This window comes from Papaver somniferum, chromosome 9, assembly GCF_003573695.1.
Source record: "Papaver somniferum cultivar HN1 chromosome 9, ASM357369v1, whole genome shotgun sequence".
Classification (NCBI taxonomy): domain Eukaryota; kingdom Viridiplantae; phylum Streptophyta; class Magnoliopsida; order Ranunculales; family Papaveraceae; genus Papaver; species Papaver somniferum.
Genome location: NC_039366.1, coordinates 95,174,548 through 95,240,647, shown reverse-complemented (window position 1 = coordinate 95,240,647; position 66,100 = coordinate 95,174,548). Strand labels below are relative to the sequence as shown.

Genomic DNA, 66,100 nt, shown 5'->3' with positions numbered 1-66,100 from the left:
AGAACAAGTCTTTAGAATTCTTTATGACTTCATTGATAAGTGCCTGATTCCTCCATAGAACTGTGTTATCACTTCCTGTGGCAAAGATGATAATTCTCTGCAATCCCCTTTAATCCAGAGATCTCGAAAGTTCACGTCTTTTGCCCACTTTGCTGCTTCCAAGAGAGTTAAAGTTGTCTTTTGCCCACTTTGCTGCTTCCAAGAGAGTTAAAGTTTCCGCCTCTTTAGTACTGGCTCCGAGGATTGTCCCACATCTAGCTGAGACAGTTGTACTTGAATCGTTACGAAGAATCAGTCCGTAGCCTACATTGACAGTACTGTCTAACCATGAATCGTCAAAATTTAGGTTGAATTGATCTTTTTGAGGTGCTTCCCATTTTTGATTATCTTTTAAATGTCTATCAGTGTCTTGCGTAGTGTTAATTCTATAAGTACCATCAATGTCTAAGTTTTGCGGAGTATTTGTAGGTAGAGACTAGTAGTTTAGATGTTGCTGAATAGCCAATGAGGTCTGTGAACTAGTGTTAGATTTATTTTGGAATTCCTTCCAAAGAAACCAACACGTCGTCGCCATTACCTCAATAACTGAATCATCACATGAGCCTGCTATCCAATCAGAATACATACCTAAAAAGGGAGAATCAGAGTGGAGATCGAAGTTCATTCTAGCAGTGGGAGGAAGCATCCAAACATATTTTGCATAAGTGCATCGACATAACACATGTTTAATGGATTCACATGGGTTATTGCTTAAAATACACTTCAATTCTACGTCTTTCACGTATTGTCCTAGTTTCTTCCTAACTGGTAATGCATCATGCAAACATTCCCGTACAGTTATTTTGATTCTTTGAGAAACTTTCTAAGTTCCATAAAGACTTTAGCAACATGTGAGGAGTTGTTAACATGGTTTATGATCTCATTTGGATTAAGCAATTTCTCATACATTGATTTCATAGTGAACTCCCCATTTATAGTGAACATCCTTCTCAACCTATCTGTATGTAATATACCATCACTATTAGTAAAAAATTCTAATTCCTAAAATCATATCAAAAATATTTTAGAGAAAGTTATTTCTAACTTTCTGTGAGTTTCACTTCTTTGTTTCCGAGTTTATAAGCTCAGAAAAAAGTGTTATAGAGTTGTGTCTGCTTCCAAAAATATGTTACAAGATCACCAGTAATGCTTGGAATCCAATTATCATACCAAACATTGATCATATTGCCGTCACCTACCTCCCAATAACTATATTTATGAACAAGTGAAACACCCTGTAGAATGCATTTCCATATCCATGACTCGTTATAATGTTTTTTAACGTGGAAAACATAGATATTATGGAAGTATTTATTGCGTAAAATGGAGTACCACGATGCTTTAGGTTGGGTTATTAACCTCCAATCCAGTTTAGCAATCATGGCTTATTTATTTTAGGTGCCTCTTTAAAACCAAGGCCTCTCTAACTAATCATTTTGCAAAGAAAATCCCATCATTTCAAATAAAAATCTTTGTGTTTTCCTTCCCCCACCAGTAGTTACGGTGTACAACGTTGAGTATATGTGTAATTTTCTTCAGAAACATAAAGACCCCATCTGGTAGATAACAAGGCTTGAGAGAACAAATTTGATTGATACTAGTATGCTAGGCTGAGTTATAATTGTCCCCTGCCATCTTTATGCTCTGGTTTTCATTTTTTGTACAATGTTGTCGAAAGTTTTTAATTTTGACCTGTCTATAAATAGGGGTGCTCCTAGGTAAGAATCCTTAATGTTTATTTCTCGTATTTTAAGCAGATTTATCATTATCCTTTGGTGTTTCAAATGAACTCGATTACTGAAGAAAAGTCCTGATTTACTAAAGTTTCTTAGTTTCCCAGAGGCTGAGCTGAACTGTTCAATTGTGTTCATAATGTTTTTGCAGCTGACTAGACTAGCTTTAGTAAACAACAGACAATCGCATGCAGTTCATATTTGATTTAGTTTTCATATTGTACGTGCACACTAAAACCTGATTTCACTTATGATCGATCACGCACAGTACAAAGTCTATTAATAATGGATGATCACAATTTGTCTTCAGATCAAAAAATAATTTCTGAAGATCTCGTCGATACTCTGATCTAGTTTGAGTGACCTTATGTCAGAAGAGAAGGATCTCAGAATAATCAAACTAGGTGCAATCAAAGTTTCAACAACTGTTAGTCAATCAAATCAATAATCAAAAACTAAATAACAATGCTCTTGTCTAGTTTCCCACCAACGGTACTTGCTAGAGCTTCTTGATCCCTAAGAAGTCTTTAAATGAGCTGCCGTAAGAGATTTCTCCTAATTAAGGTACTTTCCTCTCCGGTATAGTATTACAAGTAACACTAGTAGTCGGCTCCGCCGGAAACATTGAAGTTTGCATGCCTAAGGATAATTTACAAGATGACAAACTTCTCTATTTATAGACCAAGATTGTTTGGAAAAAAAAAGAAATTTCAAAACCCAAAGATTCTCAAGATATGCAATAAAGTACCTAATTTCAGTTTTCATATTTCCAACTAATATCCAACCTGTATTTCTGAAATCTCTCTTTAAAAAATATCTAATATTAGTTTCGCACTTAACTAATATAGCTTTTGTAAAGCTATGTTTTGATTGCTGAAAATCAAAAACATATAATTGAAAAATCTTAATTAAAAGATTCTCCAATATTTCGGTTTGGGATCACCTTGAGTATCAAGGAATATCTTTGAACAATCAATGATAAGAATTATGTATATGTTCAAATTATGTCAGCATCTGGAACTTCCATATCGAGCAAACCTTAACTCCAAACTCACACAAAACTGTAAAGTAATATGTGAATGTTGAAAATCGGTTTTGCTCTTGGGACCGAATCTACCATGACTCCTAACATAGGTTAAGATCGATTTTACCAAGTCCCAAAATATAGGTAGGAATCGGTTCTACCATGACCTCCAACAATAGTTAGAATCATATCTACCAAGACTTCCAATATAGGTAGGGATCGGTTCTGCCATGATTCCCAATAAGAGGTAGGATCGTTTCTACCAAGACTCCTAATATAGGTAGGGATCGGTTCTACCATTATTCCCAACAAAAGCTAGGATCGTTTCTACCAAGTATCCCAAGATAGGTAAGGATCAATTTTACCTTAATCAATCTCAACACAAGTTAAGATCGATACTACCTGAATTCCCACCTTAGGTTCGAATTGGTCATCCAAAAGATTTTCATAGAAAACTGGACCAAAATACCTATTGATTTATTTTAAATTAAAAAGCAAGTTCGTATATGTACTTCCTTTAAACCAACGTAATAAAATATGGTTTTCTAGGATTAAATCACATCTATATCCAATACAAAATCAAGTAACAAGTTACATAGATTATGTCGATGTCGTATATACGAAGTTCAAAAGATAAACGTTATACTTCGTAATTCAATATATTTCCTTAACACTTTGATCATATATATATATAACCTCACATGTTATGTTTTCAATCTTAAATGACTTGAAAGAAACGATGAAAATGGAAACAAGTCAAGTTAGTATCACTAACCTCAAATGGAAGGATGATGTCTTCGTTGTAGTCGATACGTCTTCACGTTATTCAGGTCTTCAGAGTAATACTGTATGTATCAACATTCATAGACTTTATAGTCTAGCCTAAACGAAGTTGAATCTAGTAATTTTAATCAAGCGACTCTAATATAGTTTTGATACTAAATATGACAACCAACCTTGACATACCAACGCTTGGTGGGTTCAACCGAATAATGCTCTAGCAAAAGGTTAAACTAAATCTTATACCATTGGAGATAATTTATTAATTATGGGGCTCCATATTTGTTATATGTGTAAGCGTTCCTAAATATAGGTTCTACTATGACTTTTCCGTAGGATTTTTTACAGTCGTTGTTAGAGATGCTCTAAGAAAACACAATCAATTTGGATGCTTCGATCAATGACCATCTCCGGGAGAATATTTTCATCAAAATGAATTAGTTGGGAAAATCAGAGCCTACAGTGGGAGTAGTCTATTCAGTCTCAACCGACCGCTACTTCAAGTCGGAACTCTCTGTATGACAAAAAAGTGTTGTTTGGGTATGTGCGGCATTCTTTTTACCGTTTAGTATTTTATAAAACCCAAATGGACCTTAGACGTTCATCTAATATATAGGGCAGCATAAAAATCTAGTGCACACATTTTTTTTTTTGTATTTTACTGTACTTTCCATAATGTGTTACGCTTAATCATCTCCTCTCCAACCAAATAGCGTGCTTTTACACTTTATCTCGTGGGATTATATTGGAAGGACATCAGTTTTTTTTTAATGCTGTTTATATTTTTGACACTACCTTTTTCTAGTACGTTCATTAGGTGGTGTGTCCGGAGCCTTAGTATTGATTATATATAATTTTTTTTCAGATCGAAAGAGAAGATATATTAGAAAGAAGAATGTATAAGTGAAAAGGAGAGGGTAAGTAACACATCACCAATTTGTTTCATTTGGGGACCTATATGGAAAATCCTTGTACAATATATACATTCCGTTACAAACATGCATAAGATAGTTTTAACAAAGTAAACCTAGTATGTATTCGAACTGTACACGAACTGAATTCTAACAAGAACGAGTCTTGTAATCCAATTCAAGACAACAAGAACAAGTCTTGTAGGGTTTTTTTATAGTTGAGTTAACACTATCTAGATTTAACAAGGATGGTGAGTTTTTGACAAGGACATAAATTGTAAAATCGTTTTTCCTGGTTGCAGAAGTGTAATGTATCCTTGACCCAACATCAGGATTAAGCATAGCCAAGCCCATAACATATATTGAATACCCTATAACATCTTGTCTAGACATAGCTAAAGCCAAAATATAGTTGTTATAGCTCATAATGCTTCAGCTAAGACAAGAATGGATTAATAGGTTTAGTTAGAATCATCCCAAAGCAGTCGGTCAAATCCATAGCATAGCCGAGCATAATCTGGAAAAATATGGCATGTGGCATGTCAACCATTGCACTACAACATAAACAATGACACGTAGTTGTGCGTCATTTTCGTCCTTGCAGCTTAGGCCAAGGCCATGACACGTAGCCGAACGCCATTCTCGGCCATGACACATAACCATACGTCATTTCGGCCTTGGCAGCTTAGGCCAAGGCCGTAGCACCTAGCCGAGCGCCATTCCCGGCCATGAAACGTAGCCGTGCGTCATTTTCGGCTTTGGTAGCTTAGATTAAGGCCATGGAACGTATCCGTGCGTCATTTTCGGCCTAGGCAGCTTAGGCCAAGGCCATGGCACGTATCCGGGCGCCATTCCCGACCATGGCACGTAGCCATGCATCATTTTTAGCATTGACAGCTTAGGCCAAGGCCGTAGCACCTAGCCGGGAGCCATTCCCGGCCATGACATGTAGTCGTGCGTCATTTTCGGCTTTGGAAACTTAGGTCAAGGCTGTGGCACGTAGACGGGAGCCATTCCCGACCATGACACCTAGCTATGCGTCATTTTCTGTCTTGGCAGGTTAGTCCAAGGCCGTAGCACCTAGCCGGGCGCCATTCCCGGCCATAGCACGTAGCTGTGCGTCATTCTCGGACTTAACATCTTGGCCAAGGCCATGGAATGTAGCCGTGCGATATTCTCGGCCTTGGAATCTTAGGCCAAGGCCACAACACGTAGCTGCGCGTCATTCTCGGCCTTGTCGGCTTAGGCCAAGGCCATAACACCATCCCATGCGCTATTCTCGTCCATCGTATCTAAGGCCAAGGACATGGCAACTCTGTGCTATTTTCGGCCATGATAGCTTATGCCACAACAAGGCACGATTACGCCCTAAACATATGGCATACCAATGGCTACTAACTAAGATGAGATCTACGATTCATCAAAAACACCTAAGAAATATCAAAATACATCATGTGGGGGATTCTTCATGGATTATTGGTCTGGTGGTCTACGACAACATGCGGCGTGGCAACACCCAATGTGAAAAGTTAAAGTAGTGTGGAGGTTACAGCAGTTGGAGAGATAGTGGGCATAAAATAAAGTGGTCTCCAGAAACTTCCCTAAATCATCTCACACTAACCCATCATCTCCATTTCTCAATAACTCACGACTTCCACTACTTCCGAGATTGGTTTTATATATCTTAAATTACTATAAATAGGTGGCTTAACCTATTCAGAAACAGAACAAGCTTCGTACCTAAAATATATGTGTTCTTCATAGTTTTCAATACCCAACACACACAATTCAATACCATTGCTAGTTTCTCAAACTTTTTTGCTTTCCTCCCCTAAGATCAACCCATCTTCCTCTCAATCGTGACAGAAGCATGACAGAACGACTGCTATCGTGGTTTAGGCTTGTCGTGTTCGATTTTGATTTTCGAACCTAAATAGAAAGCACCACAGCGGTGCATTTGTTTTACCTAGAAGTAAAATTTAGGTACTAACAACAACGTACAACCTGTGATATTTCAACAACGTACAACCTAAAAGAAATAACACAGAAACCTTAACGGGGAAAATTACAATCTTGTAGAAAAACCCCGACACCTAGTCCAGGTGTTGGTGGTGGTTTTTAGCTCATGGATAAAATTGTAAAACCCTGTATTTAATGCGCCGTCATTCTGCAAAGAATATTGAGCCATTTAAAAGTGATGAGTGACCAAGCCTATTTACTTACATATGTATTGAGCAATTCAGCATATTTATATGAAATTTATTCAGAATGATGCGTGTAGCAAGAACCTCAAATATTTTGTAAATTTCTGATTATTTATTCTATGCCATGTTCCCCAGTTGAACTCTTAATATTGACATGACATGACGACTAATGCTCGCTCCCAGCCGAGTAACATGACTCTCCCGAAGTATCAGGATTAAGATGCGCGTGGAAGTACTCAATCAGAGGCACACATAGTTATGCTGCCCTTTGATATTAAATTAATGATTTTTTTGTATCAGTATGCAAAATTCACCCAAAATTGACTGATTTTGCGGAAACCCGCAAAATTCAGTTCTTTGACCTAATTTATCAATTTGCAAAAAATTAGGTTTTTGCGCCCTACGCAATATATCGAACCCTATTGGTCGAGACCAAACCTAGGTAAGCTAGGAAATTAATCCGCCATGGACTAGTAAGAGCAAAATCCTACCACAAATCAGAAAGCAAGAAATAAAAGAGGAGCTGCGGCAAATAGGAGCAGCAACAAGAGGAGGCGTGGCCGCACCACATGGCTGGCCAGTTCGCCCTAGTAGGCACCACCTGTAACCGGATGACCACACTCCATGTTGCCCTTTCCGGCCCCCCTTTCTCGTCGACCAATCAGGTCTCTCTAAATGCGCCATATGTATTTAGAATGAGGCCAACCCCATGTTGCTTGCCGGCCCCCTTTTCCATCGACCAATTAGGTCGCTCTAAATGCGCCACATGCATTTAGAATGAGGCTGGCTCCATGCTTCTTTCCGGCCCTCTTTCCATCGACCAATCAGGTCGCTCTAAATGCGCCACATGCATTTAGAATGAGGCTGGCACCATGCCGCTTTCCGGACCTCTTTGCATCGACCAATCAGGTCGCTCTAAATGCGCCACACACACTTAGAATGAGGCCGGACCCATGCTGCTTGTCGGCCCCCTTTCCATCGACCAATCAGGTCGCTCTAAATGCGCCACACACACTTAGAATGAGGCCGGCCCCATGCCGCTTGCCAGCCCCCTTTCCATCGACCAATCAGGTCGCTCTAAACCCGCCACACACATTAAATAAAGCCAAACCACACCAACACCTAGTAGTCCTCGCGTCAACATAGCCGCACACACTAATTAAGACTTTTACATGCCAAACCCTAATTTGGTTAAGACCGCCATGCCGTCCCATGCCAAATAATGCCACCTAAGGCATTAAGTTTGATACGACAACTAGAGCCAATATTACTGGGTCATATTTGGATCTAACACCAACATGCCAAGATATAGTGGCCGCGCTATTACGCCACTATGCCACTGGCAGGCGCTAACGAGATGTGGCCATAATCAACGACCACCCTCTTCCATAAATTACAATCTCGGTCGTCCAACTTCGCCAGCCGAACTGACGGACCTAGATTAAATCTCAGGCGACCAACCAAGACTAACTTAATAGCGTCACACGCTATTTCTTGCAGCAAGTCTCATGACTTAGCTCGCCACACATGATCACCCGCTGCCTAGTTTGCGCGCGGTTGGTCAGAATAACTAGGTCTTGCACACAGGACCCACTCAACAATCTGCTGCATATTTTCCACGAAAATACTCGAGACATCAAATATGTCACAAACTGGGGGATGCTCACTGGGGTATCGGTCTGGCAGTTTACAACATGCGGAGTGCAACGCACCCATTACGAGAAAATGTCAGGAAAAAGGCGGACGGTTAATGAGCAGTAAGTGAGTAGTGGGTGTAAGGCTGACCAGTCTTCCCTCATGATGGTAACATGATGGTCACCAGTTTTTACACGACTCCACTTCTCCACTACTTAACTGTCTCCACTTTCTACGAGATCAGGTGTGCTCAATCATGACTTGTATAAATAGGTTTTCGACCTATTTCGACAACAGAGGAACAAGTGTTATCAACACAAGTATCCAGAAACCATATTCTGATACAAGTCACAAAACAACCACGCCTTCATAATTCAACATTCTAATCTCAAACACCTTCTTCGATTCCCTCCCTAAGATCAACCCTTCTCCTTCACTTTGTGACCGAATTGAATCTGGAATGACCATTTCTTGTTTTAGGCCAGAGTCTTACAGATTGATCTCTCGAATCTAAAAGTACTCATGTGCAATATATTTGTTTAGGGTTTGAATTCGTTTCTCATCAACACACCCAAATTTACCAAAAACAGTAGAATCAGTTTTTACCCCAAAACACCAGGTTGAATGCACATTGATTTAAATTGTTATACCAATTACTTACTACCATATTTCAGACTAGATGAAATGCCTTATTCAGTTGTATTCGTGCACCTGTAAAAATTCTAGCAGAAACACCGATTCTCTTTAAGAATTGCTTTTATAAATATTTTAGCAGAATGCTAATTCTATTTAGAAGACACTCGTCGAAATCTTATAGCATAACGCCAATTCTCTTTAGAAGATGCTTCTCAACAATTAGGGTTTACACATTTCATAAACTAATTAATTTTTCCTAAAACAAGATGAATTAGAAATCTTCTAGAGATATCTTGATCTATCAAATCTAGGGTTTGTAATAAATAATCATCTAGATACAGGTTCCATAACTATAAAAAAAGAAGATAACTAACCTATGCTTTACAATCCCCATGTAAAGTCTTCAAAATCTCATGCTTGTTCGTGTAAAAAAAAGATGTGGAAAAAACCTTACGCAACACACACAATTTTACAAGGGATGGTTTGTATAGTTACGTGAAACCTCTTTTTATAGTGAATGGCCAAGGATAAGTTGCTTAGAGTTCAAGACACATTGTCTAGGAAAGGAAACATCAAAAACACGACTAAAATTGCTTCAAGTCATGTTTTACGATTTAGTCCGCGAACTGTCACTAAACGTTGTGTACTGTCTCCTGTTCACAAACTGAACCTTTAGCCGCACTTTTCAACTTCAGTAAATTACTAATAACTTGTTCGGTATAACTCGAAATTGAGTGATTCTTGGCTCGTTAATTTCGTCTTTTCATTAAGTATGACATGGAGACCATTCCAAGGTAAATGGTTATTCTTTGGCTCAAAACTCCTCGATTATATATACAAAAGTATACTTACCGTCATAGGAATTTTTCCGAAGAGTGATCACTTTGTTTTGGCATATAGAGAGGTAGAATAAACAAGAGAATGAAGAATTTGTCACTAAAATTTAATTAAGTTCTCCATAGATGTGTTCATGAATCTTCCATCTTCAGTTTTAAGGATAGTTTTGATTCCATACTCTACTTCTTAAACCTTATCTAGTCTAAAACTTACTTTAGTAGACTAAATTGAGAATGTTTTTTGTCATCTAATTTGACAACTAAATTGACATACCAATGCCAGTAGGTTCGACCGAACAATGCTTTAACTGAAGGGGCTCTACCAGAGGTAGATGAGAAAAGTAAAACTAAAATTACGTAAAGATAGCATCCCAATTAGTAAAGACTCAACTTGCAAAGTTTAACTGCTTTCTATGCCCAATAGCTATTTCCTAAGATAAGACTAATGCCTTAGCTTCAATATTTAAATTAACATCAATCTTGTAATGATATTTTTCAAAAGTATAGCAGTTTCTTTCCCTCCAGGTAGTGCTGACAACTGTAGCCATAATGAGATCCCAAATGTAGTTTCTAGAACTAGAGAAGTGTGAGTGATGACGAAGATCAACCATCATTCTCATAGAACTAGGAACTATCCATGACCAACATTTACCAGGAATAATCGCAGACCAAATCTAGTAAGCAACTTTGCAAAGTAATAAATGATCATGTGTTTCAATGTCATTACCACATACTTTGTATAGATTCGTATCCTTACGCTATAACATATCAATGGTATTCAACTTACCATATATAAAACACCAAGTTAAGAATTTGATTTTAGGTGGAAATGAAGGCTTCCATATGAAACAATGAGGGAAGTTATTTAAACCAACTTCCCCAACCATGTCCTAGGTGTATCAAAAAACATTCTTTTAACTAAGCGTATATAATAAAACAACCAATTTGGTGTACAACTTATATATGGAAATGCAGGCTTTCTTAGATATGCATTTAATGAGAGTCAAAGCGGTCAGGAAGTTAGAAGACCATGTTGACCAGGGAGGTGAAGAAAGAGGATGTGATAAGGGTTAGAAGGATAACGACAATATCGTTGGGAAAAGATTCCACTGATTCGAAGGAACTAGCCAATGAGCGAAGGTGAAAACCGAAGCTCGTCGTATAACAACACCAACAAGACCAGTGAAGGATATGAGCTGTCGCCCACCACATGTAGGGTTCAAGAATATAAAGCTCAGTTTGGTTAACTTTACCTATGTAAGTGGTGGTTCAGATTTTTCCTCACAAGAGATAAATCTAGGTGTAATCATTTGTCATAAGTGATGGTTGTGATTGGATTAGAAATGCATCTAACGGACAAAATTTATCATGTCATTAAGGTTCCATAATTCTTCATAATAAATAGTCTATTATTTTGCCATGATAATATTTTATTAAGTGTCAAATTAAAAGTGATAATACATAAATTATTCTACTAATAGTGATAACAAATATATATTTTTATTTATTTTTATTAGCTAATACTTAGGATTAGTTTGGTATTGTTGCGAGCTTTACAAAAATGCTTTTCCGATGTATGTTACTGTGCCGAGCTCTGTAAAAAAAAAATGAATGGCTGCAAATTATAAACTAAAGCTAAAACTATTTTAAAAGCCATCAAATTGTGTCTGGAAAAATATCAGGTTCAACTATAGCTAGTGAGAAAATGACAAAAGAAGACATATCTCTAAAAATTGTTTATTCTATTTTATTGTGATTAAAATAATTTAATTTTTCTACTATCAGAGTACATATATGTAATATTAAATTTACTAATTAGTATTATTATTAAAAAGTATTATTTTTCTTAACCACTTTTAAAAAATCAACAATTGCTTATATTTATTGTTGATAAATTAAAGTATATTTCAGCGATACAGTATAACATATAATGTAGTTTGAAAATAAAAAATAATCATCTTTAAAGAATAAAATATAACGAATAGAAATTGGTAAAATATTGATCCAAGGATAATTTTTGTTAGTTATAAAAAAAGATGAGATAAAATTTGAAAATAAAAAATGAGATCAGGGTGAACTATAACATTTTCTTTTTAAGTTTCTAAAACCTCCTTCTCCCCCACTTTAAAAATTGATAGATTTTGGAAGTGTTTTGCATAAAAATCACTTTATAACATCTTTACCAAACACTAGAAAGAAAAAATATTGCTATAAATATGTTTTCAAAGAACTCTTTTTTTTGAAAGAAAAAAAGCATCACCAAACTTAGTTAGATTGGACAACAATTATATAAGTGGATCATAGTGACGGTGGCAAGTATCGGTGCCCAAAGAGTAATTTCGCATTGTCTCACGTATTTCTTGATAAATGGTTTAACGTTGTTTTTATTCAATGATGATGGATAACAAAGTTTATTGTTAGTAGAACGTATTGTTATTAGGTTAAGTACTTAACGACTTAACTTACTAACTGATCATGGTTTTATTATTTTTACGCAACGAATAACCTCACATTTGGAAGCGTAGTGTCGCAGAATGTAATGGCCTGACCCTCTACCGATAATGTTCTCATTTAGACACGACGGTCATCTGATATATAATATGAGGTTTTGAATGGTCACCACTGCGGTCATCCAGCAGCAGCTTCTAAGGAGGTCACCCATCCGAGGATTACTCAATACTGAGCATGCTTAACTATATAGAGATTTTTTGCCAACTATGAAGCCAGTTATACAGAAAAGGTCTCGGTGTTAGGAAAAGACAAACCATTACCTATATTCCATTTGACGAATCCTACCTGCCGATTCAGAGTACAATAACACCACCAATTTAATTTGGAGTCGTCCTCGTCTTCAGAATATGTTCCATCCTAGACTCTGGCATTTTTTCACACTCATGAGACCCTTTCCAGACACAATCTGTCAAGCATACTCTTTTACCCTCGACGGGTAACCCGTGGTCGACTCTAATGCTATTTGTAAGGACCTGATCCTCCGCCAATACTGTCCTCGCTTAGTCACTGCAGTTATCCGACAGTGTGGGATTTTCAACTGACATGGTCATCAATCAGCAGTTTTCTGGTAGCCCATCCCTAGATTACTCTCGCCGAAGATCGCATAGATACAATGTTTTTTACCAACTCTAGGTCCAACTATGTTGAAAAGGCCACAATGTTACGAAAGGACAAGCCATTACTTATATTCCATTCGATGAACTCTTCCTGCCAAATTGAATTACGTACATAATATATTTTGGAATTTTGAAAAACTAGAACTACATCGTATGTGAGTAAAATGGCTGCCATTGGAAATGACTTAACATTTTAAAATATAATAGCTTAAGTGAATGAATTAGGTTTTCATTATGTCATTGAAACAGTAAGAACATACAATACGATATATACTGTTGAGTCATTTCTGAGTTTTACTCTTTTCAGACTATTCTTAAAGGGGAAAAAAGCAACAAGGATCCGAATGCTGTTAATATCTACACAATTATTCTTGGGACGAATGAAATCAGGCCTTGTAATTTTGCTACAACTTACATAGTTTAATGTATTGGTTCCGCTCGGTTGTTGGAGTATGTGGAACGATAAACCACATATGTATAGCTAGGGATAGTCCCTCATGGAATAAAGAAGAATACATGTGGAGCTTAATAAGCTTGGGCATCTCAATACATAGTACCGAGGAATTTTAGTTAAAAATCCCACACCTCTTATCCCAAGGTGGTCAAGTGGGGTTCGGGGTTATGTGGTCGGCCCTGAGTAGTGTTCGATGGTCTGTGAAGATCCTAAAAATTGGTATCAAAACCTGTGGTTGAGTCTACTGTCGGAACATATGAGTGGTTGTGGATGTCACCCGGTTTAGGGTGCAAGTGGAGTCAGATTTAAGGTGGAGCAGGCAAGACCCAAAGTTGAACTGGCGCTCAAGGTGGAGTTAGTGTCTCACCCATTAACTCAGGTGGAACAGGGTTCTAGATCGGCAAGGCAATGCTCAAGGTTGAATTGGCGCTCAAGGTGGAGTTAGTGTCTCACAATTAACTCTCAAGTGGAGCAGGGTTTTAGGCGGGAAAGGAAATAGTCAAGGTGGAGTTAGTGTTTGCCTTCTCATTAACTCAACGTGGAGTCGGATTCCGGGGCGCCCAGTGACATTAATCACGATCGATGGGTAGCATATACCGATAGTAATCTTATGGTAGAATCTGATTGGACTAGTGAAGTGGTTTAATCTCGCCAAGGTGCATATTATTGGAGTATGTGGCGCGATAAACCACATATGTATAGCTAGGGATAGTCCCGCATGGAAGAAAGAGGAGTACATGTGGAGCTTAATAAGCATGGGAATCTCCTTACGTAGCACCGATAGATTAAAACTACACACCTCTTATCCCAAGATGGGTAGGGACAACATCAGTGCTATGTGGTCGGGCCCATAGTAGGTTCCTACGGTCCATGAAGATCCTAACATCGTTCACTGAAATAAGGAAGATGCAGAAAGGTAATACCATTTCAAAGGATCGATAAGATATCTTTGTAAACTAAAAAACATATCAATTAATGTTTTTTTTTTGGGACAAAATATGAAAAAAATGAATTCCGATATAATTTCATGGCTGGCTTGAGACCTCGTTCACTGAAATAAGGAAGATACAAAAAGATAATACCATTTCAAAGGATCGATAAGATATCTTTGTAAATTAAAAAAACATATCAAATAATGTTTTTTGGGTGGGACAAAATATGTAAAAATTAATTCCGATATAATTTCATTGCTGGCTTGAGACATCGTTCACTGAAATAAGGAAGATGTAGAAATGTAATACCATTTAAAAGGATCGATAAGATATCTTTGTAAACTAAAAAAAATATCAAATAATGCTTTTTTTTTGGGATAAAATATGTAAAAATTAATTCCGATATAATTTCATGGCTGGCTTGAGAATACAACTCAAGAAACAAGAGGCATAATATGGGAGAATGTCAAGGCGGAAAATGCTAGAAATGATTTGTGGATTGAAGAATAAAAATATCTATCGGGTTTTCGTTTACTTTTGTAATGATAAGAAGGGTAAACTTGATATTAATAAATATTATATTTAATATTCATATGTCGGAAAATGCATAACTAAATAAAAATTATGTCCGTGCCGTAACCCTAGTGTCTTTATAAGGGAGAAACTTTTATGGTAAGAGGGTTGATAATTTTTTGATACGAAGAGATAAAAGAGTATGAATCCATTGTAACCTGAGAGTTGTTATGAGAGAGTTATAATCATCTAAAAAGATTAAAAGACTTAGTGAATCACCCCCAAGGATGTAGATTTTCACATCGAACCAAGTAAATCACCTGTGTAATTTCTTATTTGCTTCTCCATTTGACTTTTGGTAATCATCAACTAATACTTGCTCTATAACCTTTATACCATTTTGGGCGCATCTATGGGCTTTTCCTACAGTTACAAGATGTAACATTTCCTAACAGCTCCCACCAACCATAACATAAACCATAAGTTATTCTTCACTAGCATTCTCAGGAGAAATTTCGCTCGCAACTTTTGAAATGTAAGGGCACTTACATCGTACATAGTGACGAGACAAACCAAATACCAAAAGTCAGACTAAAAGCTAAAAAAAATTGGTATTCCGCGCATTCAACCGCAACGGGAAAAGACTAAAATTTGGTCAAGCGCTAGTATAAACCATCTGAGCTCGAGCATTGATTCAAGTTCCGTCTAACGCTTAGACGCATGTACAGTGAACTCCAGAGTTGGGCGTGCATAAAATGTTCGCCTAGTGTGAGACGCACATTACATCACCATTTGATGTTGGGCATTCACTATAAAAATGCTTGGCGTTTAGTGTTGGGCGTTCACTATAACGACACTTGGTGTTTGGTGTTGAGCGTTCACTATAGCAACGCCCAAGCCAGGCGGACATTATAACAACGCTTGATACCAGGCATAAGTATCATCGACATCTTCTTGGAAGGACTTTATGCTAGCGCTCTAGTGGGACGCTCTTTATATTACGTTCAACAATTGGACGCTACTTATATCTACGCTTAATATTAGACAATGATTATCCTCACGCCTAACACTAAACGATCATTACATACTCCCAAGCCAAATATGGGTTTTAGTCTGGGTTGGCTATTAGTTTTGGTCTCAAACCCTAAAAACCCAGACCAAATATGGGCTTTGGTCTCTCCATTGTGTCTGATTCCTAGACTAAATTTGGGTATAGTCGGGGATTATAGGTGTGACTGGACGCTCTTATGGACGTTACAAAAATATTTAACCAAAGTTTGAACTATTTCAAATTTCTTAAGGTTTTGGAGTTGAGATGAAACTTGATATTATGGAAGTCGTACATGGAGGATAAATATTTTCACTACAAATCGATCAAGATCTTTTTTTTTCTTTTTTTTTCCATGAAAAGAGGATGAAACCTTATATGATAGATTGATAACTTAGGTTCTCATAAACACAAGAATCTATTGATGTTACAAGGCTTCGACAATTTTCAATATAAAGATAATGCAGCATAGCTATAAGGCTATCACCTGTCCTAGTGTTTTGAATGGCATAAAGATTACAAAAAGTCGTAATGTTTGTTGCCTTTCTAATACTGAATCTAAAAAGTAAGATAAATGCAGAAGCTTTGAAATTAATACACCAATTGATGTTAGCTTTATAGTCTTCACTAATGTTGTTGTTCTATCGCCTTTGCATATCTTCCCATTAGCTGCTTAAGAGTGGGTTCTGAGTCACTTTGAAAAGTGATGTTGTATCCACTCTATTCAGTTGTCCACCAGAAGGCAGCTTCAGCACCATTTTCTTCTAGTTATTCCCTAATTATGCAGTCCTCAAAAGTTCCTCTTGCCTCGATTATATTACCTGCAAAACCCATCAAAGTTATGCCAATTCCAGATTGACTTATGGGAATATGCATAGTTAGAGATATGGACATTCTCATGCTTAACTATGTTACTTGCTTTTCAGGTTCTCTATCTAAAATTCTTAAGACTTCCTCATGCATAGGGTCATAGAAAAGTGTTTGCATTATGTTATAACCAGGCATGTTAACAATCATTGTACTATTGATAAACTGTACTATGGTTTTTGCTGTATAGGCACTATCTTGTGTCTTCTTTTGGAATGTGATTTTGCATCGCGCTTTCCATATATGCCAAATTACAATACTACAAAATTCTGGCCACTATATTATTATTCCATCTCCTTTGTTTTTTTTTTCTAGAAACCAATCATTTAACCATTCATGAATGCAATTTTTTCCGTCTGTCACATAATTTATATATATCAAAGTTTAAGTGCATCCATATCTGAATTGCAAAATTGAATTTGAGGAAAAGAGGAGATAAAGATTCATCGTTCTCATTACATAGGTTGCATTTAGATATTAATGTTAGGTAGAATTGTAGCTACTATAATACCTGTCAATAAAATTGACCGTGTTGCTTTCCAAATGAAAAGCTTTATAAATGGAGTTCCTTATAATCTCCATATCCTACCCCAATCACTTCCAGGAATGTTGCTATTAATATTTATTGAATTATACAAAGATTTTACAGTAAAATCACCTTGTTTTCCTAAATTCTAGTATGCAACATCTTCTATATCAGTTACATGGATAAGTATATTCAGAAATATATTAACCGTACTTTCGTCGAAACATATTTTTAACTTTTGTTCATCCCAATTTTTGTTTATTGTGATGAGTTGACATATCTTTTTCAAATTTGTAGTACCTGTAATTGATTTTTGAACTATGGTGTTTGTAATCCATTGATTTTTCCAAATATCAATAAGTTTTCCATTTCCTATTTTCCATCTACAATGTCTCTTGACTTGTTCAATTTCAGTAAGAATCCCTTTCCACAACCAAGTGTCTCCTTCTTTAGGTTTGAGATTAATGTGAAGAATATCACACTTTGGATAGTATTTTGCTTTTAGGATTTTTGCTCCTAAAGAATTTGGTTTTTCTTTCAGCCTCCACCCCATATTAGAGATCGTTGCTAAGTTAAACTTATATATGCTCTGTATACCTAGGCCTCCATCTTCTACTGATTTGCAGACCGACTCTCATGCTTTTATATAAGCCTTTTTTGCCATTCTTATTCTTCCCATTTTCATCCTTTCCCCACCAGCAGTCTCTTTGAAGATTTGTAAGAGTTTTACAGATTTTCTTTGAGATTTTAAAACAATTCATTTATATACACTACAAGTAGGGTCATCAATGGGGATCTGATATCCGATAGCCGTTTTCGAATATCCGGATTCCGATAGGATATTTTCCGACATAATGGTTACCGGATATCGGAACCGAAGAACTTATTGAAACTTTCTGTGTTATCGTAATGGAACCGGTTGAGGCAGTTTCCGTCACGATAATATCCGACAACGTGTATACTACACGTGCAAAATCCTATACCTAGTTATACCCTTCGCTTGAATCACTTCAGTTCAGTATATTTCCGTGACACAAAAGAGAGAAGAAAAACTGACCTCCCCTGCCTTCTATCTTCAAATTCTTCTGAACCATTTTCTTATATACAAATCATGTGTGATTACTGATTACAAAAGTAGGGTTTTCTTCTTGTATTTCTTTTGAGTTCAATTTCGATCTTAAAACTCAATTTAAATTTCAATTTAGGGTTTCTGAAATTAGGGTTTTCATAATTGATTTGTGATTGTGAAATTAATCATGTCCCAAAGCAAAAGAGCATCCAATCATGTTGGTTCCTCAATCAATCCCTCATTTTCAGTGGCATCACAATTACAAGAACATACAAGTGTTCAAGGTTCAGGAATTAACTCAACACCTATTACACCTGTAACTCGTCCCAGAGAAGAATGAGAAGAAGACGAAGATCCAATTGTAGCTGAAGAAAAGAAAAAACTACGTTCGACACGGTCTGATGTATGGATTGAATTTGAAAGAATAGTTAGTAAGAAGCTTGGACCAGGTGGGAAGGAGGTTGGGATAATTATAGCCGAATGCAAACATTGTAAGAAGAGAGTTGAATCACCAAGGAACCAGCCGCTTAAAGTCCCATCTAACTACCTGCAAAGATAAGCCAGAGAATAAGCCTGGACAAAGAAAGATTACTGCAATCAAAACAGATAGTGCACAAATTAAGTTAACTAATTAAAAATATGATCCTGATGCTACTAGAATATTTGTTGCCAAGATGATTGCTAAGCATGATTATCCAATCAATATAGTTGAGCATCCATATTTTAGAGAGTTTGTTAGGTCTCTGAATCCTTATGCTAAGATGTACAATAGGAAAACAAGTAGGGATGATATCACGAAACTTTATGTTGAGTACAAACTGCTATTACAAGAACAATTTGACACAATAACATCTAAATGTAGTTTAACAAGAAATATGTTGACAAGTAAACATACAAAAGATGGTTATTGTTGTGTGACAATGTATTACATTGATGGTGATTGGACACTGATTAAGAAAACACTAGCATACATTTTAGTGCCATCACCACATACTGGAGAAGTTCTAGCAGATTTTGTGAAATCAGTAGCTCTAGATTGCAACATAGATAATAAGTTTTTTGCTGTAGATACTGAAAATGTTATATCCAATGATGTTATGATGCAAAATCTGAAGAATTGGCTTGATAGCAAAAATTGTCTAGTTCTTGAGTAGGATTTGTTCCAGATGTGGTGTAGCAATCATATATAACATTTAATTGTATTATGTGGAATGAAAGTAGCTGCTCCACTTATAAATGCATCTAGAGAATGTGTGGAATATCTCAAGTCAAGTCGGGATAGAAAAGAGAGGTTTGCAAATTCTATATCACAATTTAAGCTTCATGGAAGGTCTGTTAGTTTAGATATGGACACCAGATGGAACTCCACCTTTAACATGTGTAAGGATGCAATTCATCTGAGACAAGCATTTCTTAGGCTTGCTGAATTGGATTTTGATATACTACCAAATGCTCAGGAGTGGCAGTAAGGAATACATATATGTGACTGTTTGCAAGTGTTTGATTTGATGTCAACCAAGTTTGCAGGAATTGAGTATCCCACAACAAATATGTATCACAATGGGGTGAATGAGATTCATAAATGCATTAAAGGATGGGAAACAAGTGAGCATGAGTATATCAGAGATATGAGATTGAAGATGAGGTCAAAGTTTCATAGCTATTAGAAAGAATGTAACCTGTTGCATGGTTAGCGGAACTATTACACTCATTATAACAAGTTTTATATAACACTCCGTGCACTTTTCTCTTCTTATGAAACCAACACTACAATTCTAGATTATTTTGGTAATTCAGCTAGTAGAATGAGTTCATCTGGATTTGAGATTTCTGCAGCTACAACAATAACAAATGATTTTGAGTATGATGAGTTTATGATGAAAAACCGTGAAATTGAGGTTCAGAAATCAGAGTTGCAGAACCACTGCTTCCTAAAGGCATACCCACTGATGGATTGAGGTTTGATATATTGAGTTGGTGGAAGAACCATGCTCCTAAGTTCCCAACTTTTGCAAAGATTGCTAGAGATGTGTTGGTTGTTCAAGTGACAAGTGTAGCATTAGAATTAATGTTCAGGACTGGTGGTAGGGTCCTTACAACTTACAGGAGTTCATTAGCTCCATAATGTGTTCAAGCTTTGCTTTGCTTGAGTGATTGGTTGCCTGATCTCAATGACAGTGATAGTTGTGTTACTGGTTGGTAACTTTCCTTAGATCCTTTCCTTTTATATTTATTGCACTGTCATTACCAACTAAACTAATACATTTGATTTTCTTTGAAAATGTAGATGTATAGAACTAAGGAGTAAGGACTAACGATTAAGGAGGAATGCATTTGCAGTTGCACTGCAGGATGTAACAAGTTATGAAAATTCACGTCTCAGTCCAAGAATTCAACTATTTTTGAGTTTCTTTGTTTTTTCTTTTGCAAGATATTTTGAACATTTGCATGTCTTTACTTTATGTGACATGGATTTTGAACCGAAATCTTGGTTGTTTTTAGATGAATTTGGATTTGAAAATTGGTATTTCTGTTTTCTGTCAGATGCCGAAAATTATAGGAAAATTATGTGATATCCGATAACTCCAATGCAACGCAATCGAAATTGAATTTAGATTTCCGTCGGAATTTATCGGATATCCGATACCTCTTATTGTAACGTAACGGAAGTGGCTGAGCCACTATTCATTTCGATAAATGCCGTTGACATCCCTAAGAGCTTCTCCAATGGAAAATGTGTGAGGAAAAAAGTGTTAGTACAGGTAGGATGCACATCCAAAATTCCTAAAATCATTCTCCAACCCTAACCTCCATGACCAATGTGTAGATGACTTAGCATAATTTTGGGTAGACATCCTCTTGCTCAACCTCTTGTCTTAGAGGTTCACATAGAGGATGTCTATCCATCCTAATCAACATTTTTTTAATAAACAATAAATTCCATTAAGTTAATAACAATTTTAATGGCGGATTAATACTAAAAATTATTTCTTTTCTTCTTCTTTTCACGAGCCACCAAGAAGAATGCTACGAAATCAAAATCAAAGTCTGACAATACTACTACTATTTTGGATCAATTATGTATTTATTTTTCTGAAAAGGTGATCAATCGTATTTGATCAATACATACTCATAAAAGAAAATCATATATGATCAATATTATAGGTACTGATCTGTGTTTTTCATTATCTCAGAATCATACAATCGAAAAGTAATTTTCCCCAGCTTCGCCCCTGGCTTCCACTTCAGGCCATATACTCCGCATCTTCTCAAGTACTAACCATTACAGAGATGATTTTTTGCTCCTCTCCAAAATACTCGAGCTACAACACCTTGAATTATCTAAAATTCTCTCACCTCAACCACCTGTTCACATCCAAAAAAACCAACTCCTCCCCTTTCACCTGTTCAATCCATACTTCCACTTTCAGCTACACCTTTTTCTGTTGTTACAGATCAAGCATACTAACCAAAATATATAATCAGTTAATCACCCTAGTGATAAGATAGTTGGGGCCTGTAATTTTTGTTACTTCTTATTCTTTTGAATGTGTAATCAAACTTTAGATATAGGTCGGCTACATCTCAAAGATCTCATCCTAGAAAACATATAATCTTACCGTTTTTCGAATTGAATCGTTAGCTATGAAACATAATAATCAGAAAAATAGAGCTAGCTCACGCAGAAAATAGATATAATGGTTATTTTTCGGTCAATAAATATCATAAAATCTTTTCTTCAATTTGAAAACAAAAGACAGCTAGGCAAAATGTTGGTAAAAAAGTAGGTGGGTTGGAGATGAAATTTTTTTCTCCCCTATATTTAAGAAAATTGGTTATTAGATAAGATAAAGAATGTCTTCCCCAATATCACATAGGAATCTGACCACAAGACCATTGGAGAAGTTCTAACTGCAAAAGAAGAAGTTAGATTCTTAACCATCACAATTCTTCCTACACTATTTACTATAATACTATTCCACCCTTTTAACCGTTTAGTCAGGTTTTTTTTTTATTAGGGGCTCAAAACTTTTTACTTTTGATATGTTAGTAAAAAGTGGAGATTCCGAATATCTACCATTTAAAGGAATAGAGGTCACCCCTAAGATTTGTTTAATTCGGTTTATTTTTTCCGGGTCAGTTTTAGAGCTAAAAAAGACCCCAGATTTACACTACAATGTTTCGATCCACATCAAATGCAATTTTTATCAACAGAAGGAATGCAAGGCTGACACTAATTTCTATTAACACAAATGAAAACTAACCGATACTTTGATTTCCAATCCTGCTTATTTTTCCTTCTAAATGGGATGATAGGAAAGATACCCAATCATGTTTTGATTTTAAATCCATGAAAAATCCACATTCCTCAAATAACACAAAATTTAAGAATCTAGTAATATAGATGAGCAATAAAAACATAATATTCTGGGGTTCTTTCTTTAGATATTTCGCAAAATTTGGACCTCTTGCTGGTTACAACTCTCAAGGTATCTCCTACAGCTAAATCTATAAAAACCACACAATATAGCAGGATCTGCATTCATACTTGGTAAAAACAATGCTTAGAAGATGCGAACTGGCTTGCCCATGGTACTCTTCAAGTATAAGCACCTCACCTGATTCAACAAACATATCGATAAACAATTAAACTTCCCACAATATTTACTACTAAATGCAAATCAGTAAAAAAATGTCTTACTACGCACAGATAATGTCAGCTCATTTTCACAGAAACGAAGATGTGTCAAAACATTCAATACCAACTAGACTGAAAACATGCTTCACGGATCTAAAGATACGAAAACTCACATTTTGCCAATTCTTCTTGAGCAATGAAACTAGAAAATTGACACTAAGCTGGACGTTCTGGAAGATCTGCTTGTCCTCCATTCCAAGGTTACCAACAGCAACACCCATACAAAGCACCTTCTTTAATTGAAACTTAACCATTGCCTTGGTTTCGTTAACCTTGGCCTCCAATGATTCCTGATGCGTCACAAGAGTTGGAAACTTTCCTGCATTATAAAACTCAAAAGCATTAGACAAGCACACTTAGAAATGCCCATGTTACCTGGTATATGCATAAAAAGAAGCACTCGGAATCCAGATTCAACACAAAGAACTTCAAAAAGATGTAGCACCAACAAGATCATATATGAGAAGGTGGCACAAGCAGCATTGATAAATAACAAAGTACGTTTGACTTAATAAAAATACATGCCTGCCTTGTTAAGACCAGGACCAAGGAGACGGGGAATCTGCTTGATAACAGCTTCCGAGGCTAGAAAAGCATGAAATTTCTTTGCAAGCTTCTTGACCAATTTCTTGTTCTTGTTGAGCTTCTTTAGCCCTTCAACATCCATATATTCAAGTCCAATTTTTTGAGCCTGTAATCGAAAGTAGCAAAGTATTATGTTATATATAAAATACACAAATCATTGCCCTCACTGAAGTGTATCAGGTAAAATAACACTCTAAAAGAGTAACCAAAGAATGGGATGAAGACGTAGGCATCATAGAGTCATGAGCTGACTAAGACAGAGCAATGGCTTTCTCAGAAGTCAATATATATGACCCTAATATTATTATAGAGAGGCGGGTCCCAAAGGTCTATGATTGAACTTTGGAGGTTTAGGCTCTTCAAGGATCTATGGATATGGAGACAAACTGATCTTTACACATACCGTATACACCAAGAAAAGTGCAGTACTACACTTGGAAACTTTCAAAACTTAGAAAATAATACAGCATATATTTTTCTAACAGGAAATGCTGAATAGAGCAAAACATACCTCCTCAACATGCTGAGCATCTCCAAGCATACAGACTTTCATCTTAGGTCGAGGAATATGTGGCAACTTCACTGAACCACTGAAACGCTTGTCCTTTTGTGGATCATAGTTCTTAAGACCAATCTGAAGCTCCACTGTTTCAGTGAACTTACGCTTCTTATCCTTAGCTTCTGTACCTATCTGGCTGATTGCCTCCCTCAACACTTCACTCTGAAGCTTACTGTAAAAGGTAAGAATATCAAGTCAGGTCGAAAACTTCAATACTTGATCTAACACCTAGAACTTGATTCTCATTTAAAAAAATAACATATCTCCAAGTATATCACTCAACACCAATCATATGATACAACAAAACTATTTCAGAACCAAGGTTACCGATAAACACTCATTCAGTGTCCATTTAGTGCGATTAGGTTATGAATTCAGCACATTGGCATGTAGGGATTAAGCATAATCAACACAAATGCACACACATTTAGGTCATCAGAACAGCAAACTATGTAGTTTGTTTCTTTCGACATGTAAACTTAAACATTTTATACAGAGGATTGACTTAAGGGTCTCATCTTATAGTCTTCTAACACTCGTATAAAATAGGGTTAGTATAACACAAAACCACACAGGATTCCAAATCAAAATGTGTAAAATACATGGAAACCCTAACTACTGAATCGGAATACAGTACGAGAAGTTTAACTAAAGAAACTCTAATAAAACATACCTCATGGTTTAACCTTTTCCTGATATCTACCCTGTAACCAAAAACAAACATAAATCAAATCAGTAACAGATAATAACACAGTGAATAACGACATTGAATTCAAACAAATCTAACTATCGATAATTTTGAAAAAAAATATAAGGTTTTGGAGAATCAAAATAAAGCTATTAGAGATCTAGCTGCAAATTCATGTAACCTTCTATAAATATTTAACCAAAAAATACCAATCACATAGATTTTACTGAAGATACGAGATAGAGAAAAAGGGAGGAGAACCAACCTGTGTAGGAGAGGAAAAAAATGAAAACCCTGAATTAGGGTTTCTGACTTTTCTTTTTATAGGTTCTCAGAACCTTGGACCTGTTACTTTGGACCTTCTTAAGCCCATATGATAAGTAGTGGCCCATTTACGAAATTAGGAAACCGACTAGACTTGTAAAATTGAGGATTTTCTTGGTCTATTTAAGTAGATGATCACATACTAAATTCAACATCTTTCGCATATAAACCATACACGTCGTGTATTCTCTCTAGCGCACGGTCTCAGTTCTACACAAAGATGGTGTCAAGCAGTAGTAGCAGTACTAGTAGTGTTTATGCGCAGGTTCTGGAGTCCGGTTCGGCATCAAGTAGTAGAAAATCAATGAATCTGGGGTGCCGTTCAGCATCAATTATCATTGGTCCGCGAAAATTTGGGTCTCGATTAGCATCAGGGACTAATAATGTTGCTGGGAATAATAAGCCAGGGATTGGATCAGCACCAAGGACTATCAGGTTTGTTTTTCTTTTGAGGCACATAAAATTTTGGTATTTTCCTAAGACTACTTTGTTGGACGTGGGTTAACTCTTAATTTCTTATTAATTGTCACAGGAAGATAAAGTTGAAGTTGAATTCATCATCAGGATCACAATGCATACTTAAGCAACAAGAGCTGATGAAGTTAATTCAGGAGCATATTACATACCCAAGGAAAATTCAATATACCCTCAGGGGGGAGATGCTCATTTTATATCTGACAACACGATTGGTGTTGCAGACGGCGTTGGTAGTTGGTTCAAGCGTGGGATCGATTCAGGGGAATATTCTCGACAACTTGTGTCCAACTCATTAATCTCAATAATGGAGCAGGTTGCTCATCCAGTGCGAGTTTTAAGAGAAGCATTCTCAAATACAAACGCGCAGGGATCATCAACCGCCTGCATTCTTACACTCACCAATGACAAGGTGCAGGGATTGCGTGCAGTCAATGTTGGTGATAGTGGTTTTGTTGTTCTCAGAAGGGGATGTAGCATTTATCAGTCACCAACACAACAACATGCTTTCAACCATCCGTATCAGCTTAGTACTGGTGAAAACCATGATACACCCAGTTCAGCTGACGTACTGGAATTCAAAGAAGTTATGGCTGGAGATGTGATAGTGATGGGAACAGACGGTTTATTTGATAACTTATTCACAATTGAGATCGAGAAAATAATTCTGGACGCAGAAGAGGAAGCAACTTCTAAAGGAGGAAAGACAGACCCAAAAAAAGTTGCTCAGACATTAGCAGAGTTTGCCTTGAAGAAGTCTCTTGACCCCAACAATCCAACTCCATATGCGGAAGCAAAAAAGAAAGACAACAGTTTGAGTAAACTCCCTATACCATGGCTCATTTTATCTCAGGTTATACCACGTTTCCCTGCTTTATTCCTTGAAGTTCACCTCGTGGATAATCATTACTGGGTTCAAAACTAGCAAGTGAATAAGGATTATCCTGTTTATATTATTACAAAAAAATTGAACTCCAAACAATCATAGTCATAGTACTTGCTCGAGGAAATTCTTCATGTACTGACGTACGTCTGAGGAAGGCCTTCCCCATAATGTTTGCTCCAAGGAAAACAAAAGAAGATATACATTTGGATACAACAACCTATAAAGTCAAGAACAGATGGTGCATGCCAACTCACTATCCAGAGCAATTTTCCCAAATATTTAATAGCTAATTTCCTAGACTAATGCCATAACCGTCCACCTACGATGGCAGGAGTGCAGCAGTGACGATGATTCATGGAACTAATGTATAAATCAACTAATGAGAAGTAGAGACTTTTGTATTTGGTTTCACATATCAACATTGTTGGCATATGTATTCTCCCAGCTAAATTCTGGTCCGTAATTGAGCAGACCATACATGTCGGTATTAGCATTCAACAGTAAACGGTCTGAATTCAAAGATGGAATCGAGTAGTAGTAATAGTGTGCAGGTTCTGGAGTCCAACGAAGCATAAAATAGTAGAATGCCATGATCTAGGTCCGGTTCAGCATGAAGTAGTAGAAATGCTATTATCATTGGTATGAAAAATTTGGTCTCTATTAGCATCACGTAAAGTTGCTGGGAATATGTCAGGGATTGGATCAGCACCAAAGACTATCAGGTATGTTTTTCTTTTGAGGCCTATAACGTTTGATATACACTGTTTCTGGCTTCTTGGATGAGCCGGATGTCAGTGTTACATTGGCATCATAAGAAATCCTAACTTATTTAGCAGGGAGTTTTTTTTTCCCGCTTTTCCTCGATCAAGTTCCCTTGCAGCCTTGCTTTCGGAAATAGTTAATATTTAGCAATACGTTGTTTAGCTTTGGCAGGGCATTGTTTTAGAATCCGTTTCAGATTCCTGGTTTTAGAAGTTGGTTTCCTTCCATGACTTCTTTTTCTCCTATATAAGGAGGTTAAGTGTTATCACTATTTCATCGATGAGAATTATTAGACAACTCTGTTGGGCGTGGGTAATAACTGTTGAAATTCTTAAGTGGAAGTTGATTCATCAGGATCACATTACATATATAGCTAAATAACAAAAGATGATGGAGTTGAATTCAGGATCACATTACATACCCAAAAGCAACTCAAAAAACCCTCAAGGGGAAGATGCTCATTTTATATCTGACAACACGATTGGTGTAGCGGACGGCGTTGGTGGTTGGGCCAGCCAAGGGATCGATTCAGGGAAATATTCTCGCCAACTTATGTCGAACTCATTGATCTCAATTATGGAACAGGTTCATTTTAATGCTGATCCAATGCGAGTTTTGAAAGATGCATTCATAAATACAAACGCGCAAGGATCATCAACCGCTTGCATTCTTACACTCACCAATGACAAGGTGCGTGCTGTCAATGTTGGTGATAGTGGTTTTATTGTTCTCAGAAGAGGACCTAGTGTTTATCATTCACCAACACAACTACATGGTTTCAACTATCCGTATCAACTTGGTTGTGGTATATATTCTGATAGACCCAGTTCAGTCGATATACTGGAATTCAAAGAAGCTATGTCCGGAGATGTGATTGTAATGGGAACAGATGGTTTATTTGATAACTTATACACAAGTGAGATCGAGAAAATAATTCTGGATGCAGAAGAGGAAGCAACATCTAAAGGAAGAAAGATAGATCCAAAGAAAGTTGCTCAGACATTAGCAGAGTTTGCCTTGAAGAAGTCTCTAGACCCCGACAATCCAACTCCATTCGCAGAAGCGCAAAAAGAAAATTACAATTTGAGTAAAGGTACAGGAGGCAAGGTTGATGATATCACCGTCATTGTTTCATATGTTAGTGAGACATTGCTAAAAGTATAATAAAAGGCCGTGCACATGATCATCATACGAGCGTGGCATGGGTTCTTTCCGTCTATATATTTATTTATTTTTTTGGAAGGATGCGATGACATGGTTAGAATGACAATCATGACATTTTTTTTAATAAAATCCAACCGATGATGAATTTGAAACTTATCTTTTGGTGACATATTCCTCTTACGAAGCTCTATATTCCTACCACAAATGAGAATATTCCGAAATACGAAACTTCACCATCCATAAATTTTAATCTCAACCGTTAATCTTGAACTGTTGATATTCATAATGGTAGATGGTGGTCTTATACGTATCAGAATACATTCATTTTTGGTTGGAGTGTAGAGCTTTATAAGAGGAACATGTCACCAATAAATTAGCATCAAATTCATTACCGGTGACCCGGTAGGATTTTATAAGAAAAATGACGCCAAAATATCAAGATAACCATGTCAACGGATCCAGTCCCATTTTTCTTTTAACTCAACTGATTATATATAAGTACTTGCAAGTACTGGCAGTAGGTTGCTACTAGCAAGTACCAAAATCAAAGAGCAATTACTATTGAAATGTAAGACCAAGTTTTATGACTGGGATAGCACCATGGCTCATTTTATCTCAGGATAAACCAACTTTTCCAGAGAAAATTTAATCACTTCCCAAAGGGTGATTTCAAAGTGTATAACAGCAAAACATTTGAAATGTCACACAACTAGGGAGCTTTGATCATAAGAGATCCTACTTGGCTAATAATTTCCTAGACCAATGCCATCCTAATATGCCATAAACCGAGTTAGATTAGGAGCGTCATGTCAATTTGACACTTCTATTGTAACGGTTCCTCTAAATTCTAGTTCCATGGTAAGTGGATATTTTAGTTCCATGAGAAGAGGTCCATAAAAGAAAGAACGAAAGAAAAGTAGGTGGGCAAAGGAGAGAAAAGATGAGAACTCTAGGTGTAAAACCCTCGTCACTTTGGTGTTCAGTTACTCCATTTACGACTTCTCTTGGCACTAAAAATGGTTTCTCTAATGTTCCTCTTAATCGAATTCCCAAACCCACTGCCGTTTCTTTCCGTTCTCCTCTTGTTGCTATGGCTTCTGCATCTCGCTCAGTGCAGGTAATCCAAAAGACAAAAATATTAGGGGAAGTTTTAAGTAAATTATATACACTTTTGACTCTGAATTTAGTGAGTATATCTAATTGTTATTCTAAAAATTGTTTATATCAATTTTGAGAAGATTTTAATTGAATAATCTGTGTCTTGATATCTTCTTTTTCATTATAGACAGTTTCTTCTGGAAATGTTAACAGTGATTCCAATGTGTATCAAGTGATTCAATCTCATCAGGTAAGGGAGGGAATTTATTATTCTGTGATGAATTTGTTAAAAGTTAAAATTGACAATCAATAGTTAGGCATGTTCTCAAAACTAGATTAACATGGATTGCTGAGAGGTTTTGTTGTTGGAATTTTCAGGAAAAAGCTGCTCGGCTTCCGGCTATTGAAGAAGTTCGTACTGTATTGGACGGCAGTGTTAGGGGGATGCTTTCAACTTTCTCTCTGGTATTACTAAACATGTCTTAATCATTTGCAACAGATGTTTTCCTTTGAAAATCTATTTTGATAATTATTGGTTTATCTAGGCTGATGATATAAGAAATTTCGTGCAAAATCAATTGAATTTTGTGCCTATCATGTTACCTTTACTCACTGGCTTTGTCTACTTTGTGATTGAATTTTTTCAAGGTGACTGTTTTTCTCTTAACCTCCATTCTGGGACTTGGATTTTCCATTAACTTTGTGTACTTAATTGAAACAGGAAGTCCCCTATATGGCTACTTTCTTAATGAGCTTGTAAATAAGAGTCATTGGAACAATCATTATTGCATAATTGTGGAAAGTATGACTTAATGCATTTCTCCTCCCATAACATTTAAGTTTTCAGCGACGGATCAATTAGATTCGGGTCCAGACGTGTGGAGTGGCGATCTCCTTCACTTTTTTATGTCAATTCTGTACTGCAGTTGAATTTGCTTCTCAAATGACTGAACATTGTTAACCGCACGACAGTGCTCCTAACGAAAGTTTGTTAGTTAATCTGGTCCGTGTAAAAAGAAAAAATACCTGTAAGAGAGATGTTTGCATGTGCTTTTGGATTATATATAACATTTCAAATTGCTATTTTATGGCTTAATATTCGTGACAACCCTCCTAACGTTGCTACTTCCTTCTTTCATATTTTGATACAAAATCCAACTCATTTTGGGGAAAAAATTATGGTATGTTGATTGCGACAAGAATCACGAGTTGAAGTGTTGAGTACATTTTTGTGTTAACGAACCGTTTGCAGGCTTCACTGACTGGTATTCACATGTGAGGATCAACGCATATTTTTATCGGAGTTTGTGATTAGTGTAATTTTTCATGTGCAGAAATACGAGGGTTATCCATCTGGGTCGATGGTTGACTTTGCATGTGATCATGATGGATCTCCAATACTAGCAGTCAGTAGCTTGGCTGTTCATACTAAGGTGAGTATCATAACGATGGAGCTTTTCTCCATCCACATGTTTTTACTTAAGTTTTCAGTTAAGCCTGCTTATTCCAACCTTCGTGCTAAATAACTTAGTAACTTGAAAATTTACTTTACTCAGGACCTCTTGGCTAATGCCAAATGCTCTCTACTTGTATCAAAGGATCCTGAAGACCGAACTGATCTAGTAATCACTGTACACGGTGATGCTACTTTGGTATGTTCCTCTCTCCAGATTTCAGTAATTTCAGTAGCCATTTTGATTGACCTTAGCATTTTGCTCCTAGTATTCTAGCCAGCTAGTTTTGGATTTCCATGTGTTGATACACCTCTTTGTGATGCATTGTCTTAGGTGTCTGAAAATGAAAGGGATGACATACGTACTACATACTTGAAAAGACATCCAAAAGCTTTCTGGGTAATTATGTGCTTCCGTCTGAACTAAACGTTATTCTTCTTTTGCATTGTTCTCTTGTCATCAAAGGTGGACTTCTAAAAGTGCAGTGTTTCTCTTGAAGGTCGACTTTGGGGATTTCCAGTTTATGCGTATTGAACCTAAAGTTGTTCGCTATGTATCTGGAGTTGCAACTGCTTTACTAGGATCAGGAGGTATGGGTGCTATATTAAAATTTATCTGCTGCAATTATTTTATTCTAATCCAGAGATCATCTTCGAATGCTGCCACTTCTCTTAATCGTTAGTTGTTTTTATTTATCATTTTTTTTTCTTCATTTTCTTCATGTTACTCTCTTTTATCCAGAGTTTAACAAAAAGGATTTCAAAGCTGCAAAAGTTGATGAAATATCTCAGTTCTCAAGTCCTGTTGCGGTACTAGACATAACTTACTGATTTACCATTCGTATTTGTCTTTTTGTTAACCCCTTAAATTTTCTTCGGACATACTCTGTGCTTGCCAGACACACATGAACGGTGATCATTCAGATGATACAAAAGCCATTGTTCAACACTCTACCAAAGTTCAAGTGGACTCTGCTTACATTCTGGACTTGGACAGTTTGGGTTTTAATGTCAAGGTATTATACAAGCATACACCCTAAGTTATTATATATTCACGAGATTCTGAGGAATCATGGGGCATTTACATTGGATAAACACTTGAACGATGGTTTTTTATAATCTTATTAACACCACTCCTCTCGACAAACCAGGATGTTATTACATGTATAAATCTACTAATGGTTTTTATAATCTACTAAGATAAAGGGCATCCATATTTATTACAGCATAGTTTTTCCTTAAGATATAATTTCTTCCATTACAGCTGATGGCCGATTCCTCATGTGCTGATACAACTTCCGAAATTTTCTCGACCTCGCATCTCTTTTTGAAACTCCTCTGTAGCAATATTTTTTATTCATACATATTAATTAAGCATTCTGTATTTCTAACTTTTTTGTTTTGGGGTTTTCAAGGCTGGTGTTGAAGGAAATACTTTCAAACTACGAATTCCATTTCCTAGGCGTGCAGAGGATAGAAAGTAAGTGTCTTTTGGTTGACTATATAAATGTTATCTAGCTTAATTTTAAAACTTAAAAGACGTTTCTTCAAAATGCTTCCCTCGTCTCTATAGAGATGTGAAGACTCTCATCGTGGAAATGCTTCAAGCTGTGAAAGCCTCAAGTTAACCTACCAACTGGGGGACCATATGGTGTGCCTACTTGGCCAATTTATAGGTAAGATAATTTATACTGATAGAAGTTCTCTTTTGCTGCACTTTAGTTGCATATTCTTAGTCAAGTTTTTATCCTGTTTGAAATTAGGCTTCATCTGTTAGATAACCATAGTGTAAAGTTAAATATTGCTGATACTTGATATAACAGGACATTCTCTGAAATATGTTCTTTGCACCTTGTGTGGCTGGTTCTATTCTGTAGCATGGTATTATGCCGTATTTCCATCCATAATGAGCTTAATGTAATCTGTTACGTATGCAGCAAATTTGAAATTCTATGTCTGGTTTTGGTGTACATAAACAACATTACTTCAAGCATTACAAAACAGATCACCTGGGTTCCGTCTGTTCTGGTTAGCTATACTGCCTGCAAATACATCTTACTTTACCCAGATTAATTTGCTGTTCCATATTGGTGGCATTGGGGTGTTCCAAGAGATATATCCTTATTTGGTCTGAAATGTAAGGAACTATCAAATATCCGAATCTTGATTTGGAATAAGGATTAAAAAACAAATTTAAAATGTAAAGTAATAAATGTGTTGTGTAATTTGGTCATTTTGTTTTGCATCGGCATTGGTCTTTAAGTTTTTAACATTTTTGGAAATGAAGTAGCATGAAATACTGAACTCTCATAAGGTTCTTGATTGATCCTTTGAATTCATTAACTAGATTCATATTGTATGCTGAAGATTTTGTCTCTCAAAGTGAGCCAAAGATTTCTGTTTTACATGCCCCTGGACAACACATCTTCAACTTCTTATGTTTTGATTGCTAACTCTTATAGAAGTGGAATATTATTCCACAATGAAGTGTATACTTTTAATTATTATGTTTTGATTGCTAACTCTTATAGAAGTGGAATATTATTCCACAATGAAGTGTATACTTTTAATTATGTGTACGCAAGGCCATTATCGTGAAGCAGTTACCTTTTCATTCGGGTTGCCGTTGGTTTCCTCCAGTTCTATCAGTTTCTATTTTTTGTGGTGATTTTTCATCATCTTCTCATCTTACCTTAGCCAAAAGTAGGGGTGCACATACCCTACCCATATCCGCCAATCATATCCTACCCGCCAGTGTTTTAACCGTATTATATCCTACCCACTATTTGACGGGTAGGGTAACGGGTAAAGATTTTCTTAACTGCCGTTAGATGGATAGGGTGACGGGTAAAGTTCGAAATTATCCTACCCTACCCGCCTACCCGCCTATTTATCTAACAGCCGTTAGTAGCCGTTGAAAACATGAGAGAGAAATAAACAAGTATTTATTCATTCCACGTTTCAGATACATGAGAGAGAAATAAACAAGTATTTTACTGAACCAAAAAAGCCTCTGCAACTTTCTCTGTTCATTGAAGAATTTGATCAACAGTTGAAGAATTCTATTTCCTTTCATCGAGAAAAGATAGAAAAACAGAGTTGGGTTTTGTTCCGATTTTTAGGACGATAGTGGAACTGCTTCAGGAAATAGATGCAATTGGGGTGATGCTTTAGATTTTTCATATTGATTTAGCGGATGCTTCAATTCGCAAGGTATGGTGATTTTAAGCTATTTATTTATGTTTTTGTATTGTTATGAACAATTGTCAATAAAACTTGTAGCCTTGCTAAATTGTACCTTCTACTAGTAATAGATTCACTGTTCTACCATCTGTATGATTAATTACTATTGTTTTGGGTTGTAGAGACGGATATGATTCGATCAAAGGTGGATAGGAATTGTTGTGTGAATTGAGTTTTGATTGATGCGGTGGACTAAAAAAAACGGTTATACCCGTCACCCTACCCGACCCGCCAGAGAATGGGTTGGGTAGAATCTTACCCGTTTAATGGTGGGTAGGATGGCGGGTAAAATTTTTCTTAACCGCCTGTAAACGGGCTGGGTGACGAGTATAGGCCATATCCTACCCACCCTACCCGTTGTGTAGTCCTAGCCAAAAGTGGCTAAACATCCCTCGACAGTTCGCTTAAAGAATTATTTGTTTCTTCATCTGCCCTCCAAAACTTTCATCTCTCCATGAACTTTTCAACCTTAGTAGTTGGTACTAACTAAAACAGAAAAAAATTGTTTTTTGGTAGAAGCATAAAGGCGAGGCTTAAATTGTGCTACTACGTATGGCAAAACGGAAAAGCGCGTTCTTAGCTTATGGAAAGGTAAGTAACGAAAGTTGAACTCAGTACAAAACCGGTAGTCATCTTGTAATGTAGTGAGTCAACTCAATGATAGGGTTCATATTTTCTTTATACCCTTGATTTGTATTAGTTAGCCAGGGGTCCATGGGTTAACTCCTTGGATCCGGACCCGATAGTAGGACATGAATTAGGGAAAATTAGGCTAAGGCCCCACTCATGGGTTACCCATAATATGAGGCCCCTAATTGTTTTTTTTTTTGAATAAAAATATGTACAAAGTCTGGTAAACAGCTCACCACAAAGTTACATGTGAAGAACTGTTTCCCAGTGAAACAAAATTTCATTTACAGAAAACCTTCTAAACACCTCACTCTCAAAGTGCCACAAAATTAAGGTTTGTTTGATATGTAAACACAATTCCTCCACCATTTTGCCTCTCCCACTAAAAGTCCTGGCATTCTTCTCATTCCACAAATGCCACATAATAGCATATATATATATATAAGCTTCTCCCAAATCTTCTTGCACCTGCCTTGAACCGTTACACCTCCCCAAAATTCAAACAGTTCAAGCATTGTCACATAAGTACCACTACTCACATGACAAGACTGAAAAAAATATTGCCACACCTCCTTAGCATACTCACAATGTAAGAAAATGTGATCAGAGGTCTCTACTTCTTTCTTACAAACATTGCATAAATCACTTTGAACCTGTCCTCCTCTGTGCTTCAACATGCTCATAGTAGGAAGAGAACCATGAAAATGTTCCCATAACATAAAACTCACCTTTAGAGGGATTCCTTTTTTCCATACAAACTTCACAAAATTGCAATCTATTTCCTCCTCTAACTGAGTTCTAAACATTATACCTATTTAATGTTTAGAACTTGTGTATTTACTTCAACTTGAGTTCTCTCTATTACTTTGGGAAGCATTTAAGATCTTTGTAACCACCACAACTTAATCCAAACAAACACTTATTACCCCGTGGACGTAGACGAAAGTCGAACCACGTAATTTCTTGTGTCTCACGATAACTTAGTCCCATTTACATTATATTTGTGTTATTCGTTATTGTTGTGATCTTTATATCTTTTATAACTAAGCATTATCAGTTTAACAGAGGCATCAATACTACTTAGTATCCGATTCTCTGAGCTGTATACATTACGTAGACTATGGGAAAATTAGTAGTCACAAGTTTTTTAGATCGTAGCTACAAATTAATATTTATGAAGATTTTGACGAAGAACAGATCTGGAATTCTTGTTCAAAAGTCTTCAAAGAATCTAAATCAAAAAAACCAGAGTGAGTGTAAAATTGTAAATCTAGCTTCGATTTCGATTAGGATAAGTTAATTGAAAAGAATACGAAGATTTAGGTTCTGAAAACCCTAAAATCCTTTTCTGAAATATGTTTATGAAATCAATCAACTAAAATCACTCCATAAGAGAAGATGATACTTATTAAGGATCATATAATGAAATCGAGATTAAAGCAATGGATACACCCATTGCACTTCATACCTCCAAAAAAAAAAGTAAACTCCAACACATATTTCCAATGGCAAATCCATTACCAACTATCAATTTCATCATTTCCATGAAAAAAGAAAAACTTAAGAAGAACAAATTATCCACTCCGATAGGAAATCAATCATCATCCACCACCAACTCAATTGCCATTATACAAGAAAACTTAGAAAGAAGGAAGAAACCACCAAGTCAATTGCCGCAATGGAAGAAGAGATACTTAAAAGGAAAAGAGAAGAAGAATAAGCAGCAATAGAAGCAAAATATCGTAAAGAAACTAAGGAAATATACGAACGTGTAAAACAAGCGAAGGTAGAAGCGGATGTTGAGGAAGAAACCGAATGGATTAAAAATTTCTACATTGTATCGGATCTCCCGGAATATCACCGCCCTTTAAACCTTTTTTGGGGTCTTGTTACGGATGGTCCTTATATGCCGAAGTATGTGGACGGTAAGTGCAAGAAACGCAAAATGGATTACGGGGATGAGTTTGTATCGAATCGAACAATTGCGCTCATAAAATTATGTCGCAACTACAACGGGTTTCTCGCAAGATATAGATGGAATAGGTATCAAGCTCAGGACGCATATACCAAGTGGAGAAAAGAGCCTTTTAGGCATTTCGTAGCTACTTTGTTTATGAAATCTCGTTCCAAGAAATGATGTTAGTTGCAATTAGCTTAAGATCTTTCATTTTATGTGTAACGTTGTTTATGTGGTTAATGTTTTTAATTTTATTTCCGTAAGTTTAATATGAACGCCAGTTTGATTGCTTAAACTTTGGTGGCTACTTCTTTTGGTGGTGCGTAAGCCGTCATTGAATAATAACCAAAAACCATACCGGTACAATTGCCGACATTAAATTGTGATCATTATACGATGCCGGTGTTCTGGAATCAATTTAAATTGATCGTTAGAATACCGACATTGAATAATAACCAAATACAATGCCGGTATCATGAACCCAATTTAATCTTACTGTTAGAATGCCGGCATTGCATTGTCAATCTTTCCATGCCGGCATTCTGACAGTTACAAACTCCTTTAAGTTATTTGGCGGCTTCAAACTCCTTTATCCCACTTATGTGACGGATACAAACCATGTGGCGGTTACCAAATCCTTAATTTTATTTAAGTGACGGTTATAGAAAGGAAAGTATTCCATATTTCCATCTCTTTTTGTTTTTACTTCTCGTCTCTTCCAAAAGAATTTCCAAAACCACTAAACTCCTATATTTTGTTTCATCTAAGAAGAATGGGTCGTCGCAAACCTCGTGAAAAATCCAAACCCAATCCTGAAGAAGATGTTGATGATGGTGGTAAATCGAAGTCAAAAGCGCAAAAAGTGCACGAAGCAAGGATAAATCAAATATCTCTTGAACAAGATGATGAGGAGGAAATAACAAATTTGATGCGGTAAGTGATGTCTATATTGACTTGAAGCTTTTTTTAGGGTTTATACCATGCTAGAAAACACAAATCGATAGTTGCATGTTTAGTGTCACTACTACACTAAAAATAAAATTTGAAATTGCAATATAGTCAATTGAAATTCAGTTTAGTTGTTTGGTTCGCCATATAATTCAATTTGAATACCATGCCGGATTATATGTCTTGTATTGCCCTTTTATTGCATGGTAATACCGACATAGGTTATATCTGATTTACCAAGCCGGCACCGCTGCCGGGAGCGTCGTTATGTTTACCAACCATGCCGGTTTTGGTTTTCTTCTTTTGATAAGTCTCTGTATAGAATTCCCAAAAACCGGCATTGTTGATCTCTAATTTACCAAGCCGGTACTTTTGCCGGCAGTGTCGTTATGTTTACCAACCATGCCGGTTTTGGTTCTCTTCTTTTGTTAAGTCTCTGTATAGAATTCCCCATTTACCAGCATTGTTGTTTACTTATTTTCTACGCCGGCACCGTTGCCGGCAGTGATTTTATGTTAACCATCCATGCCGGCGTTCTGTATATAACTCAGTTGACATATTGGGACGTAGGTCTAGAGCAACACAAATGAAGAAAAGAAAGCGCAAATCTGTTGAAGAAGGAAAACCTTCGGATCGTGCTAAGGTCATCATTCGGGAGCGTACGGGGGACAGAAGCAGCAATGATACTAATGATGAGTGGCAAAAAAATCCTGAACCGGCCCGAGCAGTTGGCTCATCCTCACAAGGCTTAGGACAAGCTACAACTGAAGTTGAAGTCGGTGAGAAAAAGGGAAAAGGACCCCCATCCCACCTTCCTAAAATATATGACATGATTCCAGACCGCAAGGACGGCAAACAGTGGGGTGAAGCGAGAAACCCGCAACTCTTATTTGACTACAACCACTCTTGGGCTCGTTGGATCCATCAAACTTATGCAAGACATTTGCATCTTGTTATTATATTATTTATCTGTGATCAAGTGAATTTAATTTAGTTTGGTGTTTTTATAGGACCACAAGAAAACCTTCCGTGTTGGCCGCCATAAATCAATGGATATATGGCATTTGGAGCTTGAGTGTGACGCTGTTCAAGCATTAGTAAGAGCATCTGGGTTGTATCCCGCGGTAGAAAATTATGTGGCCACTGATCAAGTCACGATGGACTGCTTTTTGGAGAGCTTTTTTGGTGAAACTGATACCATGCATTTTTCTTTTGGCGAGATGACCACTATCCCTGAAGATGTACAAAGAATACTAGGTCTTGAGGTTCTTGGAAAAGCCGTTAAGGAAGGAGATCTCTGTAAGGACCTAGAATGGGCCAAGATGGCCAAGATCTATCAGCTGACTAAGAAGTTGTTTGGGTGGGACCAGAAAAGACTATGGAAAATATCTACAAGACAGACTGTTCCCGGACAAAGACTATCAAATTTGTCGATCTCGTTCGATTGTTTGGGAATACGAATGACAATGAATTGAATCCCCAACAAATTCAGCAAACTGTCGCTGCTTATCTATTGTTCACCTTTGGCTCCTTAATATTCCCTGACGCTAATGGTAGCAGGGTGCATATGAACAACTTACAATACTTGGATCCCTTGGATAAGGTTCGTGAGTATTCATGAGGCACTGCTTTCTTGGCACATTTTTTGGCAGAAATGCGTAGAGCTTCTAAGGCGAACGCCCGTCAATTTAATGAGAATTTCACTGTAATTCAGGTATAGTGAATTAGTTATTTTGTGATCATTGTCATTAAATTTGTTAGTTTCTAATTATTTATTTTCTTATACATTTCATTGGAAAGATCTTTCATTGGCATAAGTGTGGGCTTATGAACACTTCCCAACACTGTTCACGAACTATAAAGGATTGAAGTTAGTACGTGAATATCAACCGCAACAACCTCTAGCTCAGAAATACTTTTCAATAATGCCCCGATGCCCAATAACAAGAAACGGTTATTCGCCATGAGATTGGCTTTGGACTCCGTGGCTTCCAAAAATGTTGTGTTTGACCCATATAGAGATGCCAGAGGAGTTCACTTTGCAAGGCGTGACAATGTTCATTTTACAACGGACCGTTATTTCATCCAAAAGGATTTGTTATGCACAACCCTCGCCGTGTAATGCGCCAACTTGGGTACAAGCAGAAAATTCTTACAGATACATATTATCACAAATTCTCTCATGACTTTCCTAAATGCCAAGCAAATGAGAACCATATTCTGGTAGTTTACGACCCAAATCCCATTCCTGCACACTGGAGGGAAAGGAAAGAACGAGGACTTGTGTTGGATAGGGTTGGTTGGGAATTGGCGGAAAACGGTTATGAGACCGAACAAGACTTTCTCAGAGGTCATTTGAAGTACTCGCATCCTTATGTTGTACGCCAGGCTACCGAAGAAGTTCCTCCACAAGCAGAACCTCCCTCCACAACTTCGGCAGAAACTACTGTACCAGGACTACAAAAGATCCGTACGTTGTTGGTACGTACTTCTTGTTCACTTCCTATTCTTTTAATCTATATCTATGAACTTATATAATTGACATGCTAAGTAAATGTTTAAAAATATGACAACAGTGTCAGCGGATAGGAAATTTGTCAAAGTTCTTTAAGAAAAAGAACAAGAAAGGAAAAGTGTTTACCCAGAAAGAAATGGAGAAAGTCGAGCAAAAGATAGACAAAATTGAAAATCCAGAGGCAAAATACTTGTGGGGAGAAAGGAAGAAGAGGGTACACAAGAATCCAAGGACCGAGTGATTGTGTGTTTCTTCTATAGTATTAGTTAGGTATTGAACAATCTAGTGTTGGTTTATGTTTGTTTGTGCGTCTTGAAAAATGTGTTTGTTTGTGTGTCTTGCTAAACTCTTTGCTTGATTTGGTTTATGTTTGATTCGTTTTCGGTCTGGAACCTCTTAACTTTGGAGATGGTTTTTTTAAATAATCTAGTGTTGTTATTTGATTTATTATGTTGTTAAACCAGTGTCAAATTACCTCTTTGCCGACATATATTTGGAATGCCGGCACTCTGAATGGGCCAAGGTCACAGAAATTTCAGAGTTTTTTTGACTGTACCGGTGTGGTCGAAAAGCGTAAAATCCATGCCGGAACTCTGAATTTCAAAATCACAGGAATTACAGAGTATCGACATTAAACTTTTTTTCCCTACCATGCCGGTAGTCTGCTTTTTCCAGGCGCAAAATATTTTTGCCAGAGTACCGGCACGGTTTTTAATTTAATAACAATGCCGGCATTGTCGTCTAATTTCTCTGGATAGTTTCCTGAGTTCCCGGCAGTGTTTCAAAAGTTTAGTTCTACGCCGGCACAAGCTTACAACGTTGTAGTACTGAAACATAGTCATGCCGGCATTGGCATCAAAATATGATTTAATGTTTACAATTCACACTCCCAAAAAAACAAAATGTTGCGTATTAGTGAACCACATATATCCAATTACTCATCATCTCTTCCACACGTATGAATTTGTATCTTCTCTTGGAGAGGTTTTATTGATAAGGCCAACGCATCCCAAAATTGGTGATTTTCCCCATACAATGCCATCCATTCCTTCCAGAGATTGGGATCTGTATCCTTGTTTTTAGTCATCCTACAAACCGGTGGCAATGGACAATTTTCCTTGAGTTTTAGAATAATGAAATGATTATCGTTCACGAACGCCAAAACAACTCTTCTCTTCTTAAGAGATCCTTCGCATTTTTGCCACTTTGGTGTAAATGTTGCTTGTACGGTGGGGGTAAAATAATGAACAACACAATTAAATGTATCCGCCACTAGATGCCCACAAACCAGCATTCTCATCTAATATTGAGTACGAAGGAACTTCATCTCCCGCTCGGGCCCTAACACTTGAGAATACATATTATCAAACCTTTCTTCATGACCAAGCACTTGCTCATAAAAGATCTTCCTTTTCATAAGTTGTTCGACCATCTCTTTCTAGCTTATCGGCATGGTGTCATCCCTTTACTAACCCCCGTCTCAAAGATTCCTAATTGTTCGGTTACGGCATGATAGCCACAATTTCCATCTCCATCGACATCATCCGTATATATAATATACTCGCGAATAACCTTAGGAAGTTGGCCTAATGGTCCTATCTGTTTTGGGTCCTTATACATCTTCATATTACCTTTTTTTAGCTTAATTATATCCAATCCATCCTCTGCAATCTCTACACTTCCAATGTCTTCAATATGTGATATGAGTGAATACTTCCTTGGTCTACCCCTTCGCTTTGGAACTGAAACTACATCAACTTTGGTCGTGCCCACGGAGTTGTCACCATCGTGTTGTTGTTGACTAGATATGGGTCGCTTACCTTTGCTATCACTTATTTTTGGTGTGGCTTCAGAGATGTCACCTTGATGTACTTGAATTGATGTAGGTTCCTTATTCGGCCTTCCCTTTTTGTTTGGCACTTCCGCCTCATCACCTTGTTGTTCTTTGTCACTTGATGTTGGTACCTTTGGCGGCCTACCCCTTTTCTTTGGAACCTCCGATCCATCGAATATGGGTGTGGCTTCGGAATGCTCACCTTGTTGTTCTTGTTCAATCGATGTGGGTACCTTCCTCGGCCTACCTCTTTTCTTTGTAACCTCCGCTACATCGACTATAGGTGTGGCTTCCGCTTCCTCGACTTGTTGTTCTTGTTCAATCGATGTGGGTATCTTCTTCAGCCTACCCCTTTTCTTTGGAACCTCCGATCCATCGGCTTTTGGTGTGGATACGGAATCCGGCGTTTGTTGTTGACTTGATAGCGGTTCCTTTCTCGGCCTGCCCGTTTTGTTTGAAACCGGAGCTTCCATGAACCTTTATTCTGAAATCTCACAAGCGGTTGGATGCCGTTTCTTACTTGCCTCGAGTTCACATTCACATTGACTCATTTCTTTTAATTTTTTCCTTTGTTTTCTCCTTGTCGTTTTGGTTTGTGGTCTATCGGGAGGATCTCCCTTTGTTGGCTCTTTACTTTGTGTTGTCCATGGACGAGTAATTGGCCTTAGTTGGCTCAACAAGACTTGCTGGCTAGCCTAGTTGCCACGTGATTAAGCTTCGAAGAATTCCTTTGCTTCGTTAGTATCCCATTGTGATTGTCCGGGAGCTTCTGTAGGGGGAGGGGTGAAAGATAGTTGCTTCCAAAACGGATCAATAACCTCAATAGACATCACTTCTTCATACTTCGCAAGCATATGACGACACAGAAGCCACAATGAAGACATGTCGGGACAAATACACACATCACTCGGTTTTCCATAGTTTATCTCCTTTTGCATTTCTCTCATCATATCTTTTATTTCCCAATGAGAGACGTTGAATTCTATTCCTCGGAGAAACTTACCATATTGAAGATATGAAGTCATCCTTTCTATTGAGCTTTTGTCAAAAGCCTGCTTGATCCTATCGATATCACTCTTAAGTATTGCTCCATTGCCTCGGTGACCGTAACCACGTTTCCTTGGTTAGACTCGATGATACCTTTAAATCTCCCATGAGCGGACTCCGCTATACTAGTTGCTTCATTCCCGTAGTGTCTACACCGGTTTGTCCATGCACGCACAAATTTTTCCTTGAACTTATCCGACCATTGATTCCGACAATACGAGACGACAGTGGGATAAACTTCGTTCCAATTGGCAATAAACTTGTCCAAATTCTTTTTGTACGTATCCTCGGTAAGAGACCAATAAACTTTCTCCCAATCTCTTAGAAATTTCAACCACTTTTTATGATTTTCATCTTGTTCTTTGTCCACTCGCTCTTTGATCTTGCCTCGTTGATCTTCTTCTTCTTCGGGTGATAGCTTGTTCGTGCGAACGTCTTCCTCTAGTTGAAAAATCATTCTCTTCTTAATATCCGCCTTAGTGGGTTCAAACAAGGCATGACAAGCTTTTATCACATTTTGACGTATATGATATGTACATAGGAAATTTTGTGCATCTTGGAAGACGTCGGATATTGCATTCATTAATGCGTCATCTTGACCGGTTATGATGACCCTCGGAAGATGATTTTCCCGGAAGAGTAATTTCAATTGTCGTAATGCCCAATTATAATTGTAATCCCTCTCGTTTTCCATTAAACACCAAGCCAATGTGAATGATACCTTGTCCGATGTTTGCCCCACAATGTTGAACAACGACATATTGTATTTGTTTGTCTTGTAGGTACAATCCATCATAAGAACACCAAACACATGTATGAGACAATTTTGCAAGCAAAGGATGCGAAATGAATATTTGAAGGGGATTGTTGTCCGACCCTCTTTTAATGATACGCGTGTAGTTGTGATCCCAAACAATCTTCTCAAATTCTAGCATAACGCTCCTCCCTTCCCATTCCACCCTTCTAATAGTTTCTTGTGCGCTGCGCTATAAATTGTACTTAGAGAAGATACGTTGGTCTCATCCTTTTTCTTGAAGCCTCTGAGAATTTGTCTTGGTTTGATACATGCTTTGTTCAATCTCTTTACATCCTCCAGTTCATGAGGTTTTAGCTTTGCAACTAGGGAGTGACCAACAAAATCTTTCGGATCCGGGTGGTTGTGACAGCCGAACCACATCTTACAATCCCATTCATTGTCCTTGTTTCTTAAATTGAATACAAGATTAAAGGGGAAATTATCCTTCCTCGTACGAGTCTTATATACTCTATTAGTCTTCTTTGGATATACATAACCCTTTCTCTTGTGGCTATTCTTCTCCTTGTATTTCCCACTTTCTCGCAAGCCATCTCAAAACGGAACTTTGAACTTTGGGTATTCCTCACCAACACACACATGTTCTTAAGAGCCGTCTCTTTAGCCCAAGCATGCTTCCTCTTTAGATTTTATTCCCTACATAAGGACAAAAATTGGGGATTATAAGGTTCATTACAAGCAATCCATTAGTAAATTTCAAGATACTAGGTCAAAAGTATTCTTTGGTAACATACCAGAGGCATTTTATAGTATTCCGACGTATCCCGACCAAGCGGTCTTGCATTTGTTGTATAAATATATGTCACAACCTAAGCATCGAATGAAAAGAAAATAAATTAGTTCTAAAAAAAATTAAAATACTATGCCGGACCACAGTTCCGACATGCTCGATCAAAGTTCCAGCATGGTCGAACTGAACAGAAACTGAAGACCAAATTTGAGAAGCTTCCGGCATTAAAATTTCATTTGAAATCAACGCCAAAAACACTGGTGCCGGCATGCTCGTTACCTATGGTTTCACGCCGGCACATAGTGTCGGCATGCTCGTTAATTAATCAACTACGCCGGTATTTAGCTTTGGAAAACACTGCTTCTTGTATGTTTTTCAAGAGATACCGGCATGGTAACCTTAGAATTGAACCACGCCGGTAGCATATTCCGTAGAATATTCCGTGGTAGGTAAAAAGTAACTTTTGTACCGACATAGTTTTTGGTTTGAATACTATGCCGACTTGAATTTCAAAATGGGGGATATCGATTGGCCGGCATGACCGTAGTATGAATACCATGCCGGTATGGATGCTTCCGGCATTGTATTCATACCACGTCCATGCCGGCACCGAGCTTTTTCAGCTGGATTCAAAGAAAAAAAAAATCAAATTTTCAACCTCTTAGCAGCTTACCTATGTATTGGGGATGCTTGTATGTTGTGCTAGTTTACTTTCTTGTGTAGGTTCTTCAAAAAACTCTCCATGCTCATAAAAATCATCATTCAAAGGTGTTGGCTCAACAAATAATTGCAATTGTGAGTTGTTGTCATTAGATGAAGATTCAAGATATATTCCTTGTTGTAGTTGAGCTAAAGATTCAGCAACAACAATTCTCTCTTCACAATCATCCTCCATTTTCACCAAAAAAAGTTCCCTCTCAAATATTTTTTCCCTCCTTCTACTCTCACCTCACTCACCCAAATACAAATAAAAATACACACTAATCATTTAATAAATACTTAAGATTTTTTCTAATTATAATTAAACACTAAACCTGATTAGTGAGGGGTAGATTAGGAATTACATAAAATACTTAGATAAGGGGTGACCCTGATTTGATATTTGGATCCAGTTTTTGTCCTTTTCCTCTATCCCCCAATTAGTTTTAGTATCCCCAATCGCGCGTTCTTTATATATCTAGCCAGAAATATAAGATTTCTAGTGAAAATAGTAACTTTTAGATTGACCTTATATTTTCACATTATTAATTTGACTAAACTAACCTTTTTCCCTTACATATAATAACAAAAACAAAATTTTTTAAAAATAATATATTGATTTACGATCAATTAGTTGCCTTTTGTTTAAAGTCCATCAACATGATTCCGGGTTTTAATTACGGTTGCCTCTTCTATCTACCGATTTCTATTTCCTTTGTTGTTTCTTTTTCATAGAAGTTGTTACCTTCTTTTTTATATTTTTCATCAAAAGAAAGTCGATTGTTGAACCTTGTTAATCTCAACTTCCAATAAGAAGTTGAACGCAACATTTATGTTTTTTTAGTATTAAAATTGATTTATTGGTTAATCTGTTTTTGACGTCCCCATGGGCTTTGTTCAAAACTATATTTGCACAAATCTTATATAAGACGCCTTATTTAAATTTATAATTGAAACTTTTTTTTGCCCAATTAATGGATGTGAGTTGTGGCTATTTTGAATCATTTGTCTATACATGCCATCAAACATCGTTATAAGTCAAACTATGGTATATCTATGTATATGACATTCGCATATATGTTTTTAAATTTGTTTTACAAGACAATATATCTCCATATGTTATTAACTCACAACCAATTCGTTGATGGACACAAATAAATTAATTAAAATCAACATAAACTCTATATCCACGAAGATGAATTTCCTTTTACGGATCCTGGAGCTCTTTCTGAACAACTCCAATTGCTTGTTCTATCTGGGGAGAACCATATTTATTTTGTTCTTGCTCAAACAAAATCCTTCTTGATTCCAAAAAAATGATATTGTGTTACAGAGAACCAGGTTCAGGGCCACCTTACACGTACGACGAAGAAAACCATAACAAGCCGAGAGTTCATGCAAGGAGAGGAGTTCATGCGCTATTGGATGATATAGGAGTTTCTTGGTCTTTCCCAATGCTTAAATTTCTTTACCAAGTAGTGGCTTGGTTGTTGTGGCTAAAGTACAATGGCGCATTTTAATGGTCATATTATAGAGGAAGTATCATGTGAATACATTGGTGTAATCAGTAATCATAAAAGTGGAATATCCATAGATGTTAATATTTTTTATCCAAGCTATCTTGACAGAAAAAGGTTAATTCAAGTATCTTGAATTTAGATTTTTCATCTTTCATTGTAGCATATGTATATTATAACATTTATTTGTTACTCGTAGAAAATTATTTTTTTACTGATCTTAATCTCAACAAAGACCTGTAAAACCTTCCAGAATGGAAACGATGTAAGAACAACCGATTATTTTTCAGTAAGTGTTACCCTTTTTTTTTCATGACACGAACTTACAGTGCCTCCAACCGAGACAAACAACTACAAATATTAATAGTTCAGATAAAATATATTAGTTTTCACGATTATAAAAAATGATTTTTACATCATTCATAATTATATGTGAAAACCTTATCTAACACATTAGTAAGCAATGGCATCCACATCAAAAATGTAATAATAGTTGTTTACTTACTTTTGCGTGTGCCGGCTTAAGAATGTTGTTTAGAGGTTAGTGGTCCTCCGTTCTTTTTTCGGGCAATAAAATCATCTTCGAATTGGATCCATTAGGAACAACCTTTGACATCCAAAGAAAAACAGTCATCATTAACATAATAAACCATAAGCATGTTTGCACTAAATTTACCAATAAAAATGAAAGAAAATAAATTAATAAATCAGTTCATATATATATAGATGTCAGTGAAACAAAGATATAAGAATGAAAATAACTGAATTGAAGTACAAGCATATAAATAACTGATACACAAGCATGAAAATTTGATTTCTCAACTAAAACTTGAAGTACAAGCATGAAATAAGTTTGTGATACTTACATATAACAAGAATAACTTCTTGTAGAACACCAAACAAATCGATCTCACAGACTGAAGAAGAAGGTTGTTAGAGCACTGCACGGTCAAAATCGCAAGTTTTGCTAACTCAAGTTTGTTGTCAATGTTAGTAGCACAAAACTGTTTGATTTATAGTTTACTAAAGTCAAGTCTCGGACTAGGACTAGATTATGGTAGTTGAGTATCAGACATCACTGAAAAACCCTCGAAGACTGGAAATCAAATGAATATATTTGGAGAAATTCATCAACAAAGAGGTATGCGAAGAATTAGCCATCCTATTTACTCACGACATTACCATTCTATCTATATAAGACTATGTCGACTGACTTTTAGTAGATTTAATATTGCAAAGAAGAAATTCCGAGTCAAGCTTGTCTTGATAAACATCTCGAAATATGATTCAAGCAATGGATGTTCATAGATCCTTAGCAATCTTAGTTAGGAACAATTTATTATTCAAGAACTATTTTTGTTTCAAGTTGATCATTTGGAAATTTCCCAAGGGATGGTATTTCATATTTATGGAGATTGAGAATGTTTAAACTATGAAAGAGAATTTGTTGAGCTTTCAACATTGCTCCAATTGGTACTTTTATTGAAATTGCGTCTCCCATTCTCAAGACTACCTCCCAACAAATGTAAATGAAGGATTACAAAAGGAAAAGAAGTTTTTCTCCTTCTTGAATAGGTTCTTGTGATCCTACCTCTCTGGGTCTTTTTCATAAAATTCTCAAGAATATTAAAAGGGTAGACAACAAGATAAACTGTATGCAATAAAAATTGGGTTTGCTTGCTACAAAGTTTCCCTAGATTAAGGATGACATGGAAAAGTTTCAAGATTCATGGATTGAGTCGATAGAGAAGATGATGCTTAGCTCCTTTACTTACTTTTTCTTTTTGGTTTCTATTTAACTCCTTGTAGGAATTATGTTTTTATTATTTTAAGGAGGAGCGATAGCTTTTGGAGTAGCGGTTTTATGTGTTTTACATTAACTATTCCAAATACTATCATCTTGCAATGACTAAAAAGATTATTTATTTAATTTTTTTTTGGAGATGATTCGCAATACCTAATCTTTATCAATTATATATATGTATTGCTTATATTATGAGATTTATTCTTTGCTATCATATTTCTGGTGATTATAACAAATATCTCATATGTTCTCATAGGTTAACCTTTTAACTCTTTGTGTTGGTCGGTGGATAAAAGAGAAGTAAACTACTTTGAGAATCTGAATATTGATTTTTCCACGATTAAATTTTGTGAATATATTGCATGGATTCCGTTAGATGTTCTCTAGTTGTCGTCTTTCCTCCCCGAAACCGTAATGGGCAGGGAACAAGATCGAGAACTTTAATCTCTACCTCTGTACTTATATTGAGTCATATCACTAAATTATCTTCTTTGTTCGTAACCAACCTAGTGTTTAGTTTTTTTCGATGATTATTTTTCTTGCTAAAGTAATATATCTTACTGACTCTAATAATAAGATCGTTGTTTTTAACTTTTTTGTTCGTAACTGGCGAGAAGAGATAAAAATATTTGGGATGCAAATCTACTTTGTTCATAACTGGCAAGTAAATTTGTTAATGTCCAAGAAAATCCTTCTCTTATTATTAGAGAAAGGTCGCTCATATTTTTCCTCTCAGAATGATATCAAATGGGGGAGAGTTCAATTTGAACATGTGCTTAATTGACATATCATCGTGAGGAGTGCGGCTGTGGAATTGTATTGGATAATTTTACCTTTATATCTCCTTGATGAAGACGCTAAGTTTACTTGGTAAATCATCCAAATAAAAAGCTGGTATGTTATCTATAGTCTTGATAACTCTTTTGTGTAATTCATTACGATTCCTTGTTTTTTCCCTTTGCCAATTTCGTTGACAAAAAGGGAAAGAATTACTTAGTAGTATTCCACTATAACATATGGTTTTACAGAGCATTATATAAGTGGGGTGGATTATAAACTATTGGTGAGAAAGCGGGGTCTAACAACACCAACCAATATTTCGCTTAGCAATCTGTATGGACAAACTCCAATATACTTTTTATGAGAATCAACTAGACAGTTAGACTCAATCAATAAAAAGATATATCAAAGAGTTTATATCTCAATCTCTCGATTTGATCTTTACTCAAGCAAATGGAAATCTGCGAGTCTTTATCAAAGAGAGATAACTTGGGCGGTACCAAAGACCAATGTCCAAGGATCAATCAATATCAATCAACAACCAAAGGTCGGATTTCCAATTGATGATGTTTAACACACAACCTGTATTATTTCAATTATATAAAAAATATAATGCGAAAAAGAAATAACACAGACACCAGAAGTTTTGTTAACGAGGAAACCGCAAATGCAGAAAAACCCCGGGACCTAGTCCAGATTGAATACACATTGTATTAAGGCGCTATAGACACTATCCTACTCCAAGCTAACTTCAGAATGGACTATAGTTGAACCCCAATCAGTCTCCCACTAATTCAAGGTACAGTTGTACTCCTACGCCTCTGATCCCAGCAGGATACCGCACACTTGATTCCCTTAGCTGATCTCACCCACAACTAAGAGTTGCTGCAACCCAAAATCGCAGACTTGATAATAAACAAATCTGTCTCACACAGAAAAGTCTAGCAAAGGATAAATCTGTCTCCCACAGAAAAACCCTAGGTTTTTGTTCCGTCTTAAGATATAAAATCAAGGTGAACAGGAACCAATTGATAATCCGGTCTTATATTCCCGAAGAACAACCTAGATTAATCAATCACCTCTCAACAATCCTTCTTGAATACACAAGCGGTTTATTGAGGAATCACAAACAGTGAGACGAAGATGTTTGTGACTTCTTTATCTTGCCTACCATAGAACTCTCACGATCTCAAGCCAATCAATAGATTGTACTCGTACGATAGAAGATGCAAGATCAGATCACACAACTATGATAAAAGTAGTATCGACCTGGCTTCACAATCCCAATGAAGTCTTTAAGTCGTTAACCTGGTTTTAGAGAAGAAAACTAAAGGTTAGAGGAGAATCGACTCTAGCGAGCGCACTGGTATCACACAGACGTGTGGGGATTAGTTTTACACAATGCTAGATGTCTCCTTTATATAGCCTTCAAATCAGGGTTTTGCCTTAGTTACAAAGCAATCCATATTCACCGTTAGATGAAAACCTGATTTAGATTCAAGCTAATATTTCTCAACCGTTAGATCGAAAACTTAGCTTGTCACACACACTTGGGTAGACGATTACTGGGTTTGTGAAAACCATTCCCAAACGTGTACGTGTATGTTGGTTCAACATAGTAACCCAAAAGGTTAACCATATGAGCAATTCATATTAACCTAGTTCTTCTTCACCATAACTAGTTCAATTGACTCAAATGAACTAGTTAGAGAGTTGTTCAATTGCTATGAGATCTTATGTAACTACACAAGACACAATTGAAACAAAGATGATTTGATTCGTTAAATCGGCTCATGAACTTTATAGCCACAGTTTGCATAAAGCATTCCTTAGTAATTTAAGTTTCATGTTCAGAGCACATCTTTAGATCATAACCACTTAAGCTCACAAACAAGTTCGCGGACTTAAGGCAACCGACAGTGTTTCTCCAAACTCAGCAGAAATTCTCGGCAAAGAGACTTCCGTCAGTTCGCGGACTAGGTTCGCAGACTGAGTTCGCGGACTAAACACGCAAACGAGTTTTTGGAAAATCCCAGCAGAAATTCTCGGCAAGAGAACTTCCGTCATTTCGCGGACTTGGCAAAGCCAATTCCTCCGGTTTCTCTCAATCAACAAAGTTCGAAAACTTCGAATTAAGGAATACATGGTTATGTAATCTAAACTCTCATTCCAATCATTGAGACATTCTCAGAGGACGTTAGATAGCCGTTATTCACAGACCGTTTCACTTCAGAGCAATTCTCAAAGTAATTGAAACTTTTCATGAGTTTCGTCACTAGGTGATGATAAACTTGATCAAAGCGAAACACTTTACCAACACACGATTTCGAGAAAAAGATAAGTAGTGAATACTCAACTCGAAATGTCAAATGTGTATGATCCACTCTATATAGCATACGACTTTTTGTCTCATAAGAAGTAGGACATAGAATAGATATACTTTTGAGTGATACATAAATTCAAGTATCCACATACCTTTTTGTTGATGAAGTTCCACGGTTCCTTGAGTAGATCTTCCTCGTTGTATGATGAATCGCCATGAAGTCCTTGAGCTCAACTACACTTTTCTATCCTAGTCTGAGACTTAGCTATAATACTAGAAATCAAGACTCATAGTTTTGATCACTAACATTGACAAACATGCTTGATATAGAAACGCATGCGAGGTCGACCGAGCTATACTCTAATAATAGGTTTTACCTATTATGCAAAAGAAGTAAGTAATGACTAAAGGGGAGAACATATCAGTTTAATATTGTTTCAAAGTCGTGGTGCAATTGAACTTTGAGGAAGGTAACAATACTATGTTTTGGTATAACAACCATTGAGTTGGGTGATTTTATCATTCTAGAAAAGCTTTAAACGAGCATTGTCATAAGTTAATATCCCTATGTGTGTTCAACAACAAAGGAGCTGAAACGATCATATGCAGAATCATCGAAGAACTTGAAGAACGAAGGATTCAAGACAATGTTGAAAATCCAAGGAAATCAAGCATGATGGATTTTGAGCTGAAAGATCTATTTATTTTGAATTCATATGATTGATAGTTTTGTCACTAAAATTGACAAAGGGGGAAATTGTTAGAGTACTTATCGGTCGAACTCGTAAGTTTTGTTATCTCAAGATTGTTGTCAATGTTAGTAGCACAGAACTATATCTTGATTTCTAGTCTAGTAAAGTCAAGTCTCTGACTAATATTAGAGTATGGTAGTTGAGTATCAGACATCACTGGATAACCCTCGAAAATTGAAGAATGAAGATCAAACGAAGACATTTGGAGAACTTCATCAACAAAGAGGTATGTGATGACTGAACCATCCTATTTACTCACGACATTTGAAAACGCGTGGGTACCAAAATACACCACCAAATTTTTCGTTGGCAATCTGTATGAACAAATTTAACATAATTCAGAGAGTTCAACTTAATGAATCTCAGTCAAGGAATAATACCTAGAGTTATATCTCTATCTCTCACAGTCAGAAAGTTTATAGAGACTAGTCTGAGAACCTGATTTACGTGTGAGAGTACTTGGGTGATTCCAAATATCAATTTCCCAAGTAATTAATGAAGTTGTATCCAACAACAAGGTCGGACGTATCTACTGTGATTGATTTACGTACAACCCTGTGATATTTTAATTATAAAGATAAACAATATAATGCAGAAAACAAATAACACAGACACCAGAAATTTTGTTAACGAGGAAACCGCAAATGCAGAAAAACCTCGGGACCTAGTCCAGATTGAGAACCAAACTGTATTAAGCCGCTACAGGTACTAGTCTACTACCAATTAACTTCGGACTGGATTGTAGTTGAGACCGAATTAAGCCCTCCCAACAATTCAGTTACAGTCGTGTTTCTTACGCCTCTTGAATACCAGCAGGACTCCGCGCAATTGATTCCCTTAGCTGATGCCACACCAACTAAGAGTTGCTTCAACTTAATTGAAAACTTTAAACCAATGTGCCTCCCACAGATAAGCCTATATATGTGATCTCCTTTTGATCGTAGATCAAGGTAATGGAAATCGATAGCAATAGACAAAGTCTAGATAACCTCAAAATCAGGACTTATGCAACCCAAAGTGCAGCCTAGATTATTATTCACCTCAAAAGTATAAAACTTGTGGAATCAACAAAGTTTGAGACGAAGATAATGTTGTAGTCTTAAATTTGCGGTAAATACGGATTCGATGCTCGGACTTGAAAAGATTTTTAAAGCAAAAATATATACAAAATTGTCACAGGATCAAGAGACACTAGGACTCAGGATTCCACCATAATCATTCATATAATTAATATATTTATTTCCAAAACAATTATAGCTCACATAAAAATAGGGACTCTAATTCTTGCCAAGGTAGATTTTTAAAAGATTAACTGTAAATCGAAAGCATGGCATATCAAAAGTACTAAGACCAAGCATAAACCATCAAAAGAAATGACAATCAATTAAGAAAAAATCATAAAACATTTAATAAAAATGCAAGAAATCATAAAAGAATTAAATATAATTTTTATATGTGTAAAATATGGCTTCCTCCATCATCCCAGTATTGGGGTTTAGCTATTCATATCAATCACACACTCAAAATATTAATTCAAAGTTCAAAGTGTGATTAAAAGAGTCAAAAGTTATAAAATAGTGGTTCTGAGACTCACAAAACACGTCCAACAGAAACGATAGAATATAACTGCAGCTAACTGCGACACTTCGCTGATGCTGTTGACGCTGCTGAAAATAAGTCTGCCCTGGAGAGTCTGTTCTTCGTGTTCTTGAAGCTTTTTAATGGCAGCAGCAGCAGCAGGTGAACATTGCTGTTTTTCCTTCTTCTTCGCTCCTCCTGGATCTGGCTCGACCCCAAACTCTTCATCCCAAAGGTTTCTAACCTTTCTTTGATGTAAACAACACTTATATAGCCTTCAGATTCCCTAGAAACTCGATCAAATTCGAGAATAAATCTCTTATTCTTCACGTGCAGTTTGAACAATAATTCCATCTGTCGATCTTTGTATGCGTCTGTGAGCTATTCTATTGCTCCCAAAATCTTCTCTGACTTGAACTCAACTGTTTTGAAGTATATCCCACGCAAGAATCTCTCCCAAATCTTTCAAACCAATTCAAAACCCTAAACAGGGACCGTGTGCACTGTCTTGACTTTGTGTGGATTTTCTGACTTATCCAGCCCAATTAGATGGGTCTAATCGCTTCTAACAGGTCCCTTATGTCTTGTAGAGTCCGTGGGTACCAAATTTGCCCATTGAATCGCCTGCTAGGTCGCTCAAATCCTTGATCCAAAACTGTTGACGCTGCTGCCTTTTTTCCCGCCAAAATTTTCTTTTGAATTTGAGAAGTTGACCTCCCCTTATCTGTGGTTGGTCTCCCTTTAGCAGATGCCTGGAAATGGGTCACCCCTTAGTAATTAGGTTACCCCTTATCCAAAATCAAGGGTCCGTATAACAAGTGTCCTCTGGGGCATTTTCCGCATTTTTTTTCGGGGTTCCTCCGGGGTATTTCTGGGATACTTCCGGTACACTTCTGAGGCGCTTCCGGTACGTTATCAACGGAGGTCCAAATGCCACATTTTTAGCCAAATTCGCCGCAAGAGATTATTTTCCAAAAACACCTACAAATACATAAAATAACCAAATAAGTACAATATCGAGTACTAACAATATATACAAATGAGCTATATTAGACACATAAATGCGTCTATCAAATACCCCCAAACTTATTATTTGCTAGTCCCGAGCAAATCAAAACTACAAAATAAAATCCTAACTCACTGTCGCAGGCATCGTCGATTGCATTTAGCGTATGCAATAAGCCTTTAAACCCCTAGGTGGCCCTAGTGGCCGAGTTATAGTCTCGGGAGGGATTACCAGAGATATACCCACAAAACCTGTACTCCAGACCTTAGCTATCTACGCAGAACCTTGGAAGGCACTAAAGAATCTCCTTGGTTGGCATACTTATTGACTACAGGAAGAAGTACCCTGATGCGAAATTCCAATTGCTGTACACGAGTTTGCACTCAAGCATACTAAAATTCATATAAAGTGACAGAGCTCTACTCAGATAGTTGCACTATGGACATCATATTCGGAGTCTAAACTAATCACATGGATAGATCAAGAAGATGGATATAGAAAACATAGATGGTTTTGATGTTTACTAAGTGAACGACGTTTCCCATATCTGTCTGAAGGCCTCCGCCAAAATGAACCTATCCTAATGGATTGAGATACTAGTCTGACTAATATCAACACATTGGCATATACAAGGGTACCAGTGGTCGATAACCTAACTCTAGGTCAACACAACTGGCATATACAAGGGTACCAGTGGTCGACTTTATTGAATTTATTCCTTTTGGTCAAATGGTCTGGTCTCAATTTCTTTCTTCTTTCAACTTTCTTTTTTCAACTTTTTTTTTTTTTTTGTTTTTGAAGGTATCTCAATCACTCTAATTCACCCTAGCATTGGTAACAACTTGAATCGTGGGCCCCACCTATTACTTAGAGAAACATAGTTTAAAAACAAAATAAAATAAAAATAGAAGTGAAAAGGACTCAACGAGATATGGTGAAACTATCATGTTATTTCTAACACCTGAGCTCTGTGCTTTTATGAATAGACTCTTTAGATGTTTCCATCTAATCAGATTGGTTCCTCAAACTCCTACAATCAAAATGCTTCCATCCACTTAGATTAGTTAGTGCAATCCTCAATAGGCATAAATTTCTAGGCTCTGGAGTTTATTTATTGCAACTAAAAGCTAACAAAAAGTGTTTCTTCCCCACCCCCAAACTTAAATCTTACATTGTCCTCAATGTTCTAAGGATGAAAATAAAAGCATGAACAAGGAGAAACTATTACCACTGGAGGGAAAAGAAATAAGGAAGGATATTACCGTATCACATGAACGCGGGAGCCTCCCAGTAAATGCTAAATTTATAGTCATTAGCTAGACATCAAATACCTCAAAAAGAATTTTCACCTTCCAAAGTCGTATACCAATAGTCGAAATAATTGTGGGTCCATAAGACCAAATAGAACTGCCACAAATAGGAGACAAATGCTCAAGATAAGAAAAATGAGCAGATAGAGCACAACCTGATCTAAAGTTTCTCGCAAGACAACTGGATTTATCTGAGGTGCCCACTTGGGCTTCATATGAGTGTCTCGGAAAACAGATTCATCCGAAAAACGGGTCTCTAACATTTGGATTTTCTCCTGGACATTATCAGGCGGATCAGGTTGTGGAGTCTGAATACACTCAAGCGATACCTCAGATGCACTAGGCTTGAGTCCCAAGTTAGGGACTTCTATTGGGGATAATTCCATCTGTCGATCTTTGTATGCGTCTGTGAGCTATTCTATTGCTCCCAAAATCTTCTCTGACTTGAACTCAACTGTTTTGAAGTATATCCCACGCAAGAATATCTCCCAAATCTTTCAAACCAATTCAAAACCCTAAACAGGGACCGTGTGCACTGTCTTGACTTTGTGTGGATTTTGTGACTTATCCAGCCCAATTAGATGGTTCTAATCGCTTCTAACAGGTCCCTTATGTCTTGTAGAGTCCGCGGGTATCAAATTTGCCCATTGAATCGCCTGCTAGGTCGCTCAAATCCTTGATCCAAAACTGTTGACGCTGCTTCCTTTTTTCCCGCCAAAATTTTCTTTTGAATTTGAGAAGTTGACCTCCCCTTATCTGTGGCTGGTATCCCTTTAGCAGATGCCTGGAAATGGGTCACCCCCTTAGTAATTAGGCTACCCCTTATCCAAAATCAAGGGTCCGTATAGCAAGTGTCCTCTGGGGCATTTTCCGCACTTTTTTCGGGATTCCTCCGGGATATTTCTGGGATACTTCCGGTACACTTCTGAGGCGCTTCCGGTACGTTATCAACGGAGGTCCAAATGCCACATTTTTAGCCAAATTCGCCGCAAGAGATTATTTTCCAAAAACACCTACAAATACATAAAATAACCAAATAAGTACAATATCGAGTACTAACAATATATACAAATGAGCTATATTAGACACATAAATGCGTCTATCAAATACCCCCAAACTTATTATTTGCTAGTCCCGAGCAAATCAAAACTACAAAATAAAATCCTAACTCACTGTCGCAGGCATCGTCGATTGCATTTAGCGTATGCAATAAGCCTTTAAACCCCTAGGTGGCCCTAGTGGCCGAGTTATAGTCTCGGGAGGGCTTACCAGAGATATACCCACAAAACCTGTACTCCAGACCTTAGCTATCTACGCAGAACCTTGGAAGGCACTAAAGAATCTCCTTGGTTGGCATACTTATTGACTACAGTAAGAAGTACCCTGATGCGAAATTCCAATTGCTGTACACGAGTTTGCACTCAAGCATACTAAAATTCATATAAAGTGACAGAGCTCTACTCAGATAGTTGCACTATGGACATCATATTCGGAGTCAAACTAATCACATGGAAAGATTAAGAGATGGATATATAAAAACATAGATGGTTTTGATGTTTACTAAGTGAACGGCGTTTCCCATATCTGTCTGAAGGCCTCCGCCAAAATGAACCTATCCTAATGGATTGAGATACTAGTCTGACTAATATCAACACACTGGCATATACAAGGGTACCAGTGGTCGATAACCTAACTCTAGGTCAACACAACTGGCATATACAAGGGTACCAGTGGTCGACTTTATTGAATTTATTCCTTTTGGTCAAATGGTCTGGTCTCAATTTTTTTTTTTTTTTTTCATGGTATCTCAATCACTCTAATTCACCCTAGCATTGGTAACAACTTGAATCATGGGCCCCACCTATCACTTAGAGAAACATAGTTTAAAAACAAAATAAAATAAAAATAGAAGTGAAAAGGACTCAACGAGATATGGTGAAACTATCATGTTATTTCTAACACCTGAGCTCTGTGCTTTTATGAATAGACTCTTTAGATGTTTCCATCTAATCAGATTGGTTCCTCAAACTCCTACAATCAAAATGCTTCCATCCACTTAGATTAGTTAGTGCAATCCTCAATAGGCATAAATTTCTAAGCTCTGGAGTTTATTTATTCATACTAAAAAGTTTCTCCCATACCCCCAAACTTAAACCTAACATTGTCCTCAATGTTCTCAAAATACATACTTGATGCTCAAAATATGATTAAAAGAGTGAAAAATATAAAACAGTGGTTCTGTGACCCACAAAATTCGTCCAGAAAGAAACAATACCAGTGAGCTGCAGTAAAACAACGACACCCAGCTGCTGCTGTTGACGCTGCAGAAAATAAGACTGCTCTGAGCAGTCCGTTATTCGTGTTCTTCAAGGTTTGTTAATGGCAGCAGCAGCAGCAGGTACAATTCCTGCAACTCCTCCTGCGCCTCTCTGCTGGCCTCCCAATCGACCCCTAACTCTTCATCCCCCTTCTCTGACATAAAACCAACTATTTATAGGCTTTAAATCCCCTTGAAACTCGATCAAACCCCTTGGAAATCTCCATTATTCTTTACGGGTTGTTTGAAGAATAATCTTCTTCTTGTTGTGTTACAGGCTGTTTCTAGCTATTCTCTCGTCTCAAATATCTTCTAGGACTTTTACCCAACTGTTTTGATGTATATCCCACGCAAGATATCCCATAAATCTCTCAAACTAATCTCAAACCCTAAACAGAAACCGTGTGCACTGTCTTGACTTTGTGTGGATTTTCTGACTTATCCAGCCCAATTAGATGGGTCTAATCGCTTCTAACAGGTCCCTTATGTCTTGTAGAGTCCGTGGGTACCAAATTTGCCCATTGAATCGCCTGCTAGGTCGCTCAAATCCTTGATCCAAAACTGTTGACGCTGCTGCCTTTTTTCCCGCCAAAATTTTCTTTTGAATTTGAGAAGTTGACCTCCCCTTATCTGTGGTTGGTCTCCCTTTAGCAGATGCCTGGAAATGGGTCACCCCTTAGTAATTAGGTTACCCCTTATCCAAAATCAAGGGTCCGTATAACAAGTGTCCTCTGGGGCATTTTCCGCATTTTTTTTCGGGGTTCCTCCGGGGTATTTCTGGGATACTTCCGGTACACTTCTGAGGCGCTTCCGGTACGTTATCAACGGAGGTCCAAATGCCACATTTTTAGCCAAATTCGCCGCAAGAGATTATTTTCCAAAAACACCTACAAATACATAAAATAACCAAATAAGTACAATATCGAGTATTAACAATATATACAAATGAGCTATATTAGACACATAAATGCGTCTATCAGATAACTTTTATGATTACTATCTATCTTGATCAAGTGAGTATCTAAACAATCGATGAAGATCAGGATACTCGAGCTATCAGATAAACAATAGCTAGACCTGGCTTCAGGAATCCCTATGAAATCATTGTAATCGCTAAAACCTAAAAGGGTTTCTGGAGAGGAAGACTCTAGTTACAACTAGGACACACCAAAGTAGTGTCGGGATTCAAAGATCCCAGTTATTTGAGGTTCCCCTAATATAGACACTCAAAGCATGCTTTAGGTTTAAGATAAGATAGCTTTGGAACCAAGTAAATAATATCTACCGTTAGATGAATCTTTGAATCCGATTTACATAATCAAGATATACACTCTGGTTAGGATGAACCGTAATCGAACCGTGTATATGACCACGCTCATGAATGGTTAGCCGAAGCTAGCCAACTGAACTATAAGCTTGAGCATTTACATAAACACTGAAGACTTAACTCGAAACACAATCAAGTGATTAAATATGTCTATGGTGTTTTATAAATAGAGATCATTCAAATGCTAATTATCTCGAAGAAATAATTTTATATGTATAAGAATTTAATCGACATGGTAAGTAGGCGTACAAAGTACAAGTACTTAACCTGTTTGTGAACAGTTACGTCATGGTACATGTACCAGTATGTATACTTTATAACATAACCGAGTTCCGGACTTCACATAACTTTTTCAATACGTGTACTGGTTTGTAAACCATTTAAACATAACCGAGTTCCGAAATTATCACAGAACTATTTTAGTATGCGTACTGGTATGGATACCATTTAAACATAACTAATTTCCGGAGTTCACATAACTTTTCTGGTACGTATACCGGTTATGGATACCAAATTGGTTCTGTAACCAACAATTCCTTTCTAGTACGCGTACTGGTTTGCGTACCGATCTGGATTAATGAGTTCACAGACTTTTAAAGGTGTGCATACTAATATGCGTACCATAAATCTCTTTGTCGACATATAGCTACTCCGCTACGTGTACCGAGTACATGCCTTACGACTTCAGACTTATAAAAAATTTCCCAGTTTGTAAGACTGATATGTAAACTGTCTTATATCTGAATTTATAGTAGTTCTATATTTCTCTATAAATCGATTCGAAACATTCCCCAATAACATCAATGACACATATCACTGTTCCAAGCTATTTTCGAATGATAAACTTGAATCATGATTTTGATTCCGAACAATAAATTGTTCTTAACCGAAATTCATCAAGTATGAAATATCCATTAAGCTTAGTCGTATTTCGAGAACTAAGTACAAGAAGAATCTTGACTCGAAATTCTTGATATGCTTACCATAGTATAATTAGTTACGCGACAACGTCTCAAAGATATAAAGGTGAATATAACTTGAGAAATAGGTGGTTCAGTCCTCACTTACCTTTTCTTAAAGAAGTTTTCCAAAAGCTTCGGCTGATCTTCGCCTTCAAATGGTAGAACGCAATGACGACTGTCGTGATGTCTATTTCTCAACTACATCTTCTATCCTAATTCGAGACTTAACTAATTGTAGACCATAAATCAAGATATAGTTTTGACAACTAAATTTGGCAACAATCTTAAGATAGCAACACGTGTGAGTTCGAGCAAGCAATGCTCTAACAACATCACTATTATATCTATATGAGAACATGTCGTATGACTTTTTCTTCTTATTTCTTTGTACAACTTTCATGGATTTTAGTAAATACATGCATAAATAATTGTTTTTTGACGGTTTCATCGTCCAACCCACCCATCCATAAAAGATAACTTCTGCAAATCGCCAATGAAAATGACAGTAGAAGCTACTTTAGGCCATCAGGAGGATGAATTTAAAGTCCTAGACATAATTATTTAATTAATGAAATAATTTTTATTGTTTTATTTTTCTTTCATCCTTTATATTATATTGCAAATAACGTTTGCGTGATAGTTTACTTGGTTGTACAAGTGGCAATATGGATGAATATGAACACATATCTAATGCTATATTAGGTTTAGAGGTACGTAAAAGTCGGAAAACCTTGTAACACATAGCATGGTGTGGTTGATAATGACGAGATGTTGTCACGTAATTACATCTAGAAGATTAACTCGAGTTATCTGAGTGATTCTTGCGTCTGTGAGCTATTCTATTGCTCCCAAAATCTTCTTTGACTTGAACTCAACTGTTTTGATGTATATCCCACGCAAGAATCTCTCCCAAATCTTTCAAACCAATTCAAAACCCTAAACAGGGACCGTGTGCACTGTCTTGACTTTGTGTGGATTTTCTGACTTATCCAGCCCAATTAGATGGGTCTAATCGCTTCTAACAGGTCCCTTATGTCTTGTAGAGTCCGTGGGTACCAAATTTGCCCATTGAATCACCTGCTAGGTCGCTCAAATCCTTGATCCAAAACTGTTGACGCTGCTGCCTTTTTTCCCGCCAAAATTTTCTTTTGAATTTGAGAAGTTGACCTCCCCTTATCTGTGGTTGGTCTCCCTTTAGCAGATGCCTGGAAATGGGTCACCCCTTAGTAATTAGGTTACCCCTTATCCAAAATCAAGGGTCCGTATAGCAAGTGTCCTCTGGGGCATTTTCCGCATTTTTTTTCCGGGGTTCCTCCGGGGTATTTCTGGGATACTTCCGGTACACTTCTGAGGCGCTTCCGGTACGTTATCAACGGAGGTCCAAATGCCACATTTTTAGCCAAATTCGCCGCAAGAGATTATTTTCCAAAAACACCTACAAATACATAAAATAACCAAATAAGTACAATATCGAGTACTAACAATATATACAAATGAGCTATATTAGACACATAAATGCGTCTATCAAATACCCCCAAACTTATTATTTGCTAGTCCCGAGCAAATCAAAACTACAAAATAAAATCCTAACTCACTGTCGCAGGCATCGTCGATTGCATTTAGCGTATGCAATAAGCCTTTAAACCCCTAGGTGGCCCTAGTGGCCGAGTTATAGTCTCGGGAGGGCTTACCAGAGATATACCCACAAAACCTGTACTCCAGACCTTAGCTATCTACGCAGAACCTTGGAAGGCACTAAAGAATCTCCTTGGTTGGCATACTTATTGACTACAGGAAGAAGTACCCTGATGCGAAATTCCAATTGTTGTACACGAGTTTGCACTCAAGCATACTAAAATTCATATAAAGTGACAGAGCTCTACTCAGATAGTTGCACTATGGACATCATATTCGGAGTCAAACTAATCACATGGAAAGATTAAGAGATGGATATAGAAAAACATAGATGGTTTTGATGTTTACTAAGTGAACGGCGTTTCCCATATCTGTCTGAAGGCCTCCGCCAAAATGAATCTATCCTAATGGATTGAGATACTAGTCTGACTAATATCAATACACTGGCATATACAAGGGTACCAGTGGTCGATAACCTAACTCTAGGTCAACACAACTGGCATATACAAGGGTACCAGTGGTCGACTTTATTGAATTTATTCCTTTTGGTCAAATGGTCTGGTCTCAATTTCTTTCTTTCTTTCTTTTTTTTTTTTTTTTTTTTTTTTTTTTTTTTTTTTTTTTTTTTTTTTTTTTTTTTTTTTTTTTTTTTTTTTTTTTTTTTTTTTTTTTTTTTTTTTTTTTTTTTTTTTTTTTTTTTTTTTTTTTTTTTGAAGGTATCTCAATCACTCTAATTCACCCTAGCATTGGTAACAACTTGAATCGTGGGCCCCACCTATTACTTAGAGAAACATAGTTTAAAAACAAAATAAAATAAAAATAGAAGTGAAAAGGACTCAACGAGATATGGTGAAACTATCATGTTATTTCTAACACCTGAGCTCTGTGCTTTTATGAATAGACTCTTTAGATGTTTCCATCTAATCAGATTTGTTCCTCAAACTCCTACAATCAAAATGCTTCCATCCACTTAGATTAGTTAGTGCAATCCTCAATAGGCATAAATTTCTAGGCTCTGGAGTTTATTTATTGCAACTAAAAGCTAACAAAAAGTGTTTCTTCCCCACCCCCAAACTTAAATCTTACATTGTCCTCAATGTTCTAAGGATGAAAATAAAAGCATGAACAAGGAGAAACTATTACCACTGGAGGGAAAAGAAATAAGGAAGGATATTACCGTATCACATGAACGCGGGAGCCTCCCAGTAAATGCTAAATTTATAGTCATTAGCTAGACATCAAATACCTCAAAAAGAATTTTCACCTTCCAAAGTCGTATACCAATAGTCGAAATAATTGTGGGTCCATAAGACCAAATAGAACTGCCACAAATAGGAGACAAATGCTCAAGATAAGAAAAATGAGCAGATAGAGCACAACCTGATCTAAAGTTTCTCGCAAGACAACTGGATTTATCTGAGGTGCCCACTTGGGCTTCATATGAGTGTCTCGGAAAACAGATTCATCCGAAAAACGGGTCTCTAACATTTGGATTTTCTCCTGGACATTATCAGGCGGATCAGGTTGTGGAGTCTGAATACACTCAAGCGATACCTCAGATGCACTAGGCTTGAGTCCCAAGTTAGGGACTTCTATTGGGGATAATTCCATCTGTCGATCTTTGTATGCGTCTGTGAGCTATTCTATTGCTCCCAAAATCTTCTCTGACTTGAACTCAACTGTTTTGAAGTATATCCCACGCAAGAATATCTCCCAAATCTTTCAAACCAATTCAAAACCCTAAACAGGGACCGTGTGCACTGTCTTGACTTTGTGTGGATTTTGTGACTTATCCAGCCCAATTAGATGGTTCTAATCGCTTCTAACAGGTCCCTTATGTCTTGTAGAGTCCGCGGGTATCAAATTTGCCCATTGAATCGCCTGCTAGGTCGCTCAAATCCTTGATCCAAAACTGTTGACGCTGCTTCCTTTTTTCCCGCCAAAATTTTCTTTTGAATTTGAGAAGTTGACCTCCCCTTATCTGTGGCTGGTATCCCTTTAGCAGATGCCTGGAAATGGGTCACCCCCTTAGTAATTAGGCTACCCCTTATCCAAAATCAAGGGTCCGTATAGCAAGTGTCCTCTGGGGCATTTTCCGCACTTTTTTCGGGATTCCTCCGGGATATTTCTGGGATACTTCCGGTACACTTCTGAGGCGCTTCCGGTACGTTATCAACGGAGGTCCAAATGCCACATTTTTAGCCAAATTCGCCGCAAGAGATTATTTTCCAAAAACACCTACAAATACATAAAATAACCAAATAAGTACAATATCGAGTACTAACAATATATACAAATGAGCTATATTAGACACATAAATGCGTCTATCAAATACCCCCAAACTTATTATTTGCTAGTCCCGAGCAAATCAAAACTACAAAATAAAATCCTAACTCACTGTCGCAGGCATCGTCGATTGCATTTAGCGTATGCAATAAGCCTTTAAACCCATAGGTGGCCCTAGTGGCCGAGTTATAGTCTCGGGAGGGCTTACCAGAGATATACCCACAAAACCTGTACTCCAGACCTTAGCTATCTACGCAGAACCTTGGAAGGCACTAAAGAATCTCCTTGGTTGGCATACTTATTGACTACAGGAAGAAGTACCCTGATGCGAAATTCCAATTGCTGTACACGAGTTTGCACTCAAGCATACTAAAATTCATATAAAGTGACAGAGCTCTACTCAGATAGTTGCACTATGGACATCATATTCGGAGTCAAAACTAATCACATGGATAGATCAAGAAGATGGATATAGAAAACATAGATGGTTTTGATGTTTACTAAGTGAACGACGTTTCCCATATCTGTCTGAAGGCCTCCGCCAAAATGAACCTATCCTAATGGATTGAGATACCAGTCTGACTAATATCAACACACTGGCATATACAAGGGTACCAGTGGTCGACTTTATTGAATTTATTCCTTTTGGTCAAATGGTCTGGTCTCAATTTTTTTTCATCTTTTTTTTTTTTTTTTTTTCATGGTATCTCAATCACTCTAATTCACCCTAGCATTGGTAACAACTTGAATCGTGGGCCCCACCTATCACTTAGAGAAACATAGTTTAAAAACAAAATAAAATAAAAATAGAAGTGAAAAGGACTCAACGAGATATGGTGAAACTATCATGTTATTTCTAACATCTGAGCTCTGTGCTTTTATGAATAGACTCTTTAGATGTTTCCATCTAATCAGATTGGTTCCTCAAACTCCTACAATCAAAATGCTTCCATCCACTTAGATTAGTTAGTGCAATCCTCAATAGGCATAAATTTCTAGGCTCTGGAGTTTATTTATTGCAACTAAAAGCTAACAAAAAGTGTTTCTTCCCCACCCCCA

At 37.0% G+C, this 66,100-nt stretch overlaps 3 protein-coding genes and 1 long non-coding RNA gene across 4 annotated transcripts; 3 read left to right on the top strand and 1 right to left on the bottom strand.

The window, feature by feature from the left end:
* Positions 1 to 22,646: 22,646 nt before the first annotated feature.
* LOC113313568 (60S ribosomal protein L10a) lies at positions 22,647 to 25,161 on the bottom strand. The gene is made up of 6 exons (XM_026562361.1): positions 25,132 to 25,161; positions 24,852 to 24,882; positions 24,131 to 24,350; positions 23,560 to 23,725; positions 23,148 to 23,353; positions 22,647 to 22,954 (listed from the first exon to the last, which is right to left on the bottom strand). Exons 2-6 carry the CDS (start codon positions 24,854 to 24,856, stop codon positions 22,901 to 22,903), a joined length of 651 nt encoding a protein of 216 aa, XP_026418146.1. The 5' UTR covers positions 24,857 to 24,882; positions 25,132 to 25,161; the 3' UTR covers positions 22,647 to 22,900.
* Positions 25,162 to 27,702: 2,541 nt separating this feature from the next.
* Positions 27,703 to 28,476, top strand: LOC113312298 (probable protein phosphatase 2C 55). The gene has a single exon (XM_026561062.1). The coding sequence runs from the start codon at positions 27,703 to 27,705 to the stop codon at positions 28,474 to 28,476; it is 774 nt and encodes a 257-aa protein (XP_026416847.1).
* An 897-nt stretch (positions 28,477 to 29,373) lies between these two features.
* LOC113314396 lies at positions 29,374 to 33,305 on the top strand. Its single transcript, XM_026563194.1, has 12 exons — positions 29,374 to 29,593; positions 29,762 to 29,824; positions 29,953 to 30,039; positions 30,909 to 31,007; positions 31,131 to 31,226; positions 31,362 to 31,427; positions 31,528 to 31,618; positions 31,770 to 31,837; positions 31,927 to 32,043; positions 32,443 to 32,507; positions 32,601 to 32,703; positions 32,965 to 33,305. The coding sequence occupies exons 1-11, from the start codon at positions 29,417 to 29,419 to the stop codon at positions 32,653 to 32,655; spliced, it is 984 nt and encodes a 327-aa protein (XP_026418979.1). The 5' UTR covers positions 29,374 to 29,416; the 3' UTR covers positions 32,656 to 32,703; positions 32,965 to 33,305.
* A 711-nt stretch (positions 33,306 to 34,016) lies between these two features.
* LOC113309303 lies at positions 34,017 to 40,544 on the top strand. Its single transcript, XR_003340507.1, has 6 exons — positions 34,017 to 34,240; positions 34,787 to 34,861; positions 37,629 to 37,790; positions 38,376 to 39,519; positions 39,606 to 40,286; positions 40,382 to 40,544. It is a non-coding gene; the product is annotated as an uncharacterized LOC113309303 (long non-coding RNA).
* The last annotated feature ends 25,556 nt before the right edge of the window (positions 40,545 to 66,100 follow it).

Excerpts from the sequence above, each read along its gene's own strand:
- LOC113313568 (XM_026562361.1), bottom strand. Across the intron at positions 23,726-24,130 it reads ATGCTCAGCATGTTGAGGAG|GCTCAAAAAATTGGACTTGA; the intron begins GTATGTTTTGCT and ends TTTCGATTACAG. Across the intron at positions 23,354-23,559 it reads TCCTGGTCTTAACAAGGCAG|GAAAGTTTCCAACTCTTGTG; the intron begins GCATGTATTTTT and ends TTTATAATGCAG.
- LOC113312298 (XM_026561062.1), top strand. The coding sequence starts at position 27,703 with ATGGAGTTGAATTCAGGATCACATTACATACCCAAAAGCAACTCAAAA.
- LOC113314396 (XM_026563194.1), top strand. The coding sequence starts at position 29,417 with ATGAGAACTCTAGGTGTAAAACCCTCGTCACTTTGGTGTTCAGTTACT. Across the intron at positions 30,040-30,908 it reads TGCTTTCAACTTTCTCTCTG|AAATACGAGGGTTATCCATC; the intron begins GTATTACTAAAC and ends TTTCATGTGCAG. Across the intron at positions 32,508-32,600 it reads AGGCGTGCAGAGGATAGAAA|AGATGTGAAGACTCTCATCG; the intron begins GTAAGTGTCTTT and ends TCGTCTCTATAG.